The sequence below is a fragment of the Saccopteryx bilineata genome, chromosome 12 (assembly GCF_036850765.1).
Source record: "Saccopteryx bilineata isolate mSacBil1 chromosome 12, mSacBil1_pri_phased_curated, whole genome shotgun sequence".
Lineage (NCBI taxonomy): Eukaryota > Metazoa > Chordata > Mammalia > Chiroptera > Emballonuridae > Saccopteryx > Saccopteryx bilineata.
The window spans coordinates 28,585,988-28,649,094 of NC_089501.1; the positions used below are offsets into that span (position 1 = coordinate 28,585,988).

General features: G+C 40.5%; 2 protein-coding genes and 1 pseudogene across 11 annotated transcripts; 2 read left to right on the top strand and 1 right to left on the bottom strand.

The window, feature by feature from the left end:
- Positions 1-6,699: 6,699 nt before the first annotated feature.
- LOC136316451 (pantetheinase-like) lies at positions 6,700-41,473 on the top strand. Of its 3 annotated transcripts, XM_066248482.1 has the most exons (11): positions 6,700-7,013; positions 10,127-10,248; positions 10,930-11,157; positions 13,400-13,530; positions 27,448-27,640; positions 28,438-28,729; positions 29,429-29,787; positions 36,910-37,080; positions 38,460-38,594; positions 39,061-39,117; positions 40,104-41,473. In XM_066248482.1, exons 3-10 carry the CDS (start codon positions 10,945-10,947, stop codon positions 39,085-39,087), a joined length of 1,521 nt encoding a protein of 506 aa, XP_066104579.1. In that variant the 5' UTR covers positions 6,700-7,013; positions 10,127-10,248; positions 10,930-10,944; the 3' UTR covers positions 39,088-39,117; positions 40,104-41,473. The 3 variants fall into 3 exon arrangements, with proteins under 3 accessions (XP_066104579.1, XP_066104577.1, XP_066104578.1); XM_066248480.1 differs by lacking the exon at positions 39,061-39,117; XM_066248481.1 differs by lacking the exons at positions 10,127-10,248; positions 39,061-39,117.
- Positions 20,940-21,040, top strand: LOC136316509 (U6 spliceosomal RNA; annotated as a pseudogene).
- A 154-nt stretch (positions 41,474-41,627) lies between the features above and the next one.
- Positions 41,628-60,320, bottom strand: LOC136316453 (pantetheinase-like). Of its 8 annotated transcripts, none has more exons than XM_066248483.1 (4): positions 60,231-60,320; positions 59,319-59,546; positions 56,952-57,082; positions 41,628-42,576 (listed from the first exon to the last, which is right to left on the bottom strand). In XM_066248483.1, the coding sequence occupies exons 2-4, from the start codon at positions 59,529-59,531 to the stop codon at positions 42,495-42,497; spliced, it is 426 nt and encodes a 141-aa protein (XP_066104580.1). In that variant the 5' UTR covers positions 59,532-59,546; positions 60,231-60,320; the 3' UTR covers positions 41,628-42,494. The 8 variants fall into 8 exon arrangements, 5 of the variants coding, with proteins under 5 accessions (XP_066104580.1, XP_066104582.1, XP_066104585.1 ...); XR_010727709.1 differs by lacking the exon at positions 41,628-42,576 and adding an exon at positions 46,214-46,321; XR_010727710.1 differs by lacking the exon at positions 41,628-42,576 and adding an exon at positions 46,328-47,908.
- Between the last annotated feature and the right edge of the window lie 2,787 nt (positions 60,321-63,107).

A 63,107-nucleotide genomic window follows, 5' to 3' on the forward strand; every position in this document is an offset into this window, starting at 1 on the left:
GGCTTTACAAACAGATTAGTAGGAAGCTAGGAAAGTTCCTTAGCAAGTGAAGTGTGGAAACAGACAGCTTGACAAACTGGTTGAGCAATTTACAGCTGGATAATAAACCCAAGGTCTTATCGTTCCTAAACAAGGACACTTAGGAGCATATAGTTACAAATTCCAGACCTTGTTGGTGCAGACCCACCTTCATCCCCTGATATTCTTTGAAGGTGAAAGTGACCAGAAAATGACCCCAGTCAATCTTTGTGCTCATATTTGGTACACTGACATGTTACAGAACTCAACTGGGAAGCTGATGAATATTCTGTTGAGACTCTCCCCTGAGACCTTCCCTGGGATATGTCAACATAAGAAACATGCAAACCTGTAAGAATTTTGTATGAGTTGATTTAAGCCAAACTGATGATGATTTCCAGGAGGTAAAATCTCAGTGGATTGAAAAAAATGCTCCAGAGAATGAGAGTTTCACCACTTATTTTATACATTACAATCAAGGGGAAGGCATAGGGGGTTACATGAAATCCATGGATGACACATTAGGGAGGCAGGAGAAGGTAAAGCAGGGAAATCTCTGCAATTGAAGAAAAAGTAAACTCTATAGAGACCCATACTTCATTTACATAGGCAGGTATAGGGTAGTTAACAATTAACATGATAATGATGATGAGGGGATTTGTGGCCATTGTGCTAGAGCTTATGTCCTGAGGGGTCAGGAAAAGAAGATTGTTTTTACATTTCAAAGGAATGTTACTCTTACATTTTTAAAGTATGTTATCAAGTATGTAATTATTGGTGCAAAAAGACCACAGACAGGCTCAGTGAAGGTAAATATCTGAGAAAGATACCACCCTAGTGTGGTAGACTGTTAGACAGACAAAAGCATAGCAAGGACAATAGGCTAGGCACAGAGGTCTCCAGGGCAGAAAGCCCCAGTTGCCTAGTGTTGAGCAGACAGAATATATTATCTCACTTTGTTAAAGATGGCGCTGCCCACATGGAAGCCCGTTGCCCAGGTGATAATATTAGTTGCCTTTCTTGCTTGGGATGGGCAAAATTAGGTTAATATGTGTTGGGGGAGGGTTTCGCGCCAAAAGGTTTTAAAAGGAAGAGAGATCATCTTGTTCCCGGGGAAGAGTGATTACATTCTAGGAGGAGCTCATGCTGGAGGAGTACAGAGAAAGGCCACGTGGAGAAGAGGAGAAGCAGCCAAGATGATGGAGTGCTGAAGGAGAAGCCAGTTTGTGCAGAGTTTGTGCAGAGAGGAGGTAGAGAACAGAGGTGAATAAGGCTGGTGAGCTAGAAACCTTTGATTCTAGGAAGCTTGGATAAGTCAGTGGCTTTGGGAGCCCTGAATGGAAAGGGCTCCCACTGTGTATTTCTTGCCCGCTGGGTGCAAGCTAGGATTAAAGATAATGGCCCACCAGTTCTTGGCTCCCCTGTTTCATTACCATCTGTCCGAATCAACTGCAAACCTTCATGGGCCAGGCGGCTGTGATGGTGGTCGTGGCTACTGGCTTTACACCTAGTGATGGATAAAATGGCCACTCAGCCACCATCTTTCTTAAGAACAATGTAGGCCTGAAGGAGCAAGAAGGACAAGTAGCTGGATGCTGATAAGAAACAACTGGATTAGGGTGCAGACAATTTTGAGGAACTGTGGTGCCACTCCCAACCATAAACAGAAGTTATCCTGTAGCTGTCTCTGCCCAAGTCCCTTTGATAAATCCATATAACCCCTGTCCTATCCCTCCCTCCCTTGGGGCTGACACCCTTTGCTGGTCTCAGCCCATCTGCACCCAGGCATTTTTAAAATAAATTTCCTTTTGGAACGCAGCCTGTCTTCAAGGCTTCCTTTTCTCTGACTTTCTTTCTGCATGGCCAATAAACTCTTCCTTTTGGCTACACTTGTCTCTTGATTCAATTCCTTTTCTCAAGAAGATAAGAAGCAAGGTCTATCCTGGTAACACTAGGATGTGACTACCTATCATGAACTGCTTTTAGTTGGAAAGTTTTCATTTCAGTTCACCCTTTGTGGGTAACTTTAGATCTCTGAGTTTGTAAGCTTGCTGTGCAGGCCTCTGTGGCCCCTCTTTTCCCACAGATTCTATCTGGCAGAAGACAGAAAAAAACACTTGTTGGGCAGTGTTGGTCAAATGAGTTTGTAAATTTGATATATGTGTTTGCTCGCTTGTGGTTTGTGTTGGGTGTGGGGGACGGACTGTGGGCAGGCAGGGTCGTTGTAGCCTAGGGTTTAGTTTTAAGACTGGGCTTTTCCCCACACCCTTGACTGATTGTATGATCTGGGTGGTGCACTCTCATGAAGAATCCAATTATGCCTCGGATAAGTGGCTTTGTATCAGAGACTTCCTTGTTTGTATATTGGATTAGGGGTTTTGGGTTTTCTACACTATAAAGTGGGACAGACCAGGAACTCAGACACACAGTTCCTGCTATCACAATTGCAGGGGCTTCCCTGATCCCTTGCCCTTCATGGGAAAAGTTGGTTTTCGGCTTTCCCCTTGTCTTCTTTTGTGGTTTGCCTGACTTGGTGAGACACCAATAAATAGGATGGCCCACTGTTGGTCAAATAAGTTTGTAAACATGATATATATGTTTGCTCGCTTGTGACTTATAATGGGTGTGGGGGACAGGCTATAAGCAGGCCAGGTTGTTGTAGCCTGAGGTTTGGTTTTGGGACTAAGCTTTTCCCCACACCCTTGACTGATTGTATGATCTGGGTGGTGCACTCTCATGAGAAATCCAATTATGCCTTGGATAAGTGACTTTGTATTGGAGACTTCCTTGTTTGTATATTGGATTAAGGGATTTTGGTTTTCTACACTATTAAGTGGGACAGACCAGGAACTCAGACACACAGTTCCTGCTATCACAATTGCAGGGGCTCCCCTGATCCCTTGCCCTTCATGGGAAGAGCTGGTTTTCTGCTTTTCCCTTGTCTTCTTTTGTGGTTTGCCTGTCTTGGTGAGACACCAATAAATAGGATGGCCCCCCATCCTCTGACTCCGCCATTTCTTTATCGTCTGCCCGAATACAATGGGAACCTGCATGTGAATGGTCACGATGGCGGCTCCTGGCCTTACATATGGTCAATAGACCTGATTTTTTTTGTTCTTAAGACAGTTTGATGGTGACCAGAATCTAATGTCCTAAGGTCTTAATGATTAAGAAAATGAGGGAGCAGACAGAAGGGAGAAAGGGTCATGTTCAAGAAATGAGGTTTCTATGCCTTACATTGGTCAAGTAATTTAGATGACATACAGAAGAACAACAGGGAAAATAAAGTTTTAATACATGCGCGTGAAAAATTCACATAAGACCTGAAAATACCAAAGATATGAAGCAAAAATAGGTATATTTGTCATTCTAAACTAAGGAAGGAGAAATACTACAGTTGACCAGGAGATAAAAAGAGTTATTGTTTAGTATATCGAGCCATCTTGAAACAATGGGTCACAAAGAGGACTTCGAATAAATGGGCCTTGCTAGATTCTACCCTGTCAATTGCACCTAGTTCATGTTAAAATATAGTCATCCATGGCAATAGCTCCCTTTTTGGAGCACATCCTTTCATCTTTTTCAGCGATAAGCAAGAAGATCTTTGACTTGGACTTTGAAAGTTTGTGGCTTGAAATAAGCCAGAGTGGCACATCTTGGAGTGAGTCACTCTGAACCTCTATACTTACAATACAAACACTGTATCAAGTAGATTCATGCCAATAAAAAAATTGACACAGTGTTCTAGCCATTAAATATTAATATGAAGGCCCCAGAGAAGAAACATTCATTTCATATGAACCCCAAGAAAGAACTTATCTGCTGAGATGGACTTCTCATGTTCAACTGAGGGCCCAAATTTTATAAATCGTAAGAGCCCAGCAGTGATTTGCTGGCAGGGGTTCATCATATACCGTAAACCCAGAGGAAACACAGACTGAATTCCCAGCTTCCCTCATTATGTTCCACTTATTTACCCAGTCCTAGCACCACTGCAGGGAAACCCTGGCTTCCCCGTTCCATCAGTGAAATGAGACCTGCCCCATTCAGTCAGAACTGCACATTTTGATAATCTCATTTACATAAAGTGGATCTCACTGAGAACAGGAATTGGAACTTATAAAAGGAGGCCTCCCCTTTGTCTCAATTTATATCGCTACCTGAATCTGTGTCTCCCAGGCTGCAGCTTTTCTTTGCTCAAATAAATGATTTTTATTATCTATTACAATCTAAAATTAAGTTTGATTTATGATATTTATGCATATATATTTAGTAACAACAAGGAGGCAGATTTCTAACTTTTAACATACATATAATTGAGACCAACTACAATTCTGACACCCAACCCTGACGTGTGGGTTTTTTTCCTACACCAGCAAGTAATTCTCCAACACCAGCTGGGTGTCCTACAAGTCAACTCAATTTTGACACTATACACCTAGAGATAGCGTCAGACCCCACAGGATTAGAGTTCAGGCCCACAACTTCCCCCTTCTCCCCACTTCAGATGCCAATTTCAAGTCTTAAGTTGTCACCTGTCCTGTGACTGTCTATAGATCAGGTTCCAAAGACCCCATTCTTGGGTCTGATTAATTACTAGAAGAGCTCACAGAATTCAGAAACATTGTACTCACTTGATCACCAATTTACTATAAAAAGACATAACTTTGGCCCTGGCTGGGTAGCTCAGTTGGTTGGAGCATCATTGGGATGCACCGAGATTGCAGGTTCAATTCCTGGTCAGGGCACATCCAAGAATGAACTAATGAACACATAAAATAAGTGAATCAACAAGTTAATGTTTCTTCTCTCTCTCTAAAAATCAATAATAATAATAATAATAATAATAATAAGAGCTGCAACAGGAACAGCCAATAGAAGAGATGGACAGGGCAAGGCGTGCAGAGGGGCACCAGGGTTCCTTGCCTTCCCTGAGTGCACTACCCTCCCAGCATCTCCATGTGTTCAACAGCTAGAAGCTGTTGGAATGCTGTCTTTACACAGGCCTGGTTCAATAAATCACAGGTCATTGCTAGTTCAAGTCTATCTTCAGCCCTTCTCCCCAACTGGTAGGTCAGGGCAGGACTGAAGTTCCAACCCTCTCAGCACAGGTTTGCCCCCACTGGCAAAGCTCCATTCTTAGTTACTTTACAAAAGCTACTTAATTAACATAACAGACGACACCCTTATGAACCTCCTTGCTTATGAAATTTCAAGGTTTTTAGGAGCTTTGTGGGAGACAAAGACAAAATTCAGGTTTCTTATTAAAAATCACAATATCATCTGACCTGTGGTGGTGCAGTGGATAAATTGTCAACCTGGAATGCTGAGGTGGTTGGTTCAAAACCCTGGGCTTGCCCAATCAAGGCACATTAAGAGAAATGAGTTGATGCTTCCCAGTCTTCCCTCCCTTTTTCTCTCTCCTCTCTCTGAAATCAATAAATTCAATCATTTTTTTAAAAATTCACAATATTACACATACATAAACATGGGTGTGCACACATAAATACACATGTATGCAGATGGCTCTTCAGAGTTCACCAGATGTCTTCAAATGCTTGTCTTGTTACATCCTCAAAATCACTTCACAGTGATCAGTATTTGCACTGAACTCCCTGCATCAGCTGGCTCAGCCAGATCAACTGCGGAGATGACTGGTAATGGAAATAAACTATCCAGGGTTGCAGATGGCGGGGGGGCAAGAATCAGTCTACTTCCTTAGAAGCCACTTCTATTAGGTCTTTTGTGTACACTAAGCTAGGAGCTGGGGACCTAGAGAAGTGTAAGAGGCAGTGCACACCCAATTTTGTCCTGTTCTCCCCGCCTTTTGCCCCGTTTCTGATCCCCTCTACCTGTTTTGGGCAAGACTCACTGATGAATGAGTGGGTTTTGGAGCCCAGTGTGTGTATTTCTTGCCTGCCTGGTGCAAGCTAGGATTAAAGGTAATGGCCCACCAGTTCGTGGCTCCATTGTTCTATTACCATCTCTCTGAATCCAATGTGAACCTGCATGGGCCAGGCAGCTGTGATGCTGGCTGCGGCAACTGGCTTTACATCTATCTTGTAATGAGCCAGTGCCCCTGGGCTATGACCTTCACAGCTCTTCTCAGTCTTTTTCCTTTCCCCCTTAGTTGAGATAGGAAGGCCAGGAGGTTTAGAGTTGAGGTTTTTCTTTTTTCAGATTTGTTAGGCTCTGGTTTAATAGTTTGCTTGAAGAGGAGCATTGATAAGGAGAGCAAAAGGTTCAGGGGCTTATTTCTCTTCCTTTTTTAGAAAATGTGAGTCTGAGTTGTTGTTTTTGTTTTCTTTTTTGTTTGTTTGTTGGGTTTTTGGAGGGGTTGTTTTTTGTTTGTGTTTTTTTTTGTTTTTTGTTTTTTTGTCTCAGTTGTTTTCCCAGACAATCTTTTGGGGTTCTTAGAGGTAAAACTCACAAAAGTGTGATAGCCTTTCTAACACTGGAATTCCCCTTAATTCTAACTGTCAAGTGTATCTACAGTGAGCCTCTAGCAATTCATCAGTGACAGCTGAAGTGATCATATCCGCGAGAAAGGAAAAGGTGTTCCCTGGAAAGTGACCTCACAGGTGGCTCTGATCATAGATTCCTAACTAGGCAAGTCATGGTGATGAGTCACACCCCATAAAAAGGTTTCTTTAAGCAATGCCTGTCCTTTGTTTCTGGGAGTCTAGGTTGCCATACCTTTGAAATGCGTCCTCTCCGACTGGGCTAGTACATGCCAAGTAGGCCACGAGAGAAACCACCCACAAGAGCACCTGATCTCGTTAACTAACCTGAAATCCCATCCTGCCTTGTTTCTCCCACTTTCATGTCATCTCCACAGACAAAAAGCTGCAGAGCTGTCCTTCTCCACGGCACTTGAGATCTTGGTTCCTGGCAGCTGTCATCAGTTTGGCTCAAACTCATAAGTATTCTCTGCAGGTGTGGACAGTTTTTATATCGGCACCACTACCGGCTCCAACAGTGGACTTCTGCTACCGGTAAGGCTGTCTCTCCAATTGTCAGGAAGAGGTTTGTGTGTGATCTCAACTTTCTGCCGCATCTAAGAAAAAGTACTGGTTTTCAGTTGTTGAGCCTTTTTCTTGTTGTGAATATGGGAGACGTGATTTTCAAACTCTTTTCATGTTAGACTGGAACCAATAGGAGCTTCTTAGTTCATATTTCTAAATTAATTATATCAGACAAGTTGTGGGTCAAATAAGTTTGCAAATATGATGTATATGTTTGCTCACTTATAGTTTGCATTGGGTGTGGGGGACAGGCTGTAAGCAGGCAGAGTTTTTATAGCTTAAGACTTAGTTTTAAGACTAAGCCTTTCCCACCTTTTTTAATTCTAAGATAGTCTCAACACTAAGCTTTTCCCACATTCTTGACTTTTGGATGAAGTGGGGTGGTGCACCCTTATGAGGAATCCCATTATGACTCAGATAAGGGACTTTGTATCAGAGACTTCCTTATTTGTATACTGGCTTAAAGGCTTTAATTTCTACACTATAAAATAAGGGAGACCGGGGGCTCTCTCTCTCTTGGTTTCTGAAATTAGCATTGCAGGAGAGAAGTAGCCAAGATGGTAGACTGCTGAAGGAGAAGCCAGTTTTTGCAGAGAGAAGGAGATGGGGAATAGAGGTGAATAAGGCTGGTGAGATAGAAACTTTTGATTCTGTGAATACTCGGATAAGTCAGTGGCTTTGGGAGCTCTGAATGGAAAGGGAAGTGTTTTCCTACTGTGTGTATTTCTCACCCGCTGGGTGCGAGCTAGGATTAAAGGTAATTGCTCATTAGTTCTTGGCTCCATTGCTCTATTACCGTCTGTTCGAATCAAATCTGAACCTGCATGGGCCAGGCGGCTGTGGTAGTGGTGCTGTGGCTACTGGCTTTATACAAGTTATTTATTTAAACTCATTCAAGTTTTAACTTTTATTTCTGACCTTCCTTTTATTAACTTTAATGTAACAATTACATCTTGTAGAGCCAGAAGCCAGGGCCATTATCAAAGCAGCCTTCTGGCTTATGCAGGTTCGCATTGGATTCGGACAGTCGGTAAAGAAACAACGGAGCCACAAACTGATGGGCCATAGTCTTTAATTCTAGCTTGCACCCAGCGGGCAAGTAAAAACACACACTGGGCTCCAAAACCCACTCACATTCAGTGCTCACAAAGCCACTGACTTATCCGAGTTTCATAGAATCAAAGGTTTCTAGCTCACCAGCCTTATTCTCCTCAGTTTCCCATCTCCTTCCTTATCCCAGATACAAACTCTACACAAACTGGCATCTCACTCAGTACTCTGCCATCTTGGCTGCTTCTCCTGACCTACTCCACGTGGCCTCCTTCTGTTCTCTGCTCTGCTCTCTCTTCTAATGAAAATCTCAGGAACCAAGAGCGCCCCAGCTCCCGTTCTGCCTCTATTTTATAGTGTAGCTTCACAACCTTTAATCCAATATACAAAATAGGGAAGTCTCTAATACAAAGTCACTTTCTGAGGCATGATAGGATTGTACTGCCCTACATCAAAAAGGGTGGGAAAGGCTTAATCCCAAAACCAAGCCCCAGGCTACAAGGATTCTCAACACACATTAATATCACCTGGGCGATGGCCTCATGTGGGCAACGTCATCTTTAACAAAGTGAGCATAATATATTTTATCTGCCCAACACATCTCATTGTGAACTTGTGTGTCCCCACGGGCCTGGGAATGAAAAAACAAAGGGCAGTCAGCAAGTAGAGGGAGCTGGTGTTTGCTGTAGATTATGGAGGGCTGGGCAACCACACCCTCTTTGGTATTTTGGCAGCCACAGAATTTATATAGTATTGAAGTAAAAAATATCAGACATACCTAGTAGCCAATTGAACTATAAAAACACCATCCAAGGTAAAACCTAAAACAAAAACAGATGATCAACAATAATTCTGTAAATATAAAAAATATTATACTTCATTTGCAACTGAAACAAATTTTCCCACTTATTCCATATCAAAATCTATAAATTTCTTCTCTATTTTCTACTTTACTCTTTTCAGTCTACCTCCATTTTTCTCTTTAGTTCTTAACTCTTGTTCTCCCTGTCTCTGTTTATACTTCCCTATTAATCCTATGGTCTGCAGCCTCTAAAATGGTTCCCAAATTTCTGCCTCATTCACACCCTGTGTAATCCCCGCCTGTCAAGTGTAGGCTGGGCATACTGATTCGCTTTCTTTTGGTTTTTTTTTTTTTTTAACTTTTATTTATTTATTTATTTTGTGACAGAGACAGAGTCAGAGAGAGAGAGACAGACAGGAAGGGAGAGAGATGAGAAGCACCAACTTCTCATTGCAGCTCCTTAGTTGTTCATTGATTGCTTTCTCATATGTGCCTTGACTGGGGGGAGGGACACAGCAGACCGAGTGACCGCCTGCTTGAGCCAGTGACCATGGGCTTGAGCTTGTGAGCCTTGCTCAAACCAGATGAGCCCACACTCAAGCCAGCGACCTCGGGGTCTGGAACCCGGACCTTCCCCATCTCAGTTCAGTGCTCTATCTCCTGTGCCACCTCCTGGTCAGGCCTGACTTGCTTTTAATGAATAGAATACAACAGAAGTGACCAGATGACATTTCCCACATTGGATTAACTAACAGACTGTGGCCTGTGTTTTGGGTGGGATCCTTTTCTCTTTGGCTCTGCAGCCAGAAATCATAATGTGAACTGCCTCATAGCAACACCTGAAGGTAGGAACTCATATCTCCAAGGGTACAGCCAATTGGGACCAGAGGCTTAGCATCATCCACGTGAGTGAGTCTCTGGAGCTTAGAAGTGAATCCTCCCTCAGCCAGGCTTAGAGATAACTGCAGCCCAGGCCAACAGCCTGACTGCAGCCTGAGAAAGAGGCACCCAGCTAAGCAGCCCCTGGATTCCTGCCCAGGAAACACGAGATGATATGTGCTTGCTGTCCAAAGCCAGTCCATTTTGAAGTAACTTTTTTATAGCAATGACCCTTTTGTATTCCTCTTGGTCCTGGCTACCCCATTTTGAGAAATAAAGTGAATAAAGTGTAGCATTTACATACTCATATGATGATAATAATTTCAGAATTGTAAATTTATTTATTCTTCAGCTTGTTTACATCTACTGCTATGCAGAGAAGTTCTAAAACAAGAATTCTAAGAATTCCTATGTTGAAGACCTAACCACCTGTACTTGAGAAGGTGACCTTATTTGGAAGTAGGAGAGTTTCAGGTAAAACTAGTTAAGATGAAGCAATTCTGGAATAGGCTGGACCCTAAATCCAATGACTGGAGTTTTATAAACGGACAATTTGAATTCAGGCATCAATACAAGGAGCAGACAGCCATCTTCACAGTGAGAAGCCTGAATAATCAATCCTCTGCACAGCCCTTAGGAGTGCAGTACAGAATGTTGTGTGGAACTTTTCTACATTATGTCTAAGATGTAAAATCATAATGTTTTCTTTCTTTCTTTCTTTTTTTTATTAAGTGAGAGGAGGGGAGGCAAAGACAGAGTCACACTAGTGCCTGACCTAGATCCACCAGGCAAGTCCACCAGGGGGCGATGCTCTGCCCATCTGGAGCCTTGTTCTGTTGCTTGTTGCTCAGCAACGGAGCTTTTCTTTCTGCCTGAGGCAGAGCATGGAGCCAACCTCAGCCCCAGAGGCGGAGGAGGGGCGAAGGAGGGGGAGAAAAGCAGACAGTCGCTTCTCCTGTGTGCTCTGACCAGGAATTGAACCCAGCACATACACACGCCTGGCCCACGGTCTAACACTGTGCCAACCGGCCAGGGCTCCGTAATGTCTTCTTAAAGTTAAGCGTTGTAATTTGTTTTTAAAGTACAGAGTTTTGAGAACCACGTGATTTATTGCAGAATCTCTATAAATATCATGGCTTGTTCTGTTTTCAACAGTCCTTGGACTTCAGCATGACTACTTCTCAGCTGCTGGCTTATGTGGCAATTTCAGTTTTCTGTGTTGTAAAAGTCAGTTCCCGAGACACCTTTATTGCAGCTGTTTACGAGCATGCGGTGATATTGCCTGATGCCACCTTAATATCGGTGCCCTGTGAAGAGGCGTTGGTATTAATGAACAGAAACCTGGATGTTTTGGAGGGAGCGATCACAGCAGCAGCAAAACAGGTACCACTTCCTGAGTGTGCTGGCTTCTATGTATATGATATGTGGGGTCCTAAGAGACAGGGTCACTCTGAGGGTCAATTACATATGTGTCAGAGTATGTAATTATGCATGTGTTAAGGTACATGATGACATATATGTGATAGTAGCCAAGAACTTTTATTTTACAGTCCAAGTCCTACCTCCTTCCCCAAATTATTGGAGGAAGGACACTATTAATTCCCTAATGGTGAGACAAAGGAAAGACAAGAACATCTGGTTTATTATTCAAGGGCAGAAGACCTTTGAGGAACTAGCTGTAAATTCAACAACTTTGTTGCACTTTTCTGCTACAGATGGAGGTAGAAGATAAATGGGTGGGAAGCCAGGTGCTATTTTTAGAGTATTAGTGGCTTTTTTGACTTTTTGTTCTCTTAAGAATGTGCAGATTTCTTTAATGACCTCCAAACAAACTTAAGTTGCAAATTACTTAACAGTCTGTATTATATATATATATATGTATATATATCATACTTCATTACAAGTATATGAAATTCATAATATTAATAAATATTTGTACAAGTAGATAGTACATAATACATATAAAATAGATTATATTTTATACTTCATACATCACACCTCATTTTAATTGGAGATAAAAGTATGTATGTCTGTGCCTTACTTGCAGTGACACAGTGGGTAAAGTGTCCACCTGGAATGCTGAGGTCGCCCGTTTGAAACCCCGGGCCTGCAGGGTCAGGGCACATATGAGAAGCAACAACTACAAGTCCCGCTCCTTCCCCACCACCTTTCTCTCTCTCTCTCCTCTCGCTGAGATCAATAAAAATGTTTTAAGTATATGTTTTTTATTTAAATTTTTTTCAATTACAGTTTGTGTTCAATATTATTTTGTCTTAGTCTCAGGTGTACAGCATGGTGACTGGAAAAACATGTACTTTACAGAGTGGTCCCCATCATATTTTAAGTGCCAGCTGGACCCCATACATGTTGTTACAATATTATTGACTCTGTTCCCTATGCTATAATTACATCTCTGAGGCTATACTGTAGCTACCAATTTGTAAAGTAAATATATTAGTGTATAGTAAGTCCTTAAGTTAAATGAAAATGAAGTTTTAAGTTTAAATGTGTGGTTTGAATGAATATGGTTTAAATAAGATACTCATAAATCAGTTATAGACAAGGGATATGTGAAGTGTCATGTAAGTCAAAGATACATACATATAACATGTGTCTATTAATATATATTCTTGGAGATAGAAAAATTAGCTTTCAGGGTATTGGACAAACCAGTATGTTCCAAATGTGTTAGGTTTGCTCCCTTGCACTTTGCCTGATTGGTGCAGGAGCACGGGGCAGCACCATGTGTGTATAGTCTATGGAAGGCTGTGGGTACTTGCCCTCAGAGTGGCAGATTGCAAATTGCGGATTGCTGCTGCCATTGGGAAGGGCCATTGCTTGCAATTGTTTGCTGGAGAAGGTTTTTTTTTGTTGTTGTTGTTCAGCCTGTTTTGCTTCTGGGGGCCTGAGAGTCCCGGGAGCCCTGAGAGTGAGTCCGGATAGTCCAGATAGAGGGTCGGGGCTTGGGAGCCCTGAGAGAGAGGGAAGCAGTTTTCCTTGCCTATTTGCTCATCACCATTGCGAGACTCTAATAAATGAAATGGCACACCATTTTCTGGCTCCACAGTTCCTTTACTGTCTGCCCAAATCCAACATGAACCTGCATGGCCACAGCAACGGCCATCGGACATACACAGGATGACTCTTCCACCTGAAGGGGCCGGGGGAGCTCAGATTGTACTTCTAGGCTCTCTTCTCCAGTGATGCAGGAATCACATCTGCAGGGGATAAACCAGGGAAGACTGAGACAGAGGAGAAGTGAAACAGAGTTTGAATTGTAAACCAGTCCTACAAGCTCAGGCACAACAATCGGTCAAAGTTCAGTGGGGGATTCAGGGAAGAGCTGAGTTGATAGTTAACACCTGAAATGGATGCCAAGCTTGTGAGCAGCCTGGAAAGCTGTTCATGTTAGGAAAACATTAAGAAAGGATGATGTTAGGGTTGGAAAATGTAAGCGGTTGGGCGTATAAAATACGTAATAACAATATAGAAACCAAAGGAATAAGATTGAATGAAAAACAACCTGAATGGTTTTCCCTCAGCTACTCAGATCCTCAGGTTCTTTTTCAGGGCTTGAGTGTAGACTTTCTTGGGAAATATTTTAATTAAACTACATTTTTAACAGGGTGCACATATTATTGTGACTCCAGAAGATGGTATTTATGGCTGGAAATTCAACAGGGAGTCTATCTACCCATACCTGGAGGATATCCCAGACCCTCAAGTGGACTGGATCCCTTGTAATCATCCCAACAGGTAAAAAAACGACAACAAATCGTGAAAAATTCCATCATGAACATAAGTTTACTTTACTGGGAAAATTTTGTAGACAATCATTGCATAAGATCTACTAACAACTTCAAGTTTCAAGATAGTTTCAGTGCTGGAAAGTAGCATAGAAATCATCAAATTTATCGTGAATTTCCACGAAGGGACTAAATCTGGAGAGATGGTAGAGTAACTTGCTTAGTGTCACAGGATAGCTGGGTAATGGGAGAATCAGATCCAAACTTGAGTCTTCTGACGTCTTATAAGTTGACAGAACAAGTTTTTCCCTAATGGCTCTGTACTTTGAAAAATATGAGTAAATAATAAAATGGAGTCATGTCAGTTTAGAATTTAAAAATTTCCCTTCTCATTCATAAGATAGTTGATGAGGTTTATGTATGTGGTGAAATCCTTAAAACTTAAGCTGATTGTCAACTTAGGAGGTGAGATAGCAGAATTGTGCAGGTGGTTCAAATCAAGTCTAATACAAAGAAACATGAAGTGTTATGAAAGCAGCACTATTACTTTTAATGTCAGCAGGCAATATCTGATGCAGCTAAGAGATTAGTATCAGTTAATTCACTTCTTTCCAAATATTAAATTGTAAGAATTCTTCCTATGGAATTGCTCTTAAAAACACAAAAACTAACTACTGTAACTTCTTATAGAGACTTTATGATTTTACAAAGTTAAATATTATTTATCTTAATTATCTACTTTATTCATACTTCATTGTATCATAATCGTTTCTCATTTAGTCATTTCCCATGCTAGACTTTCTGTTTCTAAAAGGAGTACTCTGATATCACTTCCATTATGAATTGACTTCACTTGGTTCTTTTTTTTTTTTAAGACAGTTAAATTTAACGGGGTGACATTGGCCAACCAGAGTACATAGATTTAGAGAGAGCATCTTCCCATCATTTGGACAGTCGACTCTGCTGTATACCGATCACCCAAAGTCACATCATCCTCCACCACCCTATATTTGTTTCTCTTCATGCCCCTCTACCTCCCCCATCCCCTCCCTCTCCTCCATTCCCCTCCTCCTAGTAACCATTGCACTCTTATCTATGTCCATGAGTCTCAATTTTGTGTCCCACTTAGGTATGGAATCATACAGTGTTCAACTTTTTCTGATTTACTTATTTCATTCAGTATAATGTCATCAAGGTCCATCCATGTTGTCATAAATGATACTATGTCATCATTTATTATGGCTGAGTAGTATTTCTTTTTTTTTTTTTTTTTTTTTGTATTTTTCTGAAGCTGGAAACGGGGAGAGACAGTCAGACAGACTCCCGCATGCGCCCGACCGGGATCCACCCGGCACGCCCACCAGGGGCGACGCTCTGTCCACCAGGGGGCGATGCTCTGCCCCTCCGGGGCGTCGCTCTGCCACGACCAGAGCCACTCTAGCGCCTGGGGCAGAGGCCAAGGAGCCATCCCCAGCGCCCGGGCCATCTTTGCTCCAATGGAGCCTTGGCTGCAGGAGGGGAAGAGAGAGACAGAGAGGAAGGAGGGGGTGGGGGTGGAGAAGCAAATGGGCGCTTCTCCTATGTGCCCTGGCCGGGAATCGTACCCGGGTCCCCCGCACGCCAGGCCGACGTTCTACCGCTGAGCCAACCGGTCAGGGCCAGTATTTCATTGTATATATGTACCACATCTTCTTTATACAACACTCTATTGAAGGGCATTTTGGTTGTTTCCGTGTCTTGGCCACTGTGAACAATGCTGCTCCTTGCCCAAAAATTAATTCAAAATGGATCAAAGACCTAAATATAAGATGTGAAACAATAAATTACATAGAAGAAAACATAGGTACTAAACTAATGGACCTTGGCCATAAAGAGCATTTTATGAATTTGACCTGAAAGGCAAGGGAAGTAAAGGCAAAGATAAATGAATGGGACTACATCAGACTAAGAAGCTTCTGCACAGCAAAAGAAACTGACAACAAAACAAACAGCCGACTAAGTGGGAGATGATATTTTCAAACAATAGCTCAGATAAGGGCCTAATATCTAAAATATACAAAGAACTCACAAAACAGCTAGAAACAAGCAGTCCAATAAATAAATGGGAAGAGGACATGGATAGACACTTCTTCCAAGAAGAAATACAAATGGCCAACAGATATATGAAAAAATGTTCATCTTCATTAGCTATTAGAGAAATGCAAATCAAAACTACAATGAGATGCCACCTCACACCTGTTAGATTAGTTATTATCAACAAGACAGGTAATATCAAGTGTTGGAGAGGCTGTGGAGAAAAAGGAACCCTCATCCACTGTTGGTGGGAATGTAAAGTAGTACAACCATTATGGAGGAAAGTATAGTGGCATGTGACAAACATACATTTTTAAGTCATTCAAGGGCTTCATGGTGATATGTAGGGGAAGACTTAAAGAATATGAGGGAGTAGGTCATCTAGGTATTTTGAGAAAAAGTATTCAAGACCGAGGGAATTCAAGTACTGAGATCATGTGGTCAGAGCAGTGTCTGGCTAGCATGTCAGGAACAGCAGCACGTTGGTGTGGCTGGAGTGATGTGAAGGAGGGAGAGAGGTGTAGGAGGTGGAAGCGGGTAATTAAGGAGGGCCCACTGCATAAGGATTTAAGGGTCATGATGATAACTGCTATTTGAATATGAAGGTAGCTATTAAAGATCTGTTTTGTTTTGTCTTGAAAGAGGTAGGGAGAGAGAGAGAGACAGGAAGCTCCTTTATGTGCCCTGACAAGGAATTGAACCAGCAACCTCCATGCTCTGGGTCGATGCTCCAGAGCTATCCCTTAAGGGATTAACTTTTATTGACTTTTTTTTTTTTTTTATAGATAGAGAGAGAAGGTGAGAGAAAGGAAAGGGGGAAAGAAGGAATTTGTTGGTCCACTCAGTTGTGCATTTTTTGGTTGCTTCTTGTGTGTGCCCTGACTGGGTATCAAACCCACAACCTTGTTTTGGGACAATCCTCTTAATTGACTGAGCAATGACATGTTCTGACTTAAGTTTCACTAGGACCTCTTTGGCAGATAATATAGAGAATAGAGTACAGGGATGATTGCTGTGATTTAGTCTGAGAGATGATGGTGTTGAACCAAGATGGTGGAAGTGTGAGTACTGAGAAATGACCAGATTCTCAATAAAATCCAAAGGTAGCTCTGACTGATTTTGCTGAAAGATTAAATGTAGAATGTCAGAAAAAAGAGGAGTTTGGGTTCATTATTTTTACATACATACAATCAGATAGCGTGTCTCCTTGAATGTGACTGATATCCCCTGAGTCCATTGCTTTCTTTTCTGTCACCAACCTTTTTTGGTGCCTATATCACCAGTTAACCTGGGTGTTATGGGACCAGACCCTTATCATTTTCCTTTTTAATTTTATTTATTTGACATTATACTTCACATGCTTCCAGAAGAATTTGAGAGGGTTTTTTTTTTGTTTGTTTGGTTGGTTTGTTTTGTTTTTTTGGCAAGTGAGAGAAACAGAGACAGACAGGAAGGGAAAGAGATGAGAAGCATCAACTCATTTTAGTTGTAGCTCCTTAGTTGTTCATTGATTGCTTCTCATAAGATTTGAGGTTTCTTCCTAAATCTTACATAATTAAAAAGTAGGACAATTAAGGTATAAAAACACACTGGAAATCACCTGAATAAGGTAGAGGAAGTAGTTGTTACAAGGCGCTATTGTAGTGGGCTGATAATTACAATTAAACACACACTTTAGTTCTGAGAGTTCCTGAAAGGCTTAAAGAGAAAAAGGTTGGCTCAAAAGTTTTCATTGTCTTGAAGAGGAAAGCTTACAGATTTCCTCAGAGCTAACCTATTTCCAATAACTTAACTCAAAGATTAATTTATTTATTCAATATTTTTTCACTGACTTTTTCTTATGTACCAGGAATACCACTCTGTGAGTGTGTAGGAGTCTTTGAATAAAGGCCATCCTTTAATTCAGTAATGTCTGCATCTATAATCAAGATGATCTGACTTAAAGATTAAAGAGTCCATCATTAGTTCAAAAAGTTAAAAAATAAAAAGCTTGCTTAATTAGCTAACTTGAATGAAAAAGCAGTTTGATATTTGGTTGTGTATTACTTGTACGGTTAGTTCCGGGTTTTGTGTGCATACATGGTTTCTCTGGTAAGATGAAATGATTTAGAAGTGCCCTCGCCATATCTTATACTTGGGTGTCTCCCACACGATGCACTTGAACAGTTCTGCCCAGAACGTCCTTTCCTCAGATGCACACATACATACTGAGCATGGTGAGTTGTGTGGAAGAATTTAGCAAGTATTTGTTGAATACTTACTTAATATGCACTTATTATAAGTTAGTGAATGTCTTCTTCAGTAATTAATGATTATTGTTAGCTGGACCAGTGGAGCTGTAGTGGATAAAGCGTTGACCTGGAATGATGAGGTTCCAGGTTCAAAACCCCAAAGTTGCCAGCATGACTGCAGCCTCATTCAGCTTGAGTGTGGACTCATCAGCTTGATTATGGGATCATCAGCATGACCCCATGGTCTCTGGCTTGAGCCCAAGGTCACTGGCTTGAGCCCAAGGTCACTGGCTTAAGCAAGGGGTCACTGGCTCGCCTGAAGCCACCCAGTCAAGGCACACATGGGAAGCAAACAATGAACACTAAAATTTCAAAACTATAAGTTGATGCTTCTCATCTCTCTCTCTCTTTCTTATTCTCTCTCTCTCTCAAATAATAATAATTATTATTATTATTGTTATACCTTGAGATTAAATAAACACTTTGAGATAAGTCTTAAGAAATACATTTTAACTTTACTGTTTCACCTCTTTCTTCTGTTCCCAGTAGCACTAGGGCAGAGATCTCTGCAACATTAAGCATTTGGCAAATATTATAGATGAAATGACAAGCAGGCTGTCCTATGGTGGAGTAATAGATAGAGCGCCGAAACCCTGCGCTTGCCCAGTCAAGGCACATAAACAAGGAACCAATGAACAGCTAGAGTGAAGCAACTATTTCTCATCCTGCTCCCACCTTTTCTCTCTGTAAAGTCAATAAATAAAATGTATTTAAAGAAAAAGAATAACAAGCAGATTTCAGAATCATATAAGCAAAATTCATTTTTATACTTTATTTACTTTGTAATCTTCACTAAAGTATTTTTCAAATTAATTGAAAGTATTGGGATATTTGGTTCACAACACAATATAGATTTCGAGTAGACAGTTTGATAAAACAGCATCTGCACACCGCATTGTGCTCCCTCTGACCCCCAAAGAAGTCTCTTTGTTCTCACCTTCCTTCCGTTTTATTCCAAATCAAAACACAGGATTTAACAAAATATTTTTGGAAGCTTTTCTGGCGATAATAAACAGTCTGAGAAATGTAGTTTAAATGAAACTATATTAGAATGTATGCTATACAGTATTTTCAAGATTAAAAAAGACAAAAGGCGCACGTGTGTGTGTGTGTGTGTGTGTGTGTGTGTGTGTGTATGACCAGAATTGTTTAAAAAATCCAAAACACCAGCCTTCTATTTCATGTACCTATTCTACCACTTCAGGTAACCTGGCAAGACTCGGGGTAAATATGATATGTTTCAAATGGTTCAATGTGTTGTATTTCTATCTGTGCATTTCAATACCACTGAAGCAAATGAGGGGAAAAAACTATCAAATGACCACTTTTATGTGTGTGTGTGTGTATTAAAATAATTTTTTACATGTGCTTTTCCATCTGTCCTGGTCTTTTACAAGGACATGGTTTGTAGATGATTGCTATCATTTTGTACCAATTTACACATTTAAAGGTCTTGATTTGATACTCGAAAGAAGCTTGCATTACTATGGTCAGCAGGTGGCACCACATCTTTATTCATACAACCGTTATCTCAGCTTTCTCAGCTGCTCTTCAACAATCTAGTATTATTACACTGCTCACAAATATTAGAGGATATTTCAAAATAAATATAAAGGGATGAAATATCCCCTAATTTTTGTGAGCAGTATATTTTAGTGTTGTGTCAATACAGAGTAAATATGGCTAAATATTATACATTCTGAGGTCTCATTTTTCAAAACTTAATTTTAATTGCTTTCCTGGAACAACTACTGGAAATGTGATAAAAATAAAGAAACCAAGCATTAATATTGATAAATGTTCCAGTATTCCCACCTTTCCATCCTCGTTGGCACTGTCCTAGCTCAACTCATGTTTCCTCTAATCTGACCTTATGAAACAGCTTGCTAATGATTTCACTACATTTTTTCTCTAAACTTTCTAGAACATGCTATACTGAGATATTCTATTAATATATATATATTTTTTTATTTATTTATTTATTTATTTTTTACAGAGACAGAGAGTGAGTCAGAGAGAGGGATAGACAGGGACAGACAGACAGGAACGGAGAGATGAGAAGCATCAATCATTAGTTTTTCATTGCGCGTTGCAACACCTTAGTTGTTCATTGATTGCTTTCTCATATGTGCCTTGACTGTGGGCCTTCAGCAGACAGAGTAACCCCTTTCTGGAGCCAGCGACCTTGGGCTCAAGCTGGTAGAATTTTTGCTCAAACCAGATGAGCCCGCGCTCAAGCTGGCGACCTCGGGGTCTCGAACCTGGGTCCTCTGCATCCCAGTCTGACGCTCTATCCACTGCGCCACCGCCTGGTCAGGCAATATATATATATATTTTTGACAGAGAGAGAGCCAGAGAGAGGGATAGATAGGGACAGACATACCGTAAGGGAGAGAGATGAGAAGCATTAATTTTTCATTGTGGCACTTTAGTTGTTCATTGATTGCTCTCCCATATGTGCCTTGACCTGGGGCTACAGCAGACAGAGTAATCCCTTGCTCAAGCCAGCGACCTTGGGCTCAAGCTGGTGAGCTTTGCTCAAACCAGATGAACCTACCCTCAAGTTGGCAAACTCGGGGTCTCAAACTGGTCCTCCCAGTCCAATGCTCTCTCCACTGTACCACTGCCTAATCAGGCTGTCCTATTAATCTTAAAGAAAATTTATTATCTTACTTCTGTCCTCAAAGCCGTATTAATGGTACCCCTTGTCTATTAAATTGGAACAGGTTTCTTGGGCTCTGTGCCTAGCTTTATCTCTTATGACCCCAAGTGTATCTTTTTAATCCCCTTTGCTTATTTTTTCCCCTAAAGATTCACTAGTTTCCTTAGTAAGATTTATCTTTTCTTATCTCCAAGGATTTTTCCTTAATACTTTTTTTTATTGTGGTAATATACATGTAACATAAAATTTACCATCTTAGCCATATTTGAATGTACAGTCAAGTGGTATTAATTACATTAATAAGTCTGTATAATCATTATCATCATCCTTCTCCTGAACTCTTTATCTGGCAAAACTCAACTTCTATACCCGTTAAGTAATAATTTCTCTTATGTTTGCTCAGGCAGCACATACTAAAATAGGAATAATTCAGAGAAGATTAGCATGACTCCTGCAGAAGGATGATATAAATTACTGAAACATCTCATATTTTTACTTATGGAAGAGGAAACATTACAACTGATACAGAAATACAAAGAGTCATAAGAGACTCTTATGAAAAATTATATGCCAACAAATTAGACAGCTTAAAGAAATGGATAAATTTTTATAAAGAGACAACTTACCAAGACTAAATCATGAAGAAATAAAAATCTGAACAGACCAATAATGAGTAAAGAGATTGAATCAGTAATCAAAACCCTCTACCATTTTAAAAATAATTAATGCCACTCCATATCAAAATCTTACAAAAGTTGAAAAAACTAATTTTTTCAGGCTAGCATTATTCTCATACCAAATTCAGATAAGCATACCACAAGAAAAGAAAACTAATGGTCAATATCCTTGATGAATAAGAAGGAAACATTTTTAACAAAATACTAGCAAACCAAATTCAACAATGGACTATTTTGTATTCAAAACTCCATGGACTATTTTTTTTTAACATTTTATTTATTGATTTTACAGAGAGAGGGGAGAAAGGGGAGGGCAGTACAAGAAGTATCAACTTATAGTTGCTTCACTTTAGATGTTCACTGATTGCTTGCGTATGCCTTGACTGGGCAAGCCCAGGGTGTTGTTTTTTTTTGTTGTTTATTTGTTTTTTGTATTTTTCCAAAGCTGGAAACGGGGAGGCAGTCCGACAGACTCCCTCATGCGCCCGACCGGGATCCACCCAGCACACCCACCAGGGGGCGATGCTCTGCCCCTCCAGGGTGTCGCTCTGTCACGACCAGAGCCACTCTAGCACCTGGGGCAGAGGCCAAGGAGCCATCCCCAGCACCCGGGCCATCTTTTGCTCCAATGTAGCTTCGGCTGTGGGAGGGGAAGAGAGAGACAGAGAGGAAGGAGAGGGGGAGGGGTGGAGAAGCAGATGGGTGCCTCTCCTGTGTTCCCTGGCCAGGAATCAAACCCGGGACTTCTGCACGCCAGGCTGACACTCTACCACTGAGCCAACCGGCCAGGGCTAAGCCCAGGGTTTTGAACTGGCAACCTCAGCATTCTAGGTCCACATTCTATCCACTATGTCACCATAGGCCAGGCTGATCATAGACTATTTAAAATGGGGTTTATCCCGGGGATGCAACGGTCATTCAACATACACAATAAAAATATATATATCACATTAATAGAATGAGAGATAAAAATTATATGATCACTTCAATATATGCAGAAAAACACTGAACAAAATTCAGCATCTTTTCATGATAAAAACTCCCAATGAAGTGGGTTAGAAGAAACATAACTCAGCATAATAAAGACTACATAAGACAAGCCCACAGTGAACATATACAACAGTGAAAGGCTGAAACATTTCATCCAAATCATGAACAAGATAGAGTGCCCACTCTCACAACTCCTATTTAACGGATCTGAAATTCTTAGCCAGGCAAGAGAAAGAAATAAAAGCATCTGAATTGAAAAGAAAAAAATAATGTTTCTGTTTGCTGATGAAATAATCTTGTAAAAAGAAAATCTTAGGCCCTGGCTAGTTGGTTAAGTGGTGGAGTGTTGGCCCTGTATGTGAATGTCCTGGGTTTAATTCCTGGTCAGAGCACACAGGAGAAGAGACCATCTGCTTCTCCAGTCTTTCCCCTTCTCTCTCTCTCTCTCTCTCTCTCTCTCTCTCTCTCTCTCTTTGCAGCCATGGCTGGATTGATTCGAGCAAGTTGGCCCCAGCACTGCAGATGACCCGATGGCCTTGCCTCAGGAACTAAAGCATTCTTGAACAATGGAATGTTAGCCCCAGATGGGTTAATCATTGCATTGCCCCCAAGTGGGCTTGCTGGATGCATCCTGGTCAGGGCACATGCAGGAGTCTGTCTCTCTGGCTCCTGTTCTCTCACTAAAAAAAAAAAAAAAAAAAAAAAAAAAAAAAATCATAAAAATTTCACCAGAAAACTGTTGGAAATAATAAATTCAGTAAAGTTTCAGAATACAAAATCAATACATGAAAATCAGTTGCATTTATATATACTAACAATGAATTACATGAAACAGAAATAAAGGAAACAATCCCATTTATAAAGTATTAAACATTGCATAGTAATAAATTTAACCAAGAACATGCAGTATCTTACAACAAAACCTATAAGACATTGGGGAAAGAAATAAAAGAATACACAAATAAATGGAAAAATATCCTGTGTTCATGGATCAGAAGATCCGATATTGTGAATGTGTGCACACTACCCAAAACCAGCTATAGATTTAATTAAATCTTTATCAAAATTCCAATAGCATTTTTCACAGAAATAATAAGAATCCTAAAAACTTTAAAATAAAATTTTAAATATTTTATTTATTGATTTTAGAAAGAGGTGAGAGAGAGAAAGAGAAGGGAGAGGGGCAGGAAGCATCATCTTCTGATAGTTGCTTATCTTATATGCTTTAACTGGGCAAACAAGGCTTTCGAACTGGTGACCTCAGCATTCCAGATCAAAGCTTTGTCCACTCTGCCACCACAGGTCAGGCACAATAATTCTAAAATTTGTATAGTACCACAAAAGACTCCAAATAACCAAAACTATCTTAGGAAAAAACAAAGTAAGAGGCATCTCACCTTCTGATTTTAAACTCTATTTCAAAGCTCTAGTAAACTAAGCACTATGGTATTGACATCAAAATGGACACATAAATCAGTAAAAGAGAATCAAAAAACTAGAAATAAACCCATCCATTAAAGTCAACTAATATTTGACGAGAAAGCCAGAAATACTCAACAGAGAAAGGATGGTCTCTTTAGGATATGATATTGGGAAAACTGGATATTTACATGCAAAAGAATGAAATTGGATTTTACCTTTCACCATTCACAAAAATTAACTTAATATTGACTTAGGCATAAAACCAGAACCTGTTAAATTTCTAGGAGAAAAAATGGAAATAAAACTCCTTGAAATTAGTTTTGACAAGGATTTTTTTTATATGATTCCCAAAGCATAAGCAAAAAAGCAAAAATCAATAAATGGAACTACATCAATCTAAAAAGCTACAATAATACAAATGAAACGATAAACAAAGTAAACAGGCATCCTAGAGTGAGAGAAAATATTTGTAAATTATATATCTGATAAGTGGGCAATATTCGCAATATATAAGGAATTTATACAACTCAATAAGAAAGAAAATGTTTTTATTAAAAAAGGGACAAATGATCTCTATAGATATTTTACCAAAGAAAACATACAAATGGCCAACAGGTATGTGAATAGATGCTCAACATCAGTAATCATAGGAAAATATAATTGAATATCACATTGAAGTTTCACCTCGCACATGGTAGAATGGCTATTATCAAAAAGACAGACGATAACAAAGCCTGGAAAAAACAAGGAGAGTAAGGAACCCTGTGGAAATGTAAACTGGGGCAGCCATTATGGAGAACAATACAAAGTTTTCTCAAAAAATTAAAAATAGGACTTCCATGTGATTCAGCAATATCACTTCTGGGTTTTTTTGTTTGTTTTTTTTACAGGGACAGAGAGAGAGAGAGAGGGATAGACAGGGACAGACAGACAGGAACGGAGAGAGATGAGAAGTATCAATCATCAGTTTTTCGTTGTGACACCTTAGTTGTTCATTGATTGCTTTCTCATATGTGCCTTGACCGCGGGCCCTCAGCAGACCAAGTAACCCCTTGCTCAAGCCAGTGACCTTGGGTCCAAGCTGATGAGCTTTGCTCAAACCAGATGAGCCCGCGCTCAAGCTGGCGACTGCAGGGTCTCAAACCCGGGTCCTCTGCATCCCAGTCTGACACTCTATCCACTGTGCCACCGCCTGGTCAGGCTGGGTTTGTTTTTAAAGGAAGTTTCCAAGAGTATCTGCACTCCCATGTTCACTGCAGCATTCTGCAGTGCCCTGTTCTTTGTATCATTATTTACAACAGCTTAAAGCGGGATTCTAAGTGTCAATGAACCGATGAATGGGTGAAAACAATGCAGTATCCACAGAGACCCTCCCTTATGGTTTTGCTTTCTGTGGTTTCAGTCAGGTACTTCTGGTCACCTGTGGGCTGAAAATATTAAATAAAAAGTCACTAAAATAAACCATTCATAAGCTTTAAATTGTGTGCTATTCTGAGTAAAGTGACCAAATCTGTCCCACTCTGTATGTGCATCATCCCCGTGTCTGGGGTGTCCACACTATACGTGATACCCACCCTTTGGTCATTTGGTAGCCATCTCAGTTATCTGATCAGCTGTTCCCATAGCACAGCGCTAGTGTGCCAGTAGCACTTATTTTCCTTAACCCTTTCAATACTGAGTTTTTTTCATGCTCGCTGACCCCTGGGAATGAATTTTTTTTTCAGAAAATGAAAATAGTTTCAGTTACAGTTTTATTAACTTAAAATTATGTTTGCTTGATAACCAACTTATGAAAACAAGAAGAACATACATTTGGCTTTTGTGTGTGTGTGTGTGTGTATGTGTGTGTGTGTGTGTGTGTGTGTGTGTGTTTCTGAAGTTGGAAATGGGGAGGCAGTCAGACAGACTCCTGCATGTGCCCGTCCGGGATCCACCCGGCATGCCCACCAGGGGGCCATGCTCTGTCCATCTGGGCATTGCTCTGTTGCAACCAGAGCCATTCTAGCATCTGAGGCAGAGGCCATAGAGCCATCCTCAGTGCCCAGGCCAACTTTGCTCCAGTGGAGCCTTGGCTGCAGGAGGGAAAGAGAGAGACAGAGAGGAAGGAGAGGGGGAGGGGTGGAGAAGTAAATGGTCATTTATCCTGTGTGCCCTGGCCGGGAATCGAACCCGGGACTCCTGCACACTAGGCCGATGCTCTACCACTGAACCAACCGGCCAGAGCCCATTTGGCTTTTTTTTATGTTGTTTTACACACGGACAATCATACTCTGGATGGTCTGGAGGCACAAGGACATATATGAATGTTCGTACTGCTCTAAGGGTTAGTCATGGCCCCAAAGCACAAGAGTGGTGAGGGTACTTGATGTACTTTATGATGCCGTAAAGTACATTTAGTAAGTGAAAAAGTAAAAGCTCTCATTTTAATAAAGAAAGGAAGAAGTCCTATGCTGAGGTTGCTAGGATCTATGGAGAAAATGAATATTCTACCCATAAAATTGTGAAGAGGAAGAAAGAAATTTGTGCTAGTTTTGCTGCTGCAGCTCAACCTGCACGAGTGATGTCCAGCAAGTATGGCTTCTGATCTTTCTCTAGAATGCTTTCTGGTGGTTCATTTCTTCCTCTACGTGGGCCATAATTTTCCTGTGTATTTGCATGTCTGATGATTTTGTTAAGTGGACATTTGAATCACGCAATGTGAAAACTGGCAATCAAAATTTCTCCCTTCCCCAGGGTTTTGCATTCTTGTTTGTTTTGATTGTTGTAGGATGTTTCTACGTGGCCATCAGCTTGCGGTGTAACTTAAGGTTTTCTCAGGTTATTTTTTAGCATGTGCCTTTCTCTGGGCACGAGCAGGGAACTTCCTAAGTTTTCTATGTATGTGATTGTTTTTTTAGGTCCTTGTTCTTAAATGTCTGGTGCCTAAAAAGGGTTTGGGAAAAAAGGCATTGCAAATCCTCTAGAAGTCACTTGAGGAAGAGGGAGATAGAATTGCAACAGTGTGTGGAGGGTACAACAATGGCTGCCTTTTCCTGAGTCTGCATCTCCAAGATCAGAAGCAGTTATGAAGGATCAGAACACAGATTCCCAGTATTTGGAGGACAGGGGTTTATCGCTCACCCTGCCCTCACAAGCTGCCTATAAAGTGCTACAGGAATACCTGCATGGCTCCCTGCCACTGGGCTGGGATAGAGAGGGGTCATGGGTAATTACTGCTGAGCTAAGAGCTAAAATTGACAGAAATTAACTGCAAGTTACCTTTCAAGACTTCCCTTGGAAGTTTTAAGCCTTCAAATAAACTCCAGAGTTCCAAAATAGTTATGTCACACAAATTCTGTAAGTACAATTGTTATCTATGTGGAGGGATAGGTTCCTGGTGCTTCCAACTCTGCCATCTTCTTAAAAGTCTTCTTCTAAGTTGCCTTTACTTCATTCAAAATATTTTTAAAGCCTCTTTTCTGATAGGAATGAGTTCAGTGAACAACAAATGTGTGTATTGACCCTGTAATATCTATAAGATGTGACATACATTATGTGATTGACACATTAATGAATATATGATTATAGATGATGATAAATGCTATGAGGAAAAAATTACATGCCCTGGAGTCTTACCCTAGAATAGTCTCCTACAATGAGATTTCCACAAGCATATACTTCCTCTGACATCCCTTTTTGTTTTATCTTTCTTTTCTATGTTTTTTAGAGCTTATTTTTTGTGCATATTGCAATAGATTCAGGCTGCTGTTATTCTGAACTTTGTTAAAAGCTAAGCTTGGTTTTTTTTTTTTCCTTTAAACAACACATTCCAGATTTGGTCACACTCCAGTGCAAGAAAGACTCAGCTGCCTGGCCAAGGACAACTCTATCTATGTCGTGGCAAATATTGGGGACAAGAAGCCATGCAATGCCAGTGACCCCCAGTGTCCCCCTGATGGCCGTTACCAATACAATACTAATGTGGTGTTTGACTGTCAAGGAAAACTGGTGGCACGCTACCATAAGGTAGAATATAATGCAAATAATTCAATTACTGAATACTTAGCAAAGTAAAATGGACAAGAGGGAAAAATCGTTTCCATAAAAATCCATGTTACCTGTATGCCGGTAATAAGAAGCTTACTTTAGAAGCTGAGTAGAGAGAAAGCACAGAAAGAAATGATTAATTATGTGAAGCTCCTGTGAAGAGGCTCAATAGGGTTCCTGTGCATTTAGGAACACAGGAGTGTGTTTCTGGAGTGTGTGGAATCAGTAAGACTTACCTACATTGAAATACAATGTCATCTCTTCGACTTAGTCTTTTTAAAGACATGCCCTGGCAATGGGTCAAAGCCAGAGTTAAAAACTCCTTACCAGATAGACTTGGTTTTGACAAAAAAAGGAGCAAAGAAAGTCCTTTATCCTCAGGAAATAGAGAAGTGTTTTTGGCAAATAGGGGTTATCTATTTTATTCCTATGTTTTGTAAGATTCAGAGAGATCTAAACAGATAAAGATTCTTTTGTATATATATCTTTAAAGTGTCAAGATTGAACCAAAGGCTCCTATTAGCTCTAGTAATCTCAGATTCTCTAGCACTCTTTTTCTGTGAAGCCAATGGTCAGAGATAAAATTACCACTGCTGAATTGATGTGAGTTTATACTTTTTCAGACAGAGTAATGTCCGAGACTACTTCTTTTTAATATTAATTTTTCTGTAATTTCTTGAGGTGACATTGTTTGCAAAACTGTACCAGTTTCAGTGCACAACTTGATCAGACATCATCTGTGATATTTCTACCCTTTCATCTTCTGTTTATTGCAGCAAAACCTTTTCATGAGTGAAGATCAATTCAATGTACCCAAGGAGCCGGAGGTTGTGACTTTCAACACCACATTTGGAAGGTTTGGCATTATCACATGCTTTGATATACTCTTCCACGACCCTGCTGTTACTCTGGTGAAGGATTTCCATGTGGACACCATAGTGTTTCCCACAGCTTGGATGAATGTTTTGCCACATTTGTCAGCTATTGAATTCCATTCAGCTTGGGCAATGGGCATGGGAGTCAATTTTCTGGCATCCAATACACATCATCCCTCAAAGAAAATGACAGGTAATGTGTGATTGTTAAGATTTCCAGCCTTGATGTAGTGCAAAAAGCAAAACAAACAAACAAAAAACAACAAAAGGAAAAAAATGTTTAAGTAATTCATACTTTTTAAAATAATGTTTTTCGCCTGACCTGTGGTGGCGCAGTGGATAAAACGTTGACCTGGAAATGCTGAGGTCACCGGTTCGAAACCCTGGGCTTGCCTGGTCAAGGCACATATGGGAGTTGATGCTTCCAGCTCCTTCCCCCTTCTCTCTCTCTGTCTCTCTCCTCTCTCTCTCCTCTCTAAAAATGAATAAATAAAATAAAAATTAAAAAATGACAAAAAAGTTATCTTAAAAAAAAATAATGTTTTTCAGCTTTTAACTTTCATGTCTAGTTGATGATATGCTATAGAATCAATCTTCATTTAAATTGTTTCAAGATTTATTTAATTTTATTCAACTTGAATGAACTTTTTTTTTCTTTTATTATTTTTTTAATTCACTTCTTCTTATGTGAAACTCTCCTTGGCTTCTTGGTGGTATGCTCTATTGAATTTATTTATCACTTTTTTTTTCCTTAGCATATTTCACTAAAATTAATAAAATATATACCTTAGTGGGTGTAAAATGTTTATATGAATTTAAAATACTAATAACAACTACAAGATCCCTTTTCACTTTTCTATTTCAAATGTCATTTCCAAATGATCACTTCCAGGAAGTGGCATCTATGCACCCGACTCTCCAAGAGCATTTTATTACGATATGAAGACCAAAGAGGGAAAACTCCTTCTCTCACAGCTGGATTCCCACCCAAAGCACCTGGTGGTGAACTGGACTTCTCACGCCAGTGGTACAGAAGCACTCGCAACTGGAAACCAGGAATTTAAGGGCACTGTCTTTTTTGATGGATTTACCTTCGTGGAGCTCAAAGGAGTCGCAGGAAATTACACAGTTTGTCAGAAAGAGCTCTGTTGTCATCTAAGCTACAAGATGTCTGAGAAGAGAGCAGATGAAATTTATGCCCTAGGGGCATTTGATGGACTACATACCGTTGAAGGGAGCTACCATTTACAGGTAACAAGTATTATGATGGCAGAGGAGATAACAGATAAAATACAAGACAACAAGTTAGGTAAATTTAAATTTTAGCTAAACAATGAATTGTTTTTGTTATAAGAATGCCCCCCCCATACACTGGGGAATATGTATACTAAAAATTTTGTTGTTTATCTGAAATTCAAATGTATATAGGCATCCTAAATTTTTATTTGTTAACTTGCATTCCTAAATGTCAGTTCAATTTTAAACTGGTTGGAAAAATACAGAACATTTAATTTCCAGCACCAGTGCTTAAAATGACAATAATTGCATTACAGACAATTTTCATAGATAATTAACATCTGATATTTCATGCCTGAAGAAATTTAGCCATTTACTCTATATGTTAACTAATGCCTATTTTGTTTCATAAAGAGTTTAACAATAAGTATGTCCTGGAGACATATAGAGTTGATCTCTAAGATGTATAGTAGAATAGTTTATTGTTGAAAAGATTCAGTTATCTAATATCTTTCAACATAAAGGAGGAACTGAAATAGACTTCTGAAATGGAACTCCTATGAAAAACCAGGTCTTGTTTCTTTCATTCTGTTCTTATCTTCTTTGCTCTGTCCTCTAATTTTATTTCACCCAGATTACTGCAATATCCTTCTAACAGAGTTTTCTGACAGTTTCAGCTCCATCCAGTCCCTTCCCTGCACTATCATTACAAAAATCACTAAAAGCCATTTCTGATTATTTTATTCTCTCTTTTTAAAAATATTTAAAAAATTAACTTTAACAGGGTGACATTGATTAATAAGGTACATAGGTTTCAGCTCATTTTATTCTCTTGCGTAATATTTCTCACTGTCTCCTCACTGGCAAATCAAATTCTTTCAGATAAAATACTTGAAATTTTTTGTGGGCTCTTGTCCTACTGAGACTTTTCCCCTTCTCCAGTATGCCAGTATCTGCAGGACTTCTAGGTGTCTACACAGTTGTTCCCTTTCTCTAGGACACCAGCCCTCCCCCTCCGCCCACTCCTCATTCATAATGCTTTTCATGTGTGGTCTTTACTAAAAAGGCTGACCTGACACTTCTTTTAACAGCACTTCCACCTCTCTCACTGGGTCAGGTACCTCTTTTATGACCCCCCAGGCATCCTATGCTAAACCTTATCAAAAAGAAGTCATGTCAAATTATGTACCTACTTTTTTTGAGACTGAAACCCCTGTAAATCTTGGAACTGCCTTCACTGTGTAAAATTTTGTTTGCTGTGTGATAGACACTCTTCCAGTATCTGTTTGTTTTGACAAACAATTATCAAATGCCTACTATACACCAGGTATATATTCCAAGCTAGTGATATGAAGGTATGAATAAGTCTAGACTCTCCTCATGAAGAATCTAGTAAAGAAAGACATGTGAACAGACAATTTCAGTACAGGTTGGCATGTGATGAAACATCAAATGTACCTTTTGCTATAGGAATATTAAGGAACTGTACCCAGCCTAGTTTGGGGATCCAGGGAAGTTTCTGGCGACATGATGTATAAGCTTATGTTACTATCTGGGTTAGAAAGAGTGGGAGGGAACTCTAAGTGGAGTGGAGAACATAATCCAGGGTGTGGACATGGGAGAGAACAAGGTATGGAGGGAAGAGCACGTGTTTCGATGTTACTAAGGCATAACGTAAGAAGTGGGCTCCGGTGGGAGAGGAGCCTAGAGGCAGGATCATATCTTCCAGGATCTCACGTGTCATTCTTAAGATTTGGACTTTATTGTGCCAGTGATATTCCTCCATTGGAAGGTGTTAAGCAAGGGGATGAAGCGCTCACATCCACTTTGGAGTAGACCTTTTTGGCTGCACTGTGGATGATGGAACTAAGGACAAAAAGACTGCTTAGGTTATTAAAATAGTCTTATTAAGACCTGGACCAAGATTATGTGAGTAGGCATAAAAGTAGCATATAAGATCAAAAGATATTTAGGAAATTGAACTTAGAAGCTAATTGATATGTGGTTGTTTTTTTTAAAAAAAAAAAAAAAAAAAAGCAGAACAGAAGGTTATATCAGGCTTCTGGCAAAAGTGACTGAGTGGGCCTGACCTGTGGTGGCTCAGTGGATAAAGCATCGACTTGGAAATGCTGAGGTCGCCGGTTCGAAACCCTGGGCTTGCCTGGTCAAGGCACATATGGGAGTTGATGCTTCCAGGTCCTCCCCCCTTCTCTCTCTCTCTGTCTCTCCCTCTCCTCTTTAAAAAAAAAAAAAAAAAAAAAGAAGTGACTGAGTGATTGGGATGCTCTGACAGAATGCATGGGGAGGTTCAGACAGGGAGTAGTGGGAGATGCTCACCTGGTTTGGATGTCCTGGTTTTGGAGTCTAATGAAACATTTTGGAGTCTTATGAGCCATCCAGTAGACTGTTGAATATGTAGGTCTGATGCTTACAGGAGGCATTGGATTTAGAAATGTTGTTTTGAGAATCAGTAGGTTAAAGATGTTGGTTAAACCTACAGGAGTGACTGGCATTTTAAAGCTGACTACATAGACAATAGAGAACAGTGGTGCAGAGGAGGAACTTTTGGAGTGCCAGTATTTGGGCAGAAAATGGACATAAAAGTAAGAACCTGTATATATGATTGAATAATAAAAAAACTTGAAAAGAAATCTCTCATGGACAAGAAGGAAGTAGAGAATCTTTAAAAAGAGAAAATCATGAAATGTATTAATGCAGTAAATTTACCATTAGCGACTTGAATGAGTGCAATTTGGTGGAATTCCCTGAGCTCATAATGACACAGTGGAAGACAGATTATAACAGGTTAAAAATCTGAAAGGAAGTGAGGATATTCTAAGAATAAGTGACTTTTTTTTTTAACACACTTGTCAGACATAGGAAAAAGAGAAATGAGACAGGAACAAGACAGGGACTCGGTGGTCACATAAGCTGTTTTTGACTTTTGTTTCTTCAATAAATGAGTGAGCCTTGATCATCTTTATAGGCCCAAAGAAAAGAGCAACAAAAAAGGATACAAATGCAGAAGACATAAACACTCTTAATCAGTGTTCCAAGGTGCTGGAGAAAAAGGAAAATAGTATCAAGAATACAAGTAGAAAATGTCCAACAATTGAAAATTAATTAAACCAATTATTATATAGAAAAATATTTATTGTGATACAAATTTTATCATACGTTTTATGGCATATTGACATTAATTGCATTATGTGTGGAGTATATATATGTTATCACATTGCCATATCAATTTCTAAAATTCAAAATTTACTACATGTTATTTTTTAATTTTGTGATATATTTAAAAATGTAAAACATTGGTTAAAAAAATCAGTGAACAATCTCCTGGCTCTTACTAGCTCTTTTGAAAAATATTTATTGACTGATTTTTAGAAGAAAAGAAGGGAGACAGGGAGAAAGAAAACATTGATTTGTTGTTCCACTCTTTTATGCAATCATTGGTTGATTCTTGTATGTGCCCTGACTGGGGATTGAACCAGCAACTTTTGTATACCAGGATAACACTCTGACCAACTGGCTACCCAGCCACAAACTCTCTCTCTCTCTCTTTTATTTTTTCTCCCAATCTTGTCCTGCCTTTCTGCCTCCACCAGAGTCTTAGCTCCACTGGAGAAGAGCTGTAGTGAGTCCATTCTTACTGTTGAGACTGTCAGGTAAACAAAGCCCTTTGTTACTTTGCTGGTCAGCTGGTCAGTGGTGCCAGGCAGGATTTAAAATTTAAAATTCTAAACTTAGTAGTTTTTTCATATATAGGGTGACATTTTTACCCAAAACTGACTGAATGATCTGAGCATGGGGGTGATACTTACTTGCCTTTTGAAGCTGCAGAGTAGGATGATTGAACTGGCCTTTCTTTGGTTGACTCTCTCAGGTAAGTATCTTTAGAGACATTTTCTTCGGTTGGTCAGGATTTTCAAGCTCCAAAATTCTTCCAATTCTCTTCCTGAATAGGATTGATTAATTTAACATATTACAATAAAATGTAAGATGACCAAATTCAAAGTTCAGATAAACAAGAAATATATATCTTAAAATATTATTATGTCTTTTGTGGTATTTGGGACATTCTTATCCTGAAAACAATTTTTTAGTGTTTTTAATTTACCTGAGTATAATTTAACTGGAACTCCTGTTCCAAGTTTTTTCTGGCAACCTTACTGCTGAAGGGTAAGTGCCTTGCTGACAGCATTGAAGAGACAAGGGAGAGAACTGAGCTTGCAGAATGGAGTGGTGGGGAAGGGAAATGATCCCAACACTCAGCATAATTAATTCATGTAATCCCCTTCAACTATGCCTTTTAACACCTCCATCTCAGCATCATCTGCTCCACCATCTTTGGCAATAAATGCCCCCTCTGTACTGGAGTAGGGGAGCAGTGGTTGCCCATTATGGTTGGGACTCAGTGTCTAAGGCAACCCTGACAACTTGCCACCAATTTTCCTTATTTTTGCCACCACAACATTGACATCTCCTGAGGTACCCAGTGCTCCCAGAATAAAATCTTTGGAGTGTTCTGCAGTGTAATTAGGGTTGATTCTTGGCTTTCCTCATTTTTCTTTCTTAGATCTGCTAACTCAGTTGTAACTTTTGCATTAACATCCCAGCTTTCAAAATTGTGCCATAGTTTATCCTCTTGGATTCCTATCCTTGGAGATTTATGTCTTTTAAATAATATTAATGTTAGTTTTAGTAGGACTTCAAGGGAACAAAAAGAATCATTTAGCCCTGTCCAGTTGGCTCAGTGGTAGAATGTCATCCCGGAGTGTGAAAGCCCTAGGTTTGATTCCCGACCAGGGCACACAGGAGAAGCATACATCTGCTTCTCCACATTTCCTCCTTTCCTTTTTCTCTATCTCTCTCTTCCCTCCCACAGCTAAGGCTTCATTGGAGCAAAGTTGTCTCAGGCACTGAAGATGCCTCCGTGGCTTCTGCCTCAGGTGCTAGAATGGCTTCGGTGGCTCTGGTTGCAATGGAGCAATGGCCCAGATGGGAAGAACATCGCCCCCTAGTGGTCATGCCAGGTGGATCCTGGTTGGGCACATGCGGGAGTCTGTCACTTAAGGAAAAAAAAAAAAGAATCATCTAATCATTCTACCTTTACCTGAAAGTTATTTCCCATCTTAGCACTTTTGCCCTAAGTGCTTGTTGAACAAATTCAAAAGTAGAAGGAGTTGACCAATTGAAGGCTGTTGCTTCAGTCAGGCAAGACAGGAAGATGGTTTGAAATAAGATTGGAAGGTGCCATACAGGTGGAGTTATAAGAACATAGATCTTATTTTAGGGACTTTTCCTCTGCATGGTAAGATGATACATACATTAGAATTTACATTCAAAAAGCTATGTTTTTTTACAGTGGAGTATATTATAACTATATAGCATAGTGAAAACTGTTTCAGTCCTTGCTCAGATAAAAAGTAAATATAGAGATGATATATCATAGAATTGAACATGTGAAACCTATATAATTTTATTAACCAATGTCACTCCAATAAATTTAATAATTAAAAAATGTACACTTTTTAATATTTATTTACTTTAGAGAGAGGAAGAACTGACAGAGAGAATCATTGATTTGTTGTCCCACTTATTTATACATTCATTGGTTGATTATTGTATGTGCTCTGACCAAGAATCAAACCCCAAACCTTGGTATATTGAGATGATGAGCTAACCAACTGAGCTTCCTGGCTGTTGGGCAGATAAAATATATTATGCTCGCCCTGGCCGGTTGGCTCAATGGTAGAGCATCGGCCTGGTGTGCAGAAGTCCCGGGTTCAATTCCCAGCCAGGGCACACAGGAGAGGCGCCCGTCTGCTTCTCCACCCCTCCCCCTCTCCTTCCTCTCTGTCTCTCTCTTCCCCTCCCGCAGCGAGGCTTCATTGGAGCAAAGATGGCCCGGGCGCTGGGGATGGCTCCTTGGCCTCTGCCCCAGGTGCTAGAGTGGCTCTGGTCGCGACAGAGCGACGCCCCGGAGGGGCAGAGCATCGCCCCCTGGTGGGCAGAGCCTCGCCCCCTGGTGGGCGTGCCAGGTGGATCCCCGTCGGGTGCATGCAGGAGTCTGTCTGACTGTCTATCCCCATTTCCAGCTTCGGGGGGGGGAAAAAAAAAAAAGCTCACTTTGTTAAAGATGGCGCTGCCCAAGTGGAGGCCGTCACTCAGGTTATATTAAGATATTAATGTGTGCTGGGGGCGGGCTGTGGGCAGGCAGAATCCTTGTAGCCTGGGGTTTGGTTTGGGGATTAAGCCTTTCCCAGCCTTTTTGTTGTGGGGTGGTACAATCCCATCATGTCTCTGATAAGTGACTTTGTATTAGAGACTTTCCTATTTGGTATATTGGACTAAAGCTTTTGGATTTCTACACTATAAAATGGGGGCAGAACAGAAACTTGTGCTCTTGGTTCCTGAGATTATATTAGAGGAGAGAGCAGGGAGCAGAGAAAGGCCACGTGGAGGAGGCCAGGAGAAACAGCCAAGATGGCGGAGTAAGAAGCCAGTTTGTGCAGAGTGAAGGAAGGAGATGGAGATGGGGAACAGAGGTGAATAAGTCTGGTGAGCTAGAAACCTTTGATTCTAGGAAACTCGGATAAGTCAGTAGCTTTGTGAGCACTGAATGTGAGTGGGTTTTGGAGCCCAGTGGGTGTTTTTACTTGCCCGCTGGGTACAAGCTAGGATTAAAGATGATGGTCCAGCAGCTTTTGGCTCTGCTGTTTCTTTGCCGACTGTCCGAATCCAGTGCGAACCTGCATGGGCCAGGCAGCTGTGATGGTGGCCGTGGCCACTGGCTTTACACTGGCGAAAGTAAAAAGTTCAACACTCTTGATTATTAAAGCATTGCTAACTAGAGAAGAATGAAGGTGTCATTGTTTATGGCTGTAGACCAAAAATTTGACTGTTTCCTGATGAGGTTTAATCTATTTGACATTGAATTGCAGACAACACCAGAGTCTGAAGTCCTTTATTTTTGTTCCTAGTTGCATTAGCAATTTAGAAAAGAACTGGATTAAGCAATTGAGGAAATAACATTATTTTATTAAACAAAGGGTATAAGCACTATTCCAGGGTCAGGAGTGTTTCCATCGGCTTTCCTAGCACTTAAATGGTCTGTGTCTCCTTTCCTAGATTTGTACTCTGTTGAAGTGTAAAACAACAAACCGACCCACTTGTGGTGAGGCAGTAGAAACTGCTTCCACCAGGTTTGACATGTTCTCCCTCAGTGGCTCTTTTGGAACCCAGTATGTCTTTCCGGAGGTGCTGCTGAGTGGGATTCAGCTTGCACCTGGAGAATTTCAGGTAAGAACCTTTGCTTAATACTGCCGATTCATTTGATGTAAGAGGAAGCACTTTTGGAGTACAAAACCTACCCAAGTGCTTACAAATATCATAAAACTCTCCATTTGAAATGGTCAAGTTGTTTTTAGGGCTCACAAAGGACACTGAGCAGGCTGCGTCTCTTATCTGGAAAGCTTTCCTATAATAATTAGTGTGTCCTTGAGAACAAAGAAAAATCCTATTGTGGGGAATATAGGAACAAGACTGAGCTGTTTAAAGCCTGTCGAATCAAAGAAGAGTATAAGAGTTTCCGGACTAGTCCCATCAGAAAAAGCCCCTTGGCTCCCGGGACAGTGAGGGCCTAGGGAAGTTCAAAGGAATTGCTCTCATGCTGTGGGTGAAGGCCTTCTGTGACCACAGGAGAAGAGGAAAGACGGATAATCTGAAGAGAGGGGATTTGACAGTGGTGGTGTTGGCAAGAAAGCAAAAAGTTGTTCTGTTTGTGTTTTTGTTATTTGAGGCCAGATACAATCTCTGCTGCCCAAGCACTCTGCCCCACTACACTTTTCTACTGGCTTTTCCTGCAAATCCTGCTCTTACTCCTCTTTCCTAGTGAAACAGCTACTGTGGGGAATTGGGGAAAATGGGCAGTCTGGGGAGCTGTGGTGATTGACAGGGATGGTCGAGACAGCTCAACAATGGGCAGAGGAGCTGTGGTGAGTGATTGACAGGGATGGTTGAGACAGCTCAACAATGGGCAGAGGAGCTGTGGTGAGTGATTGACAGGGATGGTAGAGACAGCTCAACAATGGGCAGGGGAGCTGTGGTAAGTGATTGACAGGGATGGTAAAGACAGCTCAACAATGGGCAGGGGAGCTGTGGTGAGTGATTAACAGGGATGGTTGAGACAGCTCAACAATGGGCAGGGGAGCTGTGGTGAGTGATTGACAGGGATGGTTGAGACAGCTCAACAATGGGCAGGGGAGCTGTGGTAAGTGATTGACAGGGATGATAGAGACAGCTCAACAATGGGCAGGGGAGCTGTGGTAAGTGATTGACAGGGATGATAGAGACAGCTCAGTCTTCCCTTAGTCACTCCCGTCTGATCATTGGGAGATTCTTTATCTTGTCTGAGGGGACTAGATTTCTCTTTTAAATACTCCCAAATCTATTGTTTCATGTTTATTATCACATGGGATACTTCTTCGGATAAGTAAATGATAAGATCTTGATTACAGACATTTCAATAATAAATGAATCAGTGCAAGTTCCATAGCCCCAACTTTTCCCCAACATTTCAAATGTTTCTGATAGGAAAGAATCTGACCACAGGTTTTATTGTTTCCTTAGCCATTTGTACTGAATTTTAGACCCAGTTGCCCCCTTTGTGTTTTAATCAGGTGTCAAGTGATGGGCGCTTGTTTAGCCTGAAGCCGCTATCTGGACCTGTCTTAACAGTAACTCTGTTTGGAAGGATGTATGAGAAGGACCACACAACAAATGCTTCACCAGACCTCATCTCACAAACACTAAAAGTAATGCTCATAGTTATCACACCTATAGTATACTTATTAAGGCACAGAATTTTTGCACTTTAAGAAATGATGGTTGGCCTGATCAGGTGGTGGTGCAGTAGATGGAGTGTTGGAGATGCTGAGGACCCAGGTTCAAAACCCCAAAGTTGCCAGCTTGAGCACAGGGTCACTTTCTCTGCTGTAGCTCCCCAGTCAAGGCACATATAAGAAAGCAATTAATGCACAACTAAGGAGCTGCAACAAAGAATTGATGCTTCTCATCTTTCTCTCTTCCTATCTGGTCTGTCTGTCCCTGTCTGTCCCTCTCATTCTCCATCTCCCTCACTAAAAAAAGAAAAGAAAAGAAAAGAAAAAGATAAAGAATGATAGTTTTTGGATGAGAAAAGAAAGATGGGTCTGGGCTTTTGCAATTAGTGGTTGCAGCCTCTGTTATAACTGAATTACTGATATATATTTTTTTATTTAGAAAGCCAGCACACATCCAACAATATAAGCCAGATTAACAGTGACAACATTTTAAAAGGTAAAACCTGATAAATGAGGATAACAATTGTACCAACCTTTTAGAGGTTTTTTGCGAGAGTAAGTGAACATATTTAAAGTGCTGTGACAAGGCCTTGGCTCATGGAAAGCACTCTATATGTGTTAGCTGTTACAGTGATATATAATATTGTCCCAGTAAACCAATTGTGATGTGTTTATTGCTAAAACTATATCACCTCTGACTGTTTCAAGTGTGTATATACTGCTCACTAACATTAGGGGATCAGAGAACATGCAGATACTCCAGTACTGTCAGCCTTTTGTATAGTGCATTTTCACCAATGAAATAAAAGTTGGTTTTGTATCTCATTTGCATAATTGAACAACTTTCTTTGACTTGTCATTTGCTTTTCTGATGTTCTTGTTTAATAAAAAAAAATCAATTTTTTTTATCACTTTATATTTATATTTTAAAATATCCCCTGATTTTTGTGAGCAGTATATTTTCCAATGGTTCAGCCACCCTACATATTGCAAAGACAGAAATCAATGAATGTCACATCATCTACTTGTCTTTGACCTGGTATCTAGCACTGGCAGCTGAGCTTACACCTAGAAACTGTGGAGGGCCTACATGTTCTCGTAATTATTGGTGATTTGCTGCATGTTTAGAGCTCTGCTTGTCTTGTCAGTCTGTATGCATGTTAACTGAGTGGTGCTAAACCAGACATTGATCAAATCTGGCCTGCTACCTGTTTTTATGTGGCCTGTGAGCTATGAAACCTTTTTATGTTTCTATATGGTTGAAAAAGAAAATTGAAATATGAATAATATTTTGTGACACATGATAATTCTCTGAAATTCAAGGTTTATTCTGCATAGCTACACTTTTATTGATTATAACTACATTTGTTTGTTTTGGTATCGTTGATGGTTGTTCCAGGCTACAGCGGTAGAGTTGAGTAGTTGGGATGTGGACCATAGAGTCAGAAAAGCTAAAAATATTTGCTTCCTTGTTCTTTACAGGAAAAATTTGCTGCTTCTGCTCTAAAGCATTAAATAACAATGGATTTTAGTGCTGAAAACCTGTAATAGGAATTAGTGGGAAATTGCCCTTGAGTGTCTTCCTTATCACTCTTCTACACAATAGAGAAATAAAATATTTTTATTTGTTTTGTATTATATTACCATCAGAAAATTGCGTGTTAAATAAACTAATACCCCAAACAAGTGAACGTAATTTTTATAAGCATGGTTGGTATTTATTTATTGTAAGATACCACATCATAAAGCCTGGTATATTCTAAAATTCTTGAGAGAAGTATTATTTTTCAGTTTTTTTCTGGAGATGAACTAAGAACTGCTCATCTGAATGTATTGCCTGATATTTTTCCTGTGACAAAAATACTAGATTGTCTTAGAATGGATTTTCTTAAAATTTAATACTATAAAAGGATTTCTAATTCATTGCAGCAGTCAATTTCCTTTTAGAAAGTGGTATTTACTACATCAACACCCAGCTCTGATTACTTTTTCACTGGATTTGTTAAATGCATACATGTATATTGTATGATAGTTTTGATATATTTTAACTGTAATTTTAATTTTTCTGCTTAAAACTTTTGTGATGCACATTTGATACAAACAAGACAATTCCAAGAAAGACCAATGCTCAAACAGTTTTGAAATCTATCTTTTAATACCTTGATGAATTTGAATGGTCCAAGAAGCAATTTTGACACTCCTCATTTAAAAATTATATAAATAATTTGTTATCAACCTCACGATGATGTAACACACACAGACACACATGCGCATGCCTACACACACAGGCATATTCACTGAGCCAGTTTCCAAGATGTCCCCCAATGATCCCCTAAGTCCAGGCTCCATGGCAAGTCTCTGTTTAAATGTTCCATTACTATGAGCCTTGTCACTTACAATAGGTCTGAATTTATTACCACTTGTATTTTAACATATATTTATAATTAAGTTCTGCTTAAAAGTAACAATTACTTTATTTGTTTTCTCTATTAGTTATTTACCTAAGTAATATATTTTAGTTTTCTTATGGGTTGAATTGTGTTGTCCCCTCCTTTCCTCATTTCTTAATGTTAAAATCCTTATTCTATACCTGAGAATGTAACTGCATTTGGAGACAGAGTCTTAAGGAGATTAAAGAGGTCATATTGAGTCAGCCCAAATCCAGTATGGCTTGTTATCAGAAGAGATAAGGACAGCGACCTGCACAGAGGGGAAACCATGTGAAGACACAGAGGAAGATGGCCACCTACAAGCCAAGGAGAGAGGTTCTCAGAAGACATCAATGCTGCTGGCGCTTTGGTCTTGAACTTCTAGCTATCAGAATCATAAGAAAGTAAATTTCTTTTGTTTAAGCCAGTCTACCGTACTTTATGATGTCAGCCCTAGCAAACTCATGCAAATTCCAGTCCTCCCTTCCTTTACACTGTAATCTGAAGCTTGGCCAAAGTGGTTACCTAGTAGAAATATCCAGCTCCCCAAGACTCAGCTGAATACTAGATACCATTAAAGAATCATAGCTGATGAGTTGACAATGAAGCCACCAGATCATTGAAGCTCCTCTGGAGGTAGAAGAACAGAGTCGTATGGGTTAAGTTCTGTATTTCATCTGGCATCGAGTATTCTCAGTAACAGCAGAGTCTCTTGATGTTTCACAGCTTAGTGAAACAAAGAACATCTTTTAAGTCAAAACATCTCTCCACTGAGAGACAGATTATCCATGCAGCCCTCATATCGACCTTGCACTGCACAAGACACGATTTTCTGCAAAAGAGATCAAGGCACTTGCAGCAGTGATCCAGATGAGGCCAGCCACGCCTCATTTGAAACAAACACTTTTTTGGCTAAAACTTTTCCTAAAAAATACTGTTTCATGCACTAAAAACTTACATAAAATTTGTCTTAGGCGTTTGGGTGACACTGACTGATGTTTTCCAAAAAACTATTAGAAAATAAAAAAGTTATTTATATATTGAGGAACAGGAATCATCAATGGCAAGCCTCAATATCATCATACAATTTTAATTTAAAGCATACAACATGCTAATGTATTAGTTACAGATGTAAAATATTAAATGCTTCAAGCAACACAGAATCCTTCTTTTCGGTTCAATATTGACAAATGTGACATAACAAATTACTCCCAAATCTAACAGCTTAAAACCACAAACACTACATTACCCAGTTTCTGAAAGACAGCCCCTGATAGTTGAGCTGGGTTTTCTGGCTTAAGGTTTTTCTTCAAGCTGTAAGTCACCTGACACCAGGACTATAGTCATCTCAAGGCTCCAGGCCTGGAGACTCTGATTCTAAGCTCTCTCAGTGTTGTTGGCAGGCTCAGTGCCTTGCTGCCAGCTGGTTGAAGGCTTCTGTTCCTTACAACTTGATCATCTCCATAGTCTTCCTGAAAGGTTTTTCAAAAAAGCAGCTGTCTTCTAGAGGAATTGATGAGCTAGAGCTGGAGATGGTCATAGCGTTAGATATAAAGATGATAGATGATGATAGTGTTATAAAGTACTGCAATCTGCAGGTCACATAGAGACACCAGACAGGTTACAGAAGAAGTTTGAGGAGTTATTAGCCAGCTAGCTAGCTACCTGGGGCACGGTCCCAAATCATGTAGGCCCTCTTATAGTTCTGAACCTTCTTTTATACAAAATCAAGTACTGGTTGGGGTGGGTAAGGAAGGGGAGCATGATACAACAGTCAATTATACTACTAACAAGCTTACAACATTTAGCTATAGGATCATGAAAGGGAAAAAGGATTCCCACATATCAAGACCACAAGATAACACAGTAGTGCTAAATGTTTTACATACCCAGCAAAGACATTCCCAAATCTTCTAGTGTCTAGCCCCATCCCTGTTGCTACAACGAAATGTAAGCTTAGGATAGGGAGAGAAGCTAAATGAAATTACCTTTGCTAAAAGTGTTGGGGCCAGTTTATTAGGAAACCTAATAAGCTAGTTCCCGCTTGCTTTAGTTTACAAGTTTTATACATACAAAGAATTTCAAAAGGGATGATTATTAGAAAGCGTATAAAATGTTACAGAATGCAGGTTTTTCAAGCAAGGGGAGTGGGCTCGTGGTCCCTTTGTCTGGAGGTATATGTCACTCTCAGGACTACAGGAAGGGAGGAAGAGTTAGAATCAGTGTAGGAATTTTAAGTTAAGATATATAAACATTGTTCCCTAAAGGCTCTTAAGGATGGGGAAGAGGAAGTTTTCAGATAAGTTTTACCTTCTTTGCTGTCTAGCAAGTAGTGGCCTCAGTCCTTTCAGAGAACTATGATTAGTTACTAACTTTTGCCACTTTAATCTCTTTCTCTGAGAGGTTTTTTTTCAAAGAGGAGGGTTAAGGGGGCCTGACTCTTCCTTTTAAAATACTAATGTTAATTTTTGCAATTCTTCACCTTTTCACAATAGATAGATAGATATAGAGATAGTTTAAGATGGAAGCTGCAGCCTCCTATAACCTAATCTTGGAAGTGACATCAATTCTGCTATATGCTGTTAGTCAAAAAGACCAACGTATCATTGTAAATATATATATATTTATGTATATATTTAGGATATATATTTATGTATATATTGTCTATATAATTGTAAAATATAGGATTGTTTTTCTTTTCTTTTGCTATATATAGTATGTATTTCAAAACAGGTCCCCAATATCTATATCTAAAAAGTATCCTGCCAAAGAAATTTTTATAATTTTTTCAAATGGATTTCCCATTTTCTGCTCTCTCTCTTCTGTTTCCTGTAGGGTCCCTGGGCACAACCTCCCTGCTTACTGGAGCTGGGCACTCCAGGTGCACCCCTACCTTGCCCCTGATTTCTCCCGTGACCCTTCACTCTTCATGTGGGCTGTGTACACCTCCCTGTTGTAGTTGGGCCTTCATTGCTATTGGAACATCAATGGGAGTGATTTATTTATTTATTTATTTTGTATTTTTCTGAAGCTGGAAACGGGGAGAGACAGTCAGACAGACTCCTGCATGCACCCGACCGGGATCCACCTGGCACACCCACCAGGGGCGATGCTCTGCCCACCAGGGGGCGATGCTCTGCCCCTCCTGGGTGTCGCTCTGCTGAGACCAGAGCCACTCTAGCGCCTGGGGCAGAGGCCAAGTTGCCATCCCCAGCGCCCGGGCCATCTTTGCTCCAAGGGAGCCTTGGCTGCAGGAGAGGAAGAGAGAGACAGAGAGGAAGGAGGGGGTGGAGGGTAGGGAGTGGAGAAGCATATGGGCGCTTCTTTTATGTGCCCTGGCCGGGAATCAAACCCGGGTCTCCCGTATGCCAGGCCGACGCTCTACCGCTGAGTCAACTGGCCAGGGCCGGGAGTGATTTATTTCTAGTCAAGTCAGTTGCAAAGACTGAGTGCAATCATCATGGAGAATCAGCTGTGTGAGGACCCACCACTTGACTCAGGACTTACTTCAGCGGGGCTCTGGTGCTGATTCCACCCCTTCAGTGGGTGGAATCCAGTCGCTTGAGAAGGTGTTTGGATGGTGCTTGGTCATAGTCTGAATTGTCAAACTGGTGTGCTAGCACTGGGGCCTCCAAGAGGTGCATGCCAAGATCAGACACTGCCTGTGTTCTGGCTGAGGCTTCACAGCATGAGCTGCAAGGTGATCTGCAGATGGCTGCTACCTGTGCTGGGCAGGGAGGTGCGCAGGAGAGGTCAAGCTGCACACCAAGGGCGCTTGCTGCTAGTATTGGGCCTGGAGCCACTTAGCAAGATGCACCTGGCTGGCCAAGGCCAGATACTGTTTGAAAGATTTTAAGAGTCTGAAACATGAGCCAAGACAGGCCATTCATAAGGAAAAGCCACTGGAAAGAGTTTGGATGGGCCTGCAAGTTGGGTGGGGCAGGGTCTCAGTGAATCACCAGGGCTGGTGAACAGTGACAGTGAGGTGGATGGAGACTCAGGTATGGTGCCTGCCTGCTGGCAACGTGGAGGAAGGGTTCAGCAAGGGAGCAATGGCCTCGGCTAGCACTACTGTCTAGGAAAATGCTGCCCCTCCAGCTCTCATCCTGACCCCGACAGTTTCATTCCCATTCGCGTGTCCCTGGTGCCTTTTGAGCTGCTGCCCCAGTGCTAGAGCTCACAGGGAGTGAGTCCCTCGGTGTTATTAAAGCCAGAAATTGATTGCATCCTTACTTTTTGCGTATTAAAACACTAATATGCCACATTCCTCATACTCAATCTTGTAGCTTTAATAGCCACAGACTTGGGTAGAATGAAGGCTAAGGTAAAACATGATTAATATGAATACATCCTTGGAACAAAGATTGAAAATCCTATCTGTTGACTTGGCATGGAGAATAAAAATTTTCTCTGAGACATTAGGAGAAGCTTGTCACCATAAAAAGTGAGACATTTGCCTGACCAGGCAGTGGCGCAGTGGATAGAGCGTTGGACTGGGATGCAGAGGAGCCCGGTTCGAGACCCCGAGGTCGCCAGTTTAAGTATGGGCTCATCTGGTTTGAGGAAAAGCTCACTAGCTTGAACCCAAGGTCGCTGGCTCCAGCAAGGGGTTACTCGGTCTGCTGAAGGCCCGCGGTCAAAGCACATATGAAAAAGCGATCAATGAACAACTAAGGTATTGCAACGCGCAATGAAAAACGAATGATTGATGCTTCTCATCTCTCTGTTCCTGTCTGTCTGTCCCTGTCTATCCCTCTCTCTGACTCACTCTCTGTCTCTGTAAAAAGTAAATAAATAAAGTTAAAGATTGTCCATTGACTCACTTTAAAGAAAAAAAAAGTGAGACATTTTTAGACTTAGGAGATAAATTTCGAAGGATCAATAAAAATGTGTCAACAAGCCCTGGCCGGTTGGCTCAGTGGTAGAGAGTCGACCTGGCGTGCAGAAGTCCCGGGTTCAATTCCCGGCCAGGGCACACAGGAGAAGCGCCCATTTGCTTCTCTACCCCTCCCCCTCTCCTTCCTCTCTGTCTCTCTCTTCCCCTCCTGCAGCCGAGGCTCCATTGGAGCAAAGATGGCCCGGGCGCTGGGGATGGCTCCTTGGCCTCTGCCCCAGGTGCTAGAGTGGCTCTGGTCGTGGCAGAGCGACACCCCGGAGGGGCAGAGCATCACCCCCTGATGGGCAGAGCGTCGCCCCTGGTGGGCGTGCCGGGTGGATCCCGGTCGGGCACATGTGGGAGTCTGTCTGACTGTCTCTCCCGGTTTCCAGCTTCTGAAAAAAAAAAAAAAAAAGTGTCAACAGAAGAATAAACTTTTACTTAATCTTTCCATTTTGAAATCAGTCCGATATGGTGGTCCAGCCAGTGAAATATAATGAAAGTGCTTATCAGGATAAATAGCTATTTGGCCACCAAACCTTCTAGAAACTTTGAACACCTGCCAAAGCAAGTAAGGCCCACCTGTTGGTATGGTGCTAGATTATCTGATAAGTAGTTAATGTTTGGGCAATGTGCTTTGTAGACATGTTGATTAGATAAACTTTGAATTTAGTTATGAAAATATGAGTATCACAAAATACTGTTTTAATAGATTATAATGTTGATTTAAATAAAATTGTGAACCAGCTAATTTTTTTATAATAAAATTCATCTTGTTCTAACAAAGACAATAAACTGAAAGTTTATTTGCTATCACAATATGAGTAAAAATTAATTGAAAAGCTTATCATTGTATGTATTCAGTTCTAGCTGTAAAGATGGATTATAAAAGCATTGTAGCAAGAAAATAAAACCATATAGCCTGAATAATTTCTCTAAATACATATATAATTTTATTTTAATTGAAATAAATATGTAAAGGTTATTTTCAGAGTTTGTTAATAAAAATATAATTTTAGTGATTAAGACAATTATAAACACTAATTTTGAACATTTTAAAATTATTATTAATATGTTATCTCATTTGCTTAGCTTATAATTAATAGGATTTCCTGGCTACCCACCTATACATAAATGGATATTAAATCAAATTCTCTTTATGTAGTTATCTCATTTTTTTCTATCCAGCAGTTTGGAAGGTCTGTGGGGGAAATCAGTTATAAAGAAGGGAAACACTTCATTTTAACTTCTTTCCTCAAATTCTTGGTAGTCGTTAGGAGCTTGGGACTTTAGAGTAAGACAAATCTAGAATCAAACTCCCTCGCTACCCCTCAGTAGAAACGTAATAGCTAATTCTCAGTTTCTTTCTTTGTAAAGGAATGATAAAAATAGTATTTATTACTTAAGAGTCCTTATGTGCATAAACCAGAGATTTTATGGAATGCCTTCAACCCAGTGACTGGTTATAGTGTCAATAAAAGTTGTTCCCCCCCCCCCCATTCTCTCTTCCCTTCTTTCTCTTCCCCTCTTCCTTGTCTTCCTTCTTCATCTTTCTTTTTCCTCCTCCTTTTCCTCCTTATTATTTCTCTTTATTGTTATTGAAAGTAACTTAGGCCCTGGCCGGTTGGCTCAGTGGTAGAGTGTCGGCTTGGCGTGCAGAAGTCCCAGGTTCGATTCCCGGACAGGGCACACAGGAGAAGCGCCCATCTGCTTCTCCACTCCTCCCCCTCTCCTTCCTCTCTGTCTCTCTCTTCCCCTCCTGCAGCCGAGGCTCCACTGGAGCAAAGATGGCCCGGGCGCTGGGGATGGCTCCTTGGCCTCTGCCCCAGGCGCTGGAGTGGCTCTGGTCGCAGCAGAGCGACACCCCAGAGGGGCTGAGTATCGCCCCCTGATGGGCAGGGTGTCGCCCCTGGTGGGCGTGCCGGGTGGATCCCAGTCGGGCGCAGGCGGGAGTCTTTCTGACTGTCTCTCCCCGTTTCCAGCTTCAGAAAAATACAGAAAAAAAAAAAATAATAAAGAAAGTAACTTAGCTTGAGCTGTGGTCACAGGAGAAGTCTATTCAGGTTCTGTTTTCAAGAGTCCTGAGAGGCAAGACAGAGTTCTGAGCAGCATGCCCTGGGAGATCCTCTTACAAATCACTGCCCCAGTTGATCCCTGCCATCCCATCTCATGGGGGGAGGGGAGTGGTAAGAGGGTTAAAGTTACTTCTTAACTGGGCCTCTCCATTCTAAGACACCGAGGAAGTGGGATCCAGTATAACCACCCACATCCTACAAAAGTTTGTGGAATCCTGCCCTCTGTAGGTGCATGTGAATATAATACCTGGGTCAGAGTTTCAAGTACAATTAGACATTCACATTCAAAGTGTAGTGTCTTAAGATAAATTCAGAAAGAGAAAATATCCTTTCTAAAATATATAAGCTGGGTATCTCATTTCATTCTAGTCTTCTTTTTCTGGTAGCCAGAGAATAGTTATACAAAAGTTGTCTAAAGCTCTTCCCTGTAATATTCATGAAAATATCCAGAGCTGGTGGCGTCAGATGATCTCATTTATCTGTCAATCTAGTCTCTGAAAGGAGTTATAGGAGATTTAGGAGGACCTGCTAACATTTGGTCTGTCCCCAGAGCTCTGAACTAAACACAATTTTGAATTTACTTCATAGCCTCCATACTATTATTAGCTTCCATAACTATTATTGATTGAGTTTTTGAGTTCTAGGGATACGTTAGGCCCTTTAGATATAAATACTCCAGATAGTAAGTACTCCAGATAGAATGTTCAGGTCTGACCTAAACATCTTCATGGAGTGTTGTATATAGTCAGTCGACTCAGCATCTGTTGGATCCCAGGCCCATGGACAGCTTCTTGTCTTTTGCAATGTTAATAGTAAAAGGCATCATTGTCATGTTCTGCGCTGATCTATACTTTGCTAATCACAGTGGTTATGTGTGCTGAACCATATTGTAGATTAAGCTTTTAAGGAAGAATATAATTTACTATTCTTTCTCATCAGGAAATGGATAGGCCCTGGAGAGTTGGCTCAGTGGTAGAGCATTGGCCCAGCATTTGGAAGTCCTGGGTTTGATTCCTGGTCAGGGCACTCAGGAGAGATGACCATCTGTTTCTCCACCCCCCTCCCCCTTCTCTCTCTCTCTCTCTCTCTTCCCCTCTTGCAGTCATGGTTTGAGCTAGTTGGTCCCAGATGTTGAGGATAGCTCCATTGCCTCGCTTCAGGCATTGAAATAGCTTAGTTGCTGAGCAACAGAGCAGCAGCCCCCAGATGAGAAGAGCATCACCCTGTAGGGGGCTTGCCAGGTGGATCCTGGTCAGGGTACATGCAGGAGTTAGTTTGTCTCTCTGCCTCCCTTCCTCTCAATTAAAAAAAGGGAAGAAAGGAAAGAAGGGAGGGAGGGAGGGAGGGAGGGAGGGAGGGAGGGAGGGAGGGAGGGAGGGAGGAAGAAACACTGGGGAACAAAATATTTTTGCATCCACAAAAACACTTGTTCTTACCTACTGTGAGTATGTTGATCTCAAATCTGACATTAGTTTTTCTGTCAGCTACAAGTTTTTTGCAATTCAAGATTTTAGGTTTTTATCTTATTGTAAAATTTTCAACATTTAGTTTAACATAATGAAGTAGAATGTCTTCTTGGGCATCATCTTTGTGAAAGTATAATAATTTATATTTATATACTGCAGTAAATACACTAAAAGATATGATTGCATCAGAGTTTGTCTACAATTTTGAAATAGAACATATTAAAAAACTTATTTTAATCATAAAATTTGTGCAAAACTTATTTAAATTCTATTCAAGCAAAAATATGCATTTGTAGCTCTTGCATTTGTGTACTTGTTGAAGACAATCTCATTTGATGCTCCAGCAGTAATCTACTCATCACTAACAGCTCCAAGATTTTCAGGAAACTTATCAAGGTGACTGTTTAGGAAGTGAATCTTAATGCTCATGTTATATCCAATGTCGTGGAAAGCCAGCTGCATCTTTTAAACCAGAGGTTCTTAGTTTTCTGCTTTTCTGTTTCCAAGGAAGTTCTTTGTAACTGCTACAAAAAACTGCCATGATGCCTTCTCCTCCTTATTCATCTTCCTGGCAAATTCTTCGTCGTGTATTAGGGTTGAATTTGAGGTCCATTGAATACACCTGCTTTTATCTTCTCGAAAGACAAGGCAGGAAACGCAGAAATAATATGTTGAAAGCATTCACTTTATTCAAAGCCTGGACAAACAGCTTCATTAAGCCAAGTTTAATGTGAACTGGGGAAAAAATGATACTGTCTTGATTAACTACAGGTTCATTTACAATATTTTGCATCCCTACTTCCAGAGCTTCATGTTTCAGCCACTCTTTCTGTGTGCAGTGTTTCTCCGGAGCTCGGCTGTCCCACAAACAGAAAGCAAGGATACTTCATGAAACCTCTCTGTTGTCCTAGCAGGAAATTTACCATTTTAAGATCCACACAAATGATCCAGTTATGCTCCTCATACTTCAGAAAGTTGAGGACAATTTTTATGTCATTATAATCTTCTCACAGATGAGTTGAATAACCAATTGGAACTGCTGAAAATAGGCAATATATGCACATGTCACAAATGATGAACTATTGCGCCTTTGACGTTGAAGTGTGTAACAGACACATATATAACAGAAGGTGTCAGGACTATTCTTACATTTACACCTACTCAAAGAAGCCATGATTCAATCTTAAAACAAAATAAGAGGGTGTTTTTTTATCAGATAATAATTTTTTACATTTAAAAACAACTACCATTATGTAAAAGTGATGTTTGTAAAACATTAATTGCCTCGTGGTTATGTTCAATCCAAGAGTCATTGCCCTTTAACTCCAATTTAAAAACCAATGCATGCCATTAACTGTAACAAAAAGAAATTAAAATTGCATAAGAACTAGAGCATGCACCAAAAACGGATTTCAGATTTGGAATCAGCGATGCAGAAATATATAGAAAAGGTTCTAAAACCTCATACAACAAAAAATGAAAAAAAAATTGTTCCCCAATGTTATACAAAGTTGGCCTTTTCTGGAATATTCTAATCTCTGTATGCTTCGCCATACTGCAAGTTCACAAACGCAGTTGTCTCAATTCTTGCAGAAGGGCCAGCCTCAGGGAAATTGAGCCACTTTAACTAAACCCACCAAAGACAGTTTATGAACCAGAGTGTGTCTTCTTGTTTACACAATGGGAGAAAGAAAATGGCAGAACAGAGATATGGGACTTAGATGATAAATGTGACTTTGATTCCTGGCCTCGATCCTTGCTACTGTGAGACCAAATGCATTATCTGCCCTGAGCATCAGTCTGTGCTTCCAAAATCTCAGGGTTATCATGAAGATGAAATGTGACAGCACATCATAGGGTCTGGCATATGGGAGGAGCTTCTTAAGCAATCGGTTGCATAATAACCAGCTGGATACTCATTTCAGAACAGCAGTAGCTTCATGATACAAAGCTTGCTTAGGAAATCTGAATAGTATATATAGTTCTACTTGCTCAAAATTATTTAAACATTAGAGCAAAGGAATCCATCCTTTTAGAAGTACTTTACAGGAAACCATGATAGTTTGTGGCATTGGCCTTTTTCCCCAATGGGAATGGTGTAGCCTAATGGACCATATGCATGTCCCATGTCAGGAGAGACTCAGTCCCGTGCACTGCCAGGGCCATGCCATAATTTCAGGGGCTTGAAACCACATTTTTTATCCCAAGACCTTTTCCCCATCTACACAAAATTTCACAAGTTCAGACATTTTTTAATGTATTGAACACCTGATTCACTTAAGTTCTTTTAATGGCAAATATCTCTGATCATGGTCATGTTTGCTTTGTTTTTGAAATCTTGGAAACATTGACAAACATGCACCCTGTATTCCTAAGATGGAAAGAAGTGTGATGGCACCTGAGAAAAAGGAGACGTGAACAGACATCAGAGAAAATTTCTGATCCCATGACTCTCCGTCTCCCTGAACCTGTGCCCCCTCAAATTCTTCTGCTTTGATGCCCACTCTTTCTCTACCTCTGGTCTGTCCTGGCGGCTGGGAAGTTCTTTTACATTTACTCTGATTACACTAACAGATGCTTCTGTTGGGGGATATAATTAAAAACAAAATCCTCCCAACCCAAAATATCACTCTACTAAGGTAGAGGAAGAAAGAAACCACTGCATAATTGAATAAGCACTGAACCAGAATGTGAAGCATCCCAGGCAAGCTGCTAGGATATTGCAAAGACAAAAGAAACCTCACTGTTTTCTATAGCCAAGCAGATACAACCTATCCTATACATCGTGATGGCTAGTTTTAAGTATCAACTTGACTAGGTTTTGAGGTATTCAGATATTCAGCCAAACATTATTCTGGGCATTTCAGGAGAATATTTTTGGTTGAGATTAACACTGAAATTGATAGACTGAGGAAAGCAGATTGCACTAATGTCAGTGGACCTCCTGCAGTTTGTTGAAGGACTGAACAGAACAAAAAGTCTAACAATCTCTGAGTAAGAGAGGTTTTCTTCTGCCTGACTGCTTCTGAACTGGAATGACTTTTTCTGCTTTTTGATTCAAACGGAAACATTGGCTTTCCCTGGGTCTTGAATCTACTGTCCTTTGGACTGAAATAATACCATCCATTTTCCTGGAGACTTAGTTCACCCTGCAGATGCTGAGATTTCTCAACCCTCATAATCACATGAGTCAATTCCCTATACTAAATCTCTTTTTGTCTCTATATACAACCTGTTGGCTCTGTCTCTCTGGAGAATGTGACTCATATCTACATGTTCTCAAGATGAACAGTAACTAGTCCTTAAGTAAAGGACTGACAATACCATTTGTCACACACAGTTCATCCTAAATTCATTTCATTAAATAAATTTTCATCATAAATATAACTCATCAAAAAATAACTTCATAAAATGAAAGGGAAATTGACTTGCAGTGTAGTTTTGCAACTAGCACAAAAGGAACCATGAGAATTCCATATCAGTGTAATAGTTTGATTTAATAATATGAGCTATTAATTTAATCACAGATTCAATAATTATTGAGCCAACAAATATGTGTTGAATATTTGTGGTTTGCAGGCACTATTTTACGTGGTGATGAGAGAGTAGTGAACAAAGCAGGTAAGGTCTCTGGTTTCCTAGAACTCCAACACATGAGGCATTGTGCTTGCTTGCAAAGAAAACTCATCCACAAAAATGACAAGTATTTGTATGACTTAAGCACACAGTAAACTCATTTTCAAAAAGATGAATGACAGTTTCTCTTTTTTTTTTTTAATTCAGTGAGAAGAAGGGAGGCAAAGACAGACTCTCGCATACGCCCTGACCAGGATTCACCCAGCAAGCACACTAGGGGTGAGATGCTCTGCCCATCTGGGGCCTTGCTCCATTGTTCAGTAACCAAGCTCTTTGCAGCACCAGAGGCAGAGGCCACACAGCTATCCTCAGTACCTGGGGTCAACTTGTTTTAATTGAGCCATAGCTGCAGGAGAAAAGAGAGATAGAGAGAGAAGCGAGAGGGAAGTGGTGGAGAAGTGATGGGCACTTCTCCTGTGTGCCCTGACTGGGAATTGAACCCAGGGCTCCCGCACGCCAGGCCGACGCTCTACCACTGAGCCAACCAGCCAGGGCCACAGATGGGCACTTCTGTGTGCCCTGATTTGGAATCAGACTCAGGACATCCACACTCCTGGCCTATACTCTACCACTGAGCCAACCACCCAGGGCCAAATGACAATTTCTATGTACTGTTAAAAAGAAGTGGACTTGGGTGTTGCTGTATTTCCCCATGTATAAGATGCACCCTTTTTCAAAAAATTTGGGGTCTAAAACAGGGTGCATCTTACACAGTGGTTGCAGATTTTTTACTTGCACTTCTGCTTTTTTGAGCTTGATGAGGAGTTGTACGAATTTTATGATGAGTAAAACTTGAGTTCAATAACTTTATGTAATAAATTTTTTTCAAATTTTGGGCCCCAAAATTAAGGTGCGTCTTATACATGGGAGTGTCTTATACTTGGGGAAATATGGTATTTCTAGAATCAACTTTAACATACAGGAATTTCTGAAACAGGAGTTTTACTTGCCTAGGAAAAGGTCAACTTCACTTAGTAAACTCTAATTTTTGTGTAAATTTTATGCTTTTGGTTTGTTTTTGCTACTGCAGTTTTTGTTAATGGCGATTTAGATCACAGGCGACCCCTTCTGTGGTATCAGTATTTCTCTTGTGGCAGTGTTACCCCGAAGCAGGAGAACGGGTAACAAAGCTCAAGGGCTTCTTTTAGAAATACAGTTAACCCAGGCAGTTACTGCTACAAAAATGCTGTGTAAAAATGTTCCCCAAACTCAGTAGCTTAGGATGACAGCAACTTAGGCTCCTGACTCTGCAGGAGTCATTGCTCAGTCAATTAAGAGGATTGTCCCAAAACAAGGTTGTGGGTTTGATACCCAGTCAGGGCACACACAGGAAGCAACCAAAAAATGCACAACTGAGTGGAACAACAAATTCTTCCTTTCCCCCTTTCCTTTCTCTCACCTTCTCTATCTGGAAAAAAAAAAAAAAGTCAATAAAAGTTAATCCCTTAAGGGATAGCTCTGGAGCATCGACCCAGAGCATGGAGGTTGCTGGTTCAATTCCCTGTCAGGGCACATAAAGGAGCTTCCTGTCTCTCTCTCTCTTCTCTCCCTACCTCTTTCAAGACAAAACAAAACAGCTCTTTAATAGCTACCTTCATATTCAAATAGCAGCTACCATCATGACCCTTAAATCCTTATGCAGTGGGCCCTCCTTAATTACCTGCTTCCACCTCCTACACCTCTCTTCCTCCTTCACATCTCTCCAGCCACACCAACGTGCTGCTGTTCCTGACATGCTAGCCAGACACTGCTCTGACCACATATCTCAGTACTTGAATTCCCTTGGTCTTGAATACTTTTTCTCAAGATACCTAGATGACCTACCCCCTCATATTCTTTAAGTCTTCCCCTACATATCACCATGAAGCCCTTGAATGACTTAAAAATGTATGCTTGTCACATGCCACTACACTTTCTTCCATAATGGTTGTACTACTTTATATTCCCACCAACAGTGAATGAGGGTTCCTTTTTCTCCACAGCCTCTCCAACACTTGATATTACCTGTCTTGTTGATAATAGCTAATCTAACAGGTGTGAGGTGGCATCTCATTGTAGTTTTGATTTGCATTTCTCTAATAGCTAATGAAGATGAGCATTTTTTCATATATCTGTTGGCCATTTGTATTTCTTCTTGGAAGAAGTATCTGTTCATGTCCTCTTCCCATTTATTTATTGGACTGCTTGTTTGTTGCTGTTTTGTGAGTTCTTTATATATTTTGGATATTAGGCCCTTATCTAAGCTATTGTTTGAAAATATCATCTCCCATTAGTTGGCTGTCTGTTTGTTTTGTTGTCAGTTTCTTTTGCTGTGCAGAAGCTTCTTAGTCTGATGTAGTTCCATTCATTTATCTTTGTCTTTACTTCCCTTGCCTTTGGGGTCAAATTCATAAAATGCTCTTTATGGCCAAGGTCCATTAGTTTAGTACCTATGTTTTCTTCTATGTAATTTATTGTTTCACATCTTATATTTAGGTCTTTGATCCATTTTGAATTAATTTTTGTGCAAGGAGCAGCATTGTTCACAGTGGCCAACACATGGAAACAACCAAAAAGCCCTTCAATAGAGTGTTGTATAAAGAAGATGTGGTACATATATACAATGAAATACTACTCAGCCATAAGAAATGATGACATAGTATCATTTACAACAACATGGATGGACCTTGATGACATTATACTGAGTGAAATAAGTAAATCAGAAAAAGCTAAACACTGTATAATTTCATACCTAGGTGGGACACAAAATTGAGAATCATGGACATAGATAAGAGTGCAGTGGTTACTAGGAGGATGAGAATGGAGGAGAGGGAGGAGATGGGGGAGGTAGAAGGGCATGAAGAGAAACAAATATAGGGTGGCGGAGGATGATGTGACTTTGGGTGATCGGTATACAGCAGAGTCGACTGTCCAAATGATGGGAAGATGCTCTCTCTAAATCTATGTACTCTGGTTGGCCAATGTCACCCCATTAAATTTAACTGTCTTAAAAAAAAAAAAGAACCAAGTGAAGTCAATTCATAATGGAAGTGATATCAGAGTACTCCTTTTAGAAATAGAAAGTCTAGCATGGGAAATGACTAAATGAGAAATGATTATGATACAATGAAGTATGAATAAAGTAGATAATTAAGATAAATAATATTTAACTTTGTAAAATCATAAAGTCTCTATAAGAAGTTATACTAGTTAGTTTTTGTGTTTTTAAGAGCAATTCCATAAGAAGAATTCTTACAATTTAATATTTGGAAAGAAGTGAGTTAACTGATACTAATCTCTTAGCTGCATCAGATATTGCCTGCTGACATTAAAAGTAATAGTGCTGCTTTCATAACACTTCATGTTTCTTTGTATTAGACTTGATTTAAACCACCTGCACAATTCTGCTATCTCTCCTCCTAAGTTGACAATTAGCTTAAGTTTTAAGGATTTCACATACATAAACCTCATCAACTATCTTATGAATGAGAAGGGAAATTTTTAAATTCTAAACTGACATGACTCCATTTTATTATTTACTCATATTTTTCAAAGTACAGAGCCATTAGGGAAAAACTTGTTCTGTCAACTTATAAGACGTCAGAAGACTCAAGTTTGGATCTGATTCTCCCATTACCCAGCTATCCTGTGACACTAAGCAAGTTACTCTACTATCTCTCCAGATTTAGTCCCTTCATGGAAATTCATGATAAATTTGATGATTTCTATGCTACTTTCCAGCACTGAAACTATCTTGAAACTTGAAGTTGTTAGTAGATCTTATGCAATGATTGTCTACAAAATTTTCCCAGTAAAGTAAACTTATGTTCATGATGGAATTTTTCACGATTTGTTGTTGTTTTTTTTACCTGTTGGGATGATTACAAGGGATCCAGTCCACTTGAGGGTCTGGGATATCCTCCAGGTATGGGTAGATAGATTCCCTGTTGAATTTCCAGCCATAAATACCATCTTCTGGAGTCACAATAATATGTGCACCCTGTTAAAAATGTAGCTTCATTAAAATATTTCCCAAGAAAGTCTACACTGAAGCCCTGAAAAAGAACCCGAGGAATTGAGTAGCTGAGGGAAAACCATTCAGGTTGTTTTTCATTCAATCTTATTCCTTTGGTTTCTATATTGTTATGACGTATTTTATACGCCCAACTGCTTACATTCTCCAACCCTAACATCATCCTTTCTTAATGTTTTTCTAACATGAACAGCTTTCCAGGCTGCTCACAAGCTTGGCATCCATTTCAGTTGTTAACTATCAACTCAGCTCTTCCCTGAATCCCCCACTGAACTTTGACCGATTGTTGCGCCTGAGCTTGTAGGACTGGTTTACAATTCAAACTCTGTTTCACTTCTCCTCTGTCTCAGTCTTCCCTGGTTTATCCCCTGCAGATGTGATTCCTGCATCACTGGAGGAGAGAGCCTAGAAGTACAATCTGAGCTCCCCCGGCCCCTTCAGGTGGAAGAGTCACCCTGTGTATAGCCGATGGTCGTTGCTGTGGCCATGCAGGTTCATGTTGGATTCGGACAGACAGTGAAGGAACTGTGGAGCCAGAAAATGGTGTGCCATTTCATTTATTAGAGTCTTGCAATGGTGATGAGCAAACAGGCAAGGAAAACTGCTTTCCTCCCTCTCAGGGCTCCCAAGCCCCGACCCTCTCTATCTGGACTATCCGGACTCACTCTCAGGGCTCCTGAGACTCACAAGCCCCCAGGAGCAAAACAGGCTGAACAAAAAAAAAAAACCCTTCTCCAGCAAACAATTGCAAGCAATGGCCCTTCCCAATGGCAGCAGCAATCCGCAATTTGCAATCTGCCACTCTGAGGGCAAGTACCCACAGCCTTCCATAGATTATACACACATGGTGCTGCCCCGTGCTCCTGCACCAATCAGGCAAAGTGCAAGGGAGCAAACCTAACACATTTGGAACATACTGGTTTGACCAAAACCCTGAAAGCTAATTTTTCAATCTCCAAGAATGTACATTAATAGACACATGTTATATGTATGTATCTTTGACTTACATGACACTTCACATATCCCTTGTCTATAACTGATTTATGAGTATCTTATTTAAACCATATTCATTCAAACCACACATTTAAACTTAACTCTTCATTTTTATTTAACTTAAGGACTTACTATACACTAATATATTTACTTTACAAATTGGTAGCTACAGTATAGCCTCAGAGATGTAATTATAGCATAGGGAACAGAGTCAATAATATTGTAACAACATGTATGGGGTCCAGCTGGCACTTAAAATATGATGGGGACCACTCTGTAAAGTACATGTTTTTCTAGTCACCATGCTGTACACCTGAGACTAAGACAAAATAATATTGAACACAAACTGTAATTGAAAAAAATTTAAATAAAAAACATATACTTAAAACATTTTTATTGATCTCAGCGAGAGGAGAGAGAGAGAGAAAGGTGGTGGGGAAGGAGCGGGACTTGTAGTTGTTGCTTCTCATATGTGCCCTGACCCTGCAGGCCCGGGGTTTCAAACGGGCGACCTCAGCATTCCAGGTGGACACTTTACCCACTGTGTCACTGCAAGTAAGGCACAGACATACATACTTTTATCTCCAATTAAAATGAGGTGTGATGTATGAAGTATAAAATATAACCTATTTTATATGTATTAAAATGTACTATCTACTTGTACAAATATTTATTAATATTATTAATTTCATATACTTGTAATGAAGCATGATATACATATATATATAAAATACAGACTGTTAAGTAATTTGCAACTTAAGTTTGTTTGGAGGTCATTAAAGAAATCTGCACATTCTTAAGAGAACAAAAATTCAACAAAGCCACTAATACTCTAAAAATAGCACCTGGCTTCCCACCCATTTATCTTCTACCTCCATCTGTAGCAGAAAAGTGCAACAAAGTTGTTGAATTTACAGCTAGTTCCTCAAAGGTCTTCTGCCCTTGAATAATAAGCCAGATGTTCTTGTCTTTCCTTTGTCTCACCATTAGGGAATTAATAGTGTCCTTCCTCCAATAATTTGGGGAAGGAGGTAAGACTTGGACTGTAAAATAAAAGTTCTTGGCTACCATCACATATACGTCATCATGTACCTTAACACATGCATAATTACATACTCTGACACATATGTAATTGACCCTCAGAGTGACCCTGTCTCTTAGGACCCCACATACCCTATACATAGAAGCCAGCACACTCAGGAAGTGGTACCTGTTTTGCTGCTGCTGTGATCGCTCCCTCCAAAACATCCAGGTTTCTGTTCATTAATACCAACGCCTCTTCACGGGGCACCGATATTAAGGTGGCATCAGGCAATATCACCGCATGCTCGTAAACAGCTGCAATAAAGGTGTCTCGGGAACTGACTTTTACAACACAGAAAACTGAAATTGCCACATAAGCCAGCAGCTGAGAAGTAGTCATGCTGAAGTCCAAGGACTGTTGAAAACAGAACAAGCCATGATATTTATAGAGATTCTGCAATAAATCACGTGGTTCTCAAAACTCTGTACTTTAAAAACAAATTACAACGCTTAACTTTAAGAAGACATTACGGAGCCCTGGCCGGTTGGCACAGTGGTAGACCGTGGGCCAGGCGTGTGTATGTGCTGGGTTCAATTCCTGGTCAGAGCACACAGGAGAAGGGACTATCTGCTTTTCTCCCCCTCCTTCGCCCCTCCTCCGCCTCTGGGGCTGAGGTTGGCTCCATGCTCTGCCTCAGGCAGAAAGAAAAGCTCCGTTGCTGAGCAACAAGCAACAGAACAAGGCTCCAGATGGGCAGAGCATCGCCCCCTGGTGGACTTGCCTGGTGGATCTAGGTCAGGCACTAGTATGAGTCTATCTCTGCCTCCCCTCCTCTCACTTAATATTAAAAAAAAGAGAGAGAGAAAGAAAGCATTATGATTTTACATCTTAGACATAATGTAGAAAAGTTCCACACAACATTCTGTACTGCACTCCTAAGGGCTGTGCAGAGGATTCATTATTCAGGCTTCTCACTGTGAAGATGGCTGTCTGCTCCTTGTATTGATGCCTGAATTCAAATTGTCCGTTTATAAAACTCCAGTCATTGGATTTAGGGTCCAGCCTACTCCAGAATTGCTTCATCTTAACTAGTTTTACCTGAAACTCTCCTACTTCCAAATAAGGTCACCTTCTCAAGTACAGGTGGTTAGGTCTTCAACATAGGAATTCTTAGAATTCCTGTTTTAGAACTTCAGCACATAGCAGTATTATGTAAACAAGTTGAAGAATAAATAAATTTACAATTTTGAGATTATTATCATCATATGAATATGTAAATGCTACACTTTATTCACTTTAGTTTCTCAAAATGGGGTAGCCAGGACCAAGAGGAATACAAAAGGATCATTGCTATATAAAAATTACTTCAAAATGGACTGGCTTTGGACAGCAAGCACATATCATCTCGCGTTTCCTGGGCAGGAATCCAGGGGCTGCTTAGCTGGGTGCCTCTTTCTCAGGCTGCAGTCAGGCTGTTGGCCTGGGCTGCAGTTATCTCTAAGCCTGGCTGAGGGAGGATTCACTTCTAAGCTCCAGAGACTCACTCACGTGGATGATGCTAAGCCTCTGGTCCCAATTGGCTGTACCCTTGGAGATATGAGTTCCTACCTTCAGGTGTTGCTATGAGGCAGTTCACATTATGATTTCTGGCTGCAGAGCCAAAGAGAAAAAGATCCCACCCAAAACACAGGCCACAGTCTGTTAGTTAATCCAATGTGGGAAATGTCACCTGGTCACTTCCGTTGTATTCTATTCATTAAAAGCAAGTCAGGCCTGACCAGGAGGTGGCACAGGAGATAAGAGCATTGAACTGAGATGTGGAAGGTCCGGGTTCCAGACCCCGAGGTCGCCGGCTTGAGTGTGAGCTCATCTGGTTTGAGCAAGGCTCACAAGCATGAGCCCAGGGTCACTGGCTCAAGCGGGGGGTCACTCGGTCTGCTGTGCCCCCCCCCCCAGTCAAGGCACATATGAGAAAGCAATCAATGAACAACTAAGGAGCCGCAATGAGAAGTTGGTGCTTCTCATCTCTCTCCCTTCCTGTCTGTCTCTCTCTCTGACTCTCTCTGTCTCTGTCACAAAATAAATAAATAAATAAAAGTTAAAAAAAAAAAAAAGGAAAGCAAATCAGTTTGCCCAGCCTGCACTTGACAGGCGGGAATTACACTGGGCGTGAATGAGACAGCAAATTTGGGAACCATTTTAGAGGCTGCAGAACATAGGATTAATAGGGAAGTATAAACAGAGACAGGGAGAACAAGAGTTAAGAACTAAAGAGAAAAATGGAGGTAGTCTCAAAAGAGCAAAGTAGAAAATAGAGAAGAAATTTATAGATTTTGATATGGAATAAGTGGGAAAATTTGTTTCAGTTGCAAATGAAGTATAATATTTTTTATATTTACAGAATTATTGTTGATCATCTGTTTTTGTTTTAGGTTTTACCTTGGATGGTGTTTTTATAGTTCAATTGGCTATTAGGTATGTGTGATATTTTTTACTTCAATACTATATAAATTCTGTGGCTGCCAAAATACCAAAGAGGCTGTGGTTGCCCAGCCCTCCGGAGTCTACAGCAAACACCAGCTCCCTCTACTTGCTGACTGCCCTTTGGTGTTTCATTCCCAGGCCCATAGGGACACACAAGTTCACAATGAGATGTGTTGGGCAGATAAAATATATTATGCTCACTTTGTTAAAGATGACGTTGCCCACATGAGGCCATCGCCCAGGTGATATTAATGTGTGTTGAGAATCCTTGTAGCCTGGGGCTTGGTTTTGGGATTAAGCCTTTCCCACCCTTTTTGATGTAGGGCAGTACAATCCTATCATGCCTCAGAAAGTGACTTTGTATTAGAGACTTCCCTATTTTGTATATTGGATTAAAGGTTGTGAAGCTACACTATAAAATAGAGGCAGAACGGGAGCTGGGGCGCTCTTGGTTCCTGAGATTTTCATTAGAAGAGAGAGCAGAGCAGAGAACAGAAGGAGGCCACGTGGAGTAGGTCAGGAGAAGCAGCCAAGATGGCAGAGTACTGAGTGAGATGCCAGTTTGTGTAGAGTTTGTATCTGGGATAAGGAAGGAGATGGGAAACTGAGGAGAATAAGGCTGGTGAGCTAGAAACCTTTGATTCTATGAAACTCGGATAAGTCAGTGGCTTTGTGAGCACTGAATGTGAGTGGGTTTTGGAGCCCAGTGTGTGTTTTTACTTGCCCGCTGGGTGCAAGCTAGAATTAAAGACTATGGCCCATCAGTTTGTGGCTCCGTTGTTTCTTTACCGACTGTCCGAATCCAATGCGAACCTGCATAAGCCAGAAGGCTGCTTTGATAATGGCCCTGGCTTCTGGCTCTACAAGATGTAATTGTTACATTAAAGTTAATAAAAGGAAGGTCAGAAATAAAAGTTAAAACTTGAATGAGTTTAAATAAATAACTTGTATAAAGCCAGTAGCCACAGCACCACTACCACAGCCGCCTGGCCCATGCAGGTTCAGATTTGATTCGAACAGACGGTAATAGAGCAATGGAGCCAAGAACTAATGAGCAATTACCTTTAATCCTAACTCACACCCAGCGGGTGAGAAATACACACAGTAGGAAAACACTTCCCTTTCCATTCAGAGCTCCCAAAACCACTGACTCATCCGAGTATTCCTAGAATCAAAGGTTTCTACTTCACCAGCCTTATTCACCTCTATTCTCCATCTCCTTCTCTCTGCAAAAACTGGCTTCTCCTTCAGCACTCCACCATCTTGACTAATTCTCCTCTGCAATGCTAATTTCAGAAACCAAGAGAGAGATCCCCCGGTCTCCCTTATTTTATAGTGTAGAAATTAAAGCCTTTAAGCCAGTATACAAACAAGGAAGTCTCTGATACAAAGTCACTTATCTGAGTCATAATGGGATTCCTCATAAGGGTGCACCACCCCACTTCATCCAAAAGTCAAGAATGTGGGAAAAGCTTAGTGTTGAGACTATCT

Excerpts from the sequence above, each read along its gene's own strand:
- LOC136316451 (XM_066248480.1), top strand. The coding sequence starts at position 10,945 with ATGACTACTTCTCAGCTGCTGGCTTATGTGGCAATTTCAGTTTTCTGT. Across the intron at positions 11,158-13,399 it reads TCACAGCAGCAGCAAAACAG|GGTGCACATATTATTGTGAC; the intron begins GTACCACTTCCT and ends CATTTTTAACAG. Across the intron at positions 29,788-36,909 it reads AAGGGAGCTACCATTTACAG|ATTTGTACTCTGTTGAAGTG; the intron begins GTAACAAGTATT and ends CTCCTTTCCTAG.
- LOC136316453 (XM_066248483.1), bottom strand. The coding sequence starts at position 59,531 with ATGACTACTTCTCAGCTGCTGGCTTATGTGGCAATTTCAGTTTTCTGT. Across the intron at positions 57,083-59,318 it reads TCACAGCAGCAGCAAAACAG|GGTGCACATATTATTGTGAC; the intron begins GTACCACTTCCT and ends CATTTTTAACAG. Across the intron at positions 42,577-56,951 it reads CCTTGTAATCATCCCAACAG|CTCTAGCTCATCAATTCCTC; the intron begins GTAAAAAAAACA and ends GACCATCTCCAG.